General features: G+C 31.7%; 1 protein-coding gene across 1 annotated transcript; it reads right to left on the bottom strand.

The window, feature by feature from the left end:
• Positions 1-7,054: 7,054 nt before the first annotated feature.
• LOC127723085 (apolipoprotein D-like) lies at positions 7,055-39,159 on the bottom strand. Its single transcript, XM_052229522.1, has 9 exons — positions 39,018-39,159; positions 34,197-34,333; positions 32,443-32,534; positions 31,666-31,764; positions 22,284-22,402; positions 19,752-19,888; positions 17,518-17,609; positions 8,728-8,826; positions 7,055-7,297 (listed from the first exon to the last, which is right to left on the bottom strand). The coding sequence occupies exons 1-9, from the start codon at positions 39,132-39,134 to the stop codon at positions 7,155-7,157; spliced, it is 1,035 nt and encodes a 344-aa protein (XP_052085482.1). The 5' UTR covers positions 39,135-39,159; the 3' UTR covers positions 7,055-7,154.
• Between the last annotated feature and the right edge of the window lie 32,930 nt (positions 39,160-72,089).

Consider the following 72,089-nt stretch of genomic DNA (forward strand, 5'->3'; position numbering starts at 1 on the left):
CATAAAAAAAGTATAAAAAATAAATACCGAACTCCAAGGCAAATTTCAAAAGGGGGAGTCCATAAATACTTACAAAACCAAACGCTATCAATCAAAGCAATATTCCTGACTTGGAACAGGCATTTTCCGAAAAACATGTTGGGTAAAACCTAGTGTTATAGCTAGCTAAATTTTTAACTTATGTGACAGTTGTTTATATTTCCGTGATATTGACCAAATTGGGTGAGAAACCCAAACAGACATAAGAGATTAATGTGACGACAATTAGGATTGTGTTGAAAAAGTAAATAACAAAAGAACCGAACTCCAAGGAAAATTCAAATCGGAAAGTCCCTTATCAAATTCCAAAGACGTAAATGTTGAAAATTATTTTAACACAACACAAGTTTGATCGTCACCATCACACATTGGTGTGGTAACTAAAAAACGAAACGTTTTTATTGTCTTAGATCTTTGTATACCAGATAAGTCATCTCAACTTGTGTATAACATACTGAGCTTATCCCATATTGTGAAATTTTATTTGAATGTTGATTCGCAAGAAAGATGATGCTTGTTTAGGCAGAATACGCTTACCCTTAAACACACAGGGTCTTGCTTTGTATTTTGGTTCATACGATTCTCTCAGATTGATTTGCAAATATTTGTTTGTATTTTAATATGGTTGACGAGATTTGAAATTCGACAAACATCGATATTCTTCAGTTTCACCTTCTAAAATTTACTTTTTATAAATAATACGTATTGCATTATCAAGTTCCAATTATAACCTAAACAAAAAACAAACAAAAAAACATCAGTATGAAGTGTGAACCGCATTAGTGTTTAATGGGATATCCCCTCTGGTTGTATGGATGTGTTTGAGCTTGTTGTTTTCATACAATTACGTCTGACGAGACATCTTTGTTTCAAGACTTGGTTTGTGGTTTGAGGAAATGCTTTTTTTATGAACATTCACAATGGCTTTTTGTTGTTTTATTGTTGCGCTTGTTATCTATTTACATTTAAAGTAAAGAGAGTGTATAAAAACGACCCGGCTGTTCCAAGGATTGTGGCAAACATCGGAAACGTTTATCATCAAAAAAGTATAAAAAAACAAATACCGAACTCCAAGGCAAATTTCAAAAGGGGGAGTCCATAAATACTTACAAAACCAAACGCTATCAATCAAAGCAATATTCCTGACTATACAACAATGGTTGACTAAACATATTGTTTAAGGAATAGTATGTACTAAAGCCTTTTGTGCTTACTTTTTGAAAATTAGGCTTTAGCTTAATGTTGGTCTTTTTTAATACTTACTAAGTTTTAAACATATTCAGTATATTGTGTAACATGGATCATTCTTTGTCCCTTATGGTATATCAGATGTTACCCAATCATTTCAAGCATTACTGTCACATAACGCTTCTGTAGATCCTCAACAATACATTCTAAGGTACTTTTGTTTTCGCCATAGAATTTTAATTTGTAGAGTTGTCGTTTGTCGACATAACATGGTAAATAAGTTGAATTGAATAGTTTATCAGATTTTAACTGAATAGCAATGCCAAGGAAAACATTATCAGGGGGAAACAGTTCAGTTAGAGTTGTTAACAGATAATTGATAGTCAATGTCGCATGTGCTTAAATATCGTCGATATGTTTTAATTCAATGTTTTGTTTTAAAATTGCATATAATCCTTGAAAAGAAGAAGAATATCAGAACAGAAGCAAAGATTATCAAGTATAATCAAGATAGAAAAAAATCCTTTGCCGGAAAGTTGGAGACACCTCATTACCTATATATAGAAACGTATACATAGATGTGTACAGCAGTTGGTATTTCCTCTAAGTGTCATGTTGATAATCAAATGATACTGGATCTCCAATTCGAATGTGTCTCTTTCAAAGTATCACAAACATACTTAGTGTGAAATCCGAAACGTAATAAAGTTATATGTGAAAATGTAAATGCTAATTTTTATTAAATAAGAAGATGTTGCATCATTCCTTATAATACAATTCGTCACCAGTGAGCAAACAGCATTGACAGTCAGCATCTATAGGACATGGTACGGCCTTCAACAATGATAGTACCGTTATTTCAAAAAAACTATACAAGGCCGGTAAATGACAATTAACTTTATGAATCATCTTTCAAAACACCACTTTTATTTCTATACATATATTTCCCGTTGATCACATAAAACAGTCCAATGAATGCTCTATATTATACCTCTGGGTCCTGATAAGTTTTTTGCATGAGTACACGTTTAATAGAGACCTGTTTAGTATTAACCTTTTTTTCATGTTCAAACCAAACCGGAGAAATAACAATAAGGCGATATGGTATGTTTGCCAATGAAATAACTAGTCATAGAGTAAAGGGCAAATATTTGAGCTATCTTAGATCATCGTATGGCCTTGACAAATGAGGAAAACCCATCCTCATCGCAAGCTATTCGGGACCCAAGTGACTAAATGTGACACAGTGCAAAATATAAAAACAATCTCGTGATATATACTATAACCATGATTATAAGCGTCTGCTCTATATTTTCTTACCACTCAAATATTTACTGATAATTTAAAGATGTGAAATTGATAGATCAAATTATGACAGTTGTTGAAACAGACTGTGTATTAGAATGACTTACTTATGAATAGTATGATGACTACAAACTGCAATATAGCAAACCGCTGTGTAGAAAAGAGTGACAATTTAAACTCTGTATGTGTATCTTAAACTTTGAATTACATGATGACACAAATAAAATGGATTCTAAAGTCTCAAAGTAAACCGGACATTATTATTCTAAATGAGGATAAACTAAGCTATGGTAAATGTTTTTCGTTACCATGTTTAATGAATCGATTCAGAACAAAATTCTGAAAAAACTTTTTAGTAAAGTGACACAAGCAAAAATGACACACTTGTTTTTAAGGAACAGTATGGTCTTATTACAAATTGCAAACTGTTATGCTCTATATTTTATTTATGTAAAAGTACAAGTCATGCTATCGATGGTTTGCCTAACGAGTATTTTATTGAATTCAAGAATATGCAGCTGCAAATGACGAATAAATAAGCTAACGGTGTGTTGTCGTCTTAACCAATAATGAAACGTATTCGATTGGAGCCAGTCTTAAAACGTTATATTTTTATAAGCAAAATAACTTCCTTGAATGCTATTTAGCTGAACCTTTACCATCATTAAACAAGGTGTGATGACAAAAACATTGTTTGACAAGAAGAAACTTTATTCCTGATTTGTTGATTATACATAAGTATTTGACATTATTTACCAATTAATTGGTAGCATAAATCGTTCGAAATATATATACAAGATAAATCACTGTCGTTTTTTAAGTCTGTGTATTGAACAATGTTCAAATGTGAAATTATGCATTACAATAAATGGGTTTTATTATGATTGTTTTCAATGAAAACGTTGGTTTAATGGAAGGGGATGTATCGTCTCCCATTTTGTTTGCTATATATTTTAATGATTGTGCGGTGGTAGTTTATAAATGAAAAGTTTTATGCTATAGAGTTGAAAGAGTTAAGTTTATTCTTATTGATGTTTGCCGATGTCATAATTTTGTTCGAAATAAAGAAAAATTAAGGCAACAGTAGTATACCGCTGTTCGAAATTCATAAATCGATTTAAACAAATCCGGGTTACAAACAGACACACACAGAAACGAACTATAATATAACAATGGCCATTTTCCTGACTTGGTACAGGACATTTTAAGAAAAAAATGGTGAGTTGATCCTGGTTTTGTGGCTAACCAAACCTCCCACTTTTATGGCAATGTTAAATATAACATTAAAATGACAACATTACATGACAGGACTACAATACAAATAAATGGGAGAACATATAGGACAGAGAAACATACGAATAATAGCTAACAAAAGGTACCAGGTTTAAAATTTAATACGCAAGACGCGCGTTTCGTCCACACAAGACTAACCAGTGACGCTCAGATAAAAAAAGTTCGAAAGCCAAAACAAGTACAAAGTCGAAGAGCATTGAGGACCAAAAGTTCCAAAAAGTTGTGCCTAATACGGCTAAGGTTTTCTGTCTGGGATAAGAACATCCTTATTATTTAGAATAATTTAAACTTTTGAAAACAGTAAATTTATAAAAATGACTATATAATAGATATACATGATAACACCGAAGTGGTGACTAACTACAGAATAAAAACGGATACATAAAACAACATAAACTAGTACATAAAAATTCACAGTCGAGTTAGCCAAAGAGATCAACGCACAAAGTGACGTCACATTTGAATTTCTAAAAATTTCCCCAAAATAGGATAGAATTAGGATATAATTCAAGAGTAGGTTTGTAATACTCATATACCATTTGTTAATAACAATGAAAATTACAATACTAATTAATATAAAATTGTGGTAGTAATCAGATGATTAATTGTATTATCTAGCTATGTCGGTGTTTCTTCTAAATCAAACTGTAAACCAACTATATCGTATAAATTTAGTTGACCCAAACTAAAATCTAATAAATGAACTGGATGATTAATTATCTTTACCATAACACACGAATACAACAGAAAAAAATAAGATTTACAACTACAAACGATAAGACATTTGACAACATCCGATGAGGATAACAAATATAACATCAAAACTAAATCCATGAATTTTGGATAGAAAAGTACCGTGACACGTCTTATAGCAATGCGAATTCACACTCAGCAAAACAGTCACAATCGGGAATAAGTCACGTTCGGTAATTCAAAGATCAGACGACGTAATGTCAAACCACAATCTAACACGTGGTAAAATGTCCTTAGTTAGTTTGGACAAAGACACATCGTATGGATCAACCAATTTGTGATGGTGTCCGTAAAAATTACGGAGTGTCATTTTTAATCTGTCCTCCTCATAACTTTGTTGGAGCAGTTTCTGTGTTAGGAGCACACTCCTGTATATGAAGTCCGTATAGTGTGAACAAGCACGAGAATAACGTATCAATTGAGATATGTAAACACCATACGAAGGGGCAGAGGGTATGTTACTGCTGAGAAATGGGAAACTGATAATTGGGAAGTTGAAATCGTCCCGTTTATCATAGATTTTCGTGTGAAGTCGTCCATCTGTGTCAATATTGAGGAAAAGATCAAGGTATGAAGCAGTCCTTCTAGTATCAGTAGTATCCTTAATTTCAAGTTCACTGGGATATATGATATACGAGTACAAATACATATCGGCCAGTAGGGGTGCACAATTAGTACCTATTGGAATGCCGACTGTCTGTTGAAATATAAATCCTCCAGACTCAACAAATATATTGTCGATCAAAAGTCCAGCATTTTCATAATATCATCTTCAGTATATTTTCTGGTAGATTCAGTGTGGTTCTTTACAAAATATGAATTATTGTAACCCAAAACAAAAAATTTGTATCTACGATTCCCATTTTTATAGAAAAAGCTCTGTTTGATGAGATGGTGAAGTCGATCTTTCAACTGAGCATGGGGAATAGTAGTGTAAAGCGTAGAAAAATCAAAAGTCTTTATGTTGCTGCAAAATTGCAAAGATTGTGATTGAAGATTAAGCAGTAGATCTTTCTAATTTTTGAGAATCTACATCTGGTTAACACCACTGGTAGAATATATCTCATCACAATATTTTTGAAGCCCATCTTTAACTGTAAAGTGTCCAGTTCTTGTTCGTCTGGTTCGCGCTTTACCCATTTTCTTGCAAAGTCCTCAACTGCACCCATCAGTAACCTGAAGTTCTTTTTCCAGTTGATGGGCTGGGGAATTCTATATTTTGGTCCCTTGGCTAACAACTCTCTTAGTTGTTCATTGGTAACGATGCCAAGGTCGCCAGTAATAACATGACCAGCAGTATTGCGACGATGCACATGAGCAATCCGGAGCCTTGGATTTCACATCTTAGAGGTTAAAGGCCTCTAAAACCCTCTTGTGGTTGAAAATATTGGATGCAATAGACTGGGTGTAAGTATAAGAAATAACAGGTGTAGCTTTATTTTTGAAGTAATCAAATATAGTTTTTTGTACAGATTTCTGGTGGAAAATATTGCTTATATTTACAGCATCTAAACCTATATTGGCGAATTCTACCTTAAAAAACTTACGTTTTTCCTAATTTTTTGATGTAGTCGATACGGGTTTGAATAGTCTATGGTTAGCAATGTCCATGATTATTGCAACTAATCTATATTTGTCGTAGACTTTAAATGCGTTATCTAAAAAGTAAAATAACGAAAAAACTAAACTCCAAGGAAAACTCAAAGCAGATAGTCCCTTATCAAATGACAAAATCGAAAGCTCAAACACGTCAAACGAATGGAAAAAACTGTCATATTCCTGACTTAATATGGAAAATGTACTGCGACCTAAGATTGTTCTCGCATAAACTAGCTATTGAAAAGAGCTGGTACTCAAATGTTAAAATAAGTTCTAGAAATGCATGCTATATTATTATGTTCAAATTTACGTGAATGCAATTATAATACGGGTTAGGGTTTTCTTGTATGTATTATAATTATTATAATAGTAATGTACTGCTGATCTAGTAATTAAAGGATTTGTGATAGAACATGACTGATTATCCTCCTTTCTATACATGATTCACGTAGTATTCAACACAGTGGTATGACTCTTTTCAACTCCTTGCTTTGATTGGCTTTTCAATTGTTTTGATTCAAGCGCCACTGGTTATTGTGTAGACAAACCGCTTGTCTGGTGTACCAAATTATAGACATGGTAACTTTTATCGTCCCTGATGAGTCTGTGGAAGACGACTCGCTTGTCTGGCGTACAAAATTTAAATCCTAGTAGCTATGACGAGTTTTTTTTATTAGTTTTTATACTATAGTAGTCTCAGATTCTAGAAAGAACATCACAACATATAAGTACTGAATATCATGGAATATTCTCTTTTACAGAATTGTTGTAATGTATTCAACATTTTGTTTTTAAGAACAAAGCTAAAATGGTAGTGTTTTGTTTGGGCCGGATATGCATTAAAGCAAAAAATAGGTTAAAAAAAATCAACACCAGAAACAAATGTTGTTTTTATTTTTAATCTCGGACTTGACATTATGATTTTAAACTTTATTATAAACAAACAAGTAAATAAAATTCAAGAAATACTCCAATTTCTACTGTAGATTGGGACAATCACTGTGGTCAACAAATGTGAAATTATCTGGATCAACACCATTAGTTCTGAGCAAAAAATATATTTTCTGTAAGGTGGACTTCTTCATTGGTTTTGCTCTGCGGGATAAAATCAATGCGGTCTCTGTAAAAGTCAGGGAAATTATTCTTTTTTTTTAATTTTTAATTTATAATCATTTCCACTATATAATACGATTCAGAATATAATAAAAGAATTGTCTAACCAATCATATGCTTTGTTTCATATATATAAGACGAAAGACTACTTACAATCTAATCTGCACTATCTATCCGAATTCACTCTCTCACACAGATTCTTGTTGACATGAGACTAGAATTCGTTAAAAAATGTTATAGAACACTTACCGTTAAAAGTTAACAAACATCACTGAAGTTTCATTTTACCGTTCAATGTCCATTTAGATGGGAACAATTTGTATGAAAAAAAAACTCTTAATCTATACATTTTATTTCTATGAAAGGTTCATTACAAAGTAGGCTTTTGTTCGCAACACACATATCTGATTCCTTAAGGACATGTGTTTGGTAGAAGGAGCACTTATATGTTGTCTGTAAAAAGTTAGTTTTTGGAGAGACATGTCTGCTTGTGTTATGTAACCGTGTTCGCATCGACAACATTTTTTTACATGCCACATGTGACTCAAGATCTGCTTACCATTCTGAAGCACCTGAGATCACCTGGTTTTGATGGAGGTCGTGTCGCTCAATATTTTTTCATGCGGTGTTTTGTATATTGTTGTTTGTCCTTTAGCCCTTTTAATAGTTTTTGCCATGGCTTTGTCAGTTTTTTTTCGACTAATGAGTTTAAACGTCCCTTTGTTATCTTTCGTCTCTCTTATAAAACATAAAGATGTCTGAGGCAACATTTGATTAATGAGTTGTAATTCAAATGGATAGAATATTTTGTAGACTGATTGTCGGTTTGTTTTGGCCATGATGTTGTTTGTTTTTCTGAGACCTACGGTTTGTCCCCTTGCTATATTCTACCTATATTTCTTTTTTATAAAAATGTGTTATTAATTATTATCATTTATTACAGATAACGTTGACAAACATCGGCTCTTTGAGGAACATGCGGTCTGCTATGTGTAATAAAAAGGAAATTTAGTTTCAGATAGCTTTAATTACATATAAATTGGTTAAATTGCAGTAATACGTTTGGTTTCAGGAAAATGATAAAGGTATGTACAGTCAAATTGGTCTTCTATTGTCTAAATGTATGACCGATTTGAACAAGCATATGTTAAAAAGATGTTATACCGTGGCGGCTGATTGGATGTGTAGCAAGAATGCAGTTATTCCTAAAGGAAATGTTGTGCTTCCCCCACTAAAACAATAAATTATAGTTTAAATTTTATATCAGTCTATGTGTGTCTTTATATTCACTTCAATTCATAAGTTTGTATATACGTTTGGAAAGGTTCGTTTTTTATTTTAATTGTCAAAATACTTCATGAATTTTTCATGCATAAACAAATCATTCTGAAATATTTTTGCTTCAGCTCCTTTTGTACGTCATAGACATATGCATACCTAGACTAGTTTGCTGTCCTCCACCATCTTCACACGCATACAACAAATGAAAATTGTCGTATTGCATCTGCATAAGAGAAGCGAGATACCGCGGCGTAGCTGAAACGAATAAGGTAATATGCAGTTATATCATATGTAAAACCAAAGTACATTCGTATAGCGATACACACAATTAATATTACATAATGCATATTTTCAGATATACAAAAAAACAAACAAAAGTAGGACCGAGGCAATTACAGATATTAAGGGAAATGTAAATTTCTCAAGAGTTTATCAAGGAGAGCCTACTAGCTGTTTTAGTCATTCAAGAGCATATAAATTTTTGTTGTTCATCAGTTCATTAAATTTCAATGAATTTGTTTGGTTTGTATGTTTGTTTTTCAATATAGGCTTATGTTTACCATAAAATACAGAAAATGTAAAAATATAATGAAATTCATACAAGATATTTTTTTCTGTTACAAAGTAAACATTTTCTATTTTCTCTTTGTAATATGTTGCCATCTTTCAATTTCAATAGGATATTTATGATTCCCCCTTCTAAACACAAAGTTGTAAAGTATTTGTCTTCTAAATATTTTAAATGATATTCAAATTCACAGTTTTATTTATGAATATGATAGTTGAGTACTTTTTGGTGATTCAAGTACATTAGCATCTTTGCTAGCCAAGGGTTACGATCCACTTACCTCCTCTCCACCCTTGGCGGATTGAGATAGAATTTCGGAGACACAAGGTCATGATTTTCATTGGTTGCAGTCTAAACTCGCTGCATCCAATCAAAAAGCGCCTATAGCATGATCACGAATAAATGTAGAAAGTGTATGTAAACAATTGCCACGTGCTTATTTTGCAACAAGTCTTTACATCCCTAAACATACGACTATATTTAGTGACAATTTGAATGTTTTTAATCGACTTATAGAAGTTCCTGTGTGTGTTTCTTGCACAAATGCATGAATGTCAACGTATATTTTCGTTTCCTGCTTTACCAAGTGTGTAGAATCTAGACGCTTCAGCCCTTGGATGGTGTAAACCTCCCAAAATAACGTGTATGGTGTAATGGTGTATGGCATATGGTGCAATGGTAGAAGGTGTATGGTGCTATGGTGTATGGTGTAAGGGTAATGGTGTAATGGTGTATGAGGAATGGTGTGATTGTGTAACGTGCGATCGGGAATGGTGTGAATGAATGGTGTACGACATTTCATTGGTTGAAACCGAAGTTCATTTTATTTCAATTTTTCGGATTGTAAACATAAACAATAATAATAATCCTATTGTTCTTTTTTCCCAGTAAAGCAAATTACTTTACTCGTTAGACTCTATGTCATATATATTTAATATACAAATATTAAAAAATCTTTTTTTTTCATATTCTTATTTACATTAAACAATGGCTTTAAAATTACACACTTGTGATCACATGCAGTTATCATAAAAGAAAGGATTTTATTTAAACTAGAAGGCGGATAGAAAGGTTATCCACGCATCGGAACAGTATTGTTATATCACGGTTTATCAACATCATTTTTAAAGTTGCTTCGTTCCCCACTTTTGACAGTCTCTTTATAAATATCTTATCGTCATTCACCTATGTTTGCCTTGGATTTACGATTCTGTTTTCCAAAAAATGTTCAAAGGAAAATTGTACAGTGTTATTGCACATAAGGTGTTGTATAATTATGAACAATCTCGTCAATTTCGTTAGATTTGTCTTTACGGATTATAAATGATATCTTGAACGTCCGAAAAAATATACTTATGTGAAACGGAATGAAATATTTGCCACTTGATATTTAGCCACCAACAAAATCAACCAACCGACATAATAGAATAACAGTATACTTTTCCTAGAAGAGAACTTCTCATACTTTTCATTATAAAGTACAAATGAAATCTGTCATGTCAGTCACACTGTTGGATGATGAGGTGGAATAGTTTTATTATACAAACCATCCTGAACTACTGAGTTTAAATCATCACACCTCAGCAAGCACGACTAATTTATGCGCAGACCAACCCATCACACAATAGCCCAAAAGGAATCTGTCATGTACCCGTCCATATTCAGAAGTCATGGAAGTGGGAAATACAGATATTGATACTGACTTAAGTGACAGTTTTATATAACGAATACAGAGATGAAATGCTGGCACTCTAAATTAAAGCGGACAAGATTTTGTTATCATTGTATTGCAATGTTGCTGTCATTTGTATTATACAATCCATCCTGACATCAAAATATTGCTGATTTACTATGCGGCTGGCGCTATATAGATTTACATAATAAAGTGCAAATATGGTCAGTTTTGTTTGATACTTTAAAATAGTTTTGTTATACGAGTCAGCCTGAGGTATCAACACTACTGAAATTTTCTTGCGAGGCAATATTTTTAATAAAAAGAGGACATGCTGGCTATCTAGATTGATGGGGAAAAATTTTGTTGTCATTGTATTGCAATGTTGTTGTCATTTGTATTATACAATCCATCCTCACATCAAAATATTGCTGATTTACTTTGCGGCTATATGCTGATTTACTATGCGGCTATATAGATTTACATACATGACATAATAAAGTGCTAATATGATCAGTTGTGGCTGATGCTTTAAAATAATTTTGTTATACAAGTCAGCCTGAGGTATCAAAACTACTAAAATTTTCATGCGAGACAATATTTTGAATAAAAAGAGGACATGCTGGCTATCAACATGTAGATTGATGGGGTCAAATTTTTGTTGTCATTGTGTTGCAATGTTGCTGTCATTTAATTTGTATAATGCAATCCATTCTGACATCAAAATATTGTTGTTTACTTTGCGGCTATATAGATTTACATAATAAAGTGCAAATATGGTCAGTTTTGGTTGATTCGTTTAAATAATTTTGTTATACGAGTCAGTCTGAGGTATCAAAACTACTGAAATTTTGTTGCGAGACAATATTTTGAATAAAAAGAGGACATGCTGGCTATCTAGATTGATGGGGATAATTTTTGTTGTCATTGTATTGCAATGTTGCTGTCATTTGTATTATACAATCCATTCTGACAATAAAATACAGCTGCTTTACTATGTGGCTATATAGATATACATAATATTAAAAGTGCAAATATGGTCAGTTTTGGTTGATGCTGTAAAAAAATTTTGTTATACAAGTCAGCCTGAGGTATCAAAACTACTGAAAATTTCTTAAAAGACAATATTTTGAATACAAAGAGGACATGCTGGCTATCTAGATTGATGGGGACAAATTTTTGTTGTCATTGTATTGCAATGTTGCTGTCTTTTGTATTATACAATCCATCCTGACATCAAAATATTGCTGATTTACTATGCGGCTATATAGATTTACATAATAAAGTGCAAATATGGTCAGTTTTATTTGATACTTTAAAATAGTTTTGTTATATGAGTCAGCCTAAGGTATCAAAACTACTGAAATTTTCTTGCGACACAATATTTTGAATAAAAAGAGGACATGCTGGCAATCTAAATTGATGGGGACAAATTTTTGTTGTCATTGTGTTGCAATGTTGCTGTCATTTGTATTATGCAATCCATTCTGACAACAAACTATTGCTGATTTACTATGCGGCTATATAGATTTACATAATAAAATGCAAATATGGTCAGTTTTGGTTGATTTGTTTAAATAATTTTGTTATACGAGTCAGCCTGAGGTATCAAAACTACTGAAATTTTGTTGCGTGACAATATTTTGAATAAAAAGAGGACATGCTGGCTATCTATATTGATGGGAATAAATGTTTGTTGTCATTGTATTGCAATGTTGCTGTCATTTGTATTATACAATCCATCCTGACATCAAAATATTGCTGATTTACTATGTGGCTATATAGATATACATAATAATGTGCAAATATGGTCAGTTTTTGTTGATGCGTTTCAATAATTTTGTTATACTAGTCAGCCTTAGGTATCAAAATTACTGAAAAATTGTTGCGGCTATATAGATTTACATAATAAAATGCAAATATGGTCAGTTTTGGTTGATTTGTTTAAATAATTTTGTTATACGAGTCAGCCTGAGGTATCAAAACTACTGAAATTTTGTTGCGAGACAATATTTTGAATAAAAAGAGGACATGCTGGCAATCTAAATTGATTGGGATAATTTTTGATGTCATTGTGTTGCAATGTTGCTGTCATTTGTATTATACAATCCATTCTGACAATAAAATATAGCTGCTTTACTATGTGGCTATATAGATATACAAGATATTAAAAGTGCAAATATGATCAGTTTTGGTTGATGCTGTAAAATAATTTTGTTATACAAGTCAGCCTGAGGTATCAAAACTACTGAAATTTTCTTACGAGACAATATTTTGAATAAAAAGAGGACATGCTGGCTATCTAGATTGATGGGGACAAATTTTTGTTGTCATTGTATTGCAATGTTGCTGTCATTTGTATTATACAATCCATCCTGACATCAAAATATTGCTGATTTACTATGCGGCTATATAGATTTACATAATAAAGTGCAAATATGGTCAGTTTTGGTTGATACTTTAAAATAGTTTTGTTATATGAGTCAGCCTGAGGTATCAAAACTACTGAAATTTTCATGTGACACAATATTTTGAATAAAAAGAGGACATGCTGGCAATCTAGATTGATGGGGACAAATTTTTGTTGTCATTGTGTTGCAATGTTGCTGTCATTTGTATTATACAATCCATTCTGACAACAAAATATTGCTGATTTACTATGCGGCTATATAGATTTACATAATAATAAAATGCAAATATGGTCAGTTTTGGTTGATTCGTTTAAATAATTTTGTTATACGAGTCAGACTAAGGTATCAAAACTACTGACATTTTGTTGCGTGACAATATTTTGAATAAAAAGAGGACATGCTGGGTATCTAGATTGATGGGCATAAATTTTTGTTGTCATTGTATTGCAATGTTGCTGTCATTTGTATTATACAATCCATCCTGACATCAAAATATTGCTGATTTACTATGTGGCTATATAGATATACATAATAATGTGCAAATATGGTCAGTTTTTGTTGATGCGTTTAAATAATTTTGTTATACTAGTCAGCCTTAGGTATCAAAATTACTGAAATTTTGTTTCGAGACAATATTTTGAATAAAAAGAGGACATGCTGGCAATCTTAATTGATGGGGATAATTTTTGTTGTCATTGTGTTGCAATGTTGCTGTCATTTGTATAATGCAACCCATTCTGACAATAAAATATAGCTGCTTTACTATGTGGCTATATAGATATACATAATATTAAAAGTGCAAATATGGTCAGTTTTGGTTGATGCTTTAAAATAATTTTGTTATACAAGTCAGCCTGAAGTATCAAAACTACTGAAATTTTCTTACGAGACAATATTTTGAATAAAAAGAGGACATGCTGGCTATCTAGATTGATGGGGACAAATTTTTGTTGCCATTGTATTCCAATGTTGCTGTCATTTATATATACAATCCATCCTGACATCAAAATATTGCTGATTTACTATGCGGCTATATAGATATACATAATAAAGTGCAAATATGGTCAGTTTTTGTTGTTGCGTTTAAATAATTTTGTTATACTAGTCAGCCTTAGGTATCAAAATTACTGAAAAATTGTTGCGAGACCATATTTTAATTAAAAAGAGGACATGCTGGCTATCTAAATTGATGGGTATATTTTTTGTCGTCATTGTGTTGCAATGTTGCTGTCATATGTATTATACAATCCATTCTGACATCAAAATATTGTTGATTTACTATGCGGCTATATAGATTTACATGATAAAGTGCAAATATGGTCAGTTTTGGGTGATGCTTTAAAATAATTTTGTTATACGAGTCAGCCTGAGGTATCAAAACTACTGAAATTTTCTTGCGAGACAATATTTTGAATAAAAGAGGTCATACTGGCTATCTAGATTGATCAGGACAAATTTTTGTTGTCATTGTATTGCACTGTTGCTGTCATTTGTGTTATACAATCCATCCTGACAACAAGATATTGCTGATTTACTATGTGGCTTAATAGATATACATAATAAAGTGCAAATATGGTCAGTTTTTGTCGATGCGTTAAAATAATTTTGTTATACAAGTCAACCTGAGGTATCAAAACTACTGAAATTTTGTTGCGAGACAATATATTGATTAAACTAGGACATGCTGGCAATCTAGATTGATGGGGACAAATTTTTGTCATTGTACATGTTGTTTTGCAATGTTGCTGTCATTTGTATTATACAATCCACCCTGACATCAAAATATTGCTGATTTACTATGCGGTTATATAGATCTATATAATAAAGTGAAAATATTATGGTCAGTTTTGGTTGATGAGTTAAATAATTTTGTTATATGAGTCAGCCTGAGGTATCAAAATTACTGAAATTTTGTAGCGAGACAATATTTTTAATAAAAGGAGGGCAAAAATATTTCCAAATTTTTTAGCCCTATATAAATTAACAGATTGACACACTCCCCATTTCCATTCTCAATTTTATAATTATAAGTGCAAATATGGTCAGTTTTGGTTGATGCTTAAAATAATTTTGTTGTACATGTTGTACATGTACCAGTCATCCTGAAGTATTCATTTTTGGCATTGTTTGTCGATTTTATATGAAAACCAAGTTTATAAGATTCCCTTATGAAACTGAATTGTTTGCCGCAAACTTGCAGCAGACTTGCCGCAAGCTTGCGGCAAACAAAAAGTTTGCAGGAACAAAGAAAATTGTGTTTGCAGATGTTTGCCGCTAGCTGCAAACTTCCGGCAAACATTGCAGCTTTTTGCTGCAAGCTTGCGGCAAGTTTGCAGAAACATCAAGATAATTAAGAATGTTTGCCGCAAGATTGCAGAAAACTTTGACCATTTTATATGTTTGCCACAAAATTGCAGAAAACTTTGACCATTCTATATGTTTGCCAGAACATTGCAAGAACTACACAATATTGACTGGGCATGCCTAGTTGGCACTTCCTGGAAGCTAACAATTTGAAATTGTGACTAGGTCATGTTGATTGTGTTTGGAAAATGCATTTCACATATAAGAGATCAAGGAGGCATTTTGGTTCAATGATAAAGGATTTATATCAATATGTAATTTTGTAAGTACAAATAATTCATAGAACAGCATGTTTTGATAAAATAATTAATGTCACATCATACATAATTAAGTAAGCAACTATATATATGTGTGTGTTTGAAAATCTTTAGCTACATGTATTATAAGTTTGAATTTTGTAATTGATGTACTGTACCATGTTTATTAAAATTAAGTTCAATTTTGTAATGCAATTATTACCTAGCTTTATACCCGATACACACTTAAGATTTATTCTTTTTCCATTTCTTAATTACAGGTATATGATGTCATTTGAGAATGACCCCTGTCCCCTTTGTTTGCAAGAATTCTTTCAATGACTGTTTGTATACAGGCAGGAATTCTTTTAAAAATGTTGCTGTGTAATTTGAAAGAGCTAAATTGAATGTGCCTACACACATGACATTAATATATGTGTAGTTCCTGCAAGTTTGCCGCAAGTTTGCAACAAACATTTGCCGCAAGCTTGCAGCAAACAATTGCCGCAAGCTTGCCGCAAATCTAATTTGCATAATTTTGTTTGCAGCAAGCTTGCCGCAACCTTCATTTGCATGGTAAAATGGTTGCGGCAAGTTTGCAGCAAATGTTTGCCGCAAGCTTGCGGCAATGTTTGCTGCAAACTTGCGGCAAATGTTTGCCGCAGGGCTTATTTTTCGGTAAGGGTTTACGATACATGTTAAAACCGATAATAATAGCATTGTAACCAATATCGTTTTTAATTTATAGATAGGCAGATCGCGGATAAATTTGCATTACAAGCAAAGTTTTATGCGTACATTATTTACAAATACATGTATATATATTTAATCTGTATTGTTTATATAACCATCATAGGCATGACCACGGAGATTTTAATTTTATACATTAATTTACAATATTGTGATCAAAATTCGTTTTTTAAATCAAATAAATAATTTTGTAGTCGCACGCTTTCTTTGAAATTTAATTGCATTATGGGTAATTTCGGATCGTGTAGATAGAATGGGGAATGGTGTATGGTGTAATGTGTAAGGTGTATGGTGCAAAGGTGTAACGTGTATGGTGTAATGGCACAAGGTGTATGGTGTAATGGTGTATGGTGAATGGTGTAATGGTGTATCGTGTGAGTGGGAAGTTTACACCATCCAAGGACTGTGTACCGTGTTTTACCTCCAAATTGAAGTGCTACCATTGGTCAAGAATAATGTATTCGCAATGGGCGTGACTTTAATCTACCGATAGATGGCGCAACATTGTTATCACAAATGTTGGCTTAATCTGGCAAGGGTGGAGAGGAGGGAGGTGGATCGTAACCCTTGGCTAGCGAAGATGGTACATTAGTGGTCCATTTCTGTTTTAACTTATTAGCTAAATTTTACCAATATATAGGCAAACTGTACACTAGTGTATGCGTAATCTAAGGTCTTCAATAAACAAAGAAATAAGTATAACAATAAGTCATTATTTGTTAAAGGAGAAAGGTAATAATATTATGTATTTAGCAAATCAGTGTTGTATGCATGTTAATTTGTATCAAAGTAGAAACATTAATTTCATAGCAGACAATTTTCTTATTTAAGTCAATCATTGCAGATTGCACAAATTGATGAAAATAATGGGGTTAATTTTGAATATGAGGTTGAGTGGGAGAGTAAAAATGGAATGAAAACAAAACTATAGTTAATTTAGCTTACACTCAAGTGTTCCCTCAAAAGTAGACAGTCCTGGATTACTTGGATCTGGTATAATTTTACCAACAAACACATCTTTAAAGAACTGATTAGTACTGTAAATAAACAATGCCTAAACATTTAACTAAGATACAAGTACAAACACATGCAAAGAACAACTATATTAATAGAAAGGGAGTAGATAACAATAAAGCAAAACCATAAATCGAATGCAAATATGACTTTATATATTTATTGGCTCTTATTATTAACACATAAATTTTAACAAATAGATACTGAATTTAGAAGTTGTATATATTTATCAACTTCACAACAGAAATGTATTTTTGTACTCGATTTCATTAGGCTGAACGTCTATACTGATCGATTCGCAATTCTACGAAAGTTTCACATGATGGTTGAATTTATAAAGCCACAGTTTTTTTTTCTCAACTTTTTAAAGATGTTTCATTTTGTAGAAGATCCTTTGCACCCATTCAACATTACTTACTGTTTTACCATATGCGTGGCTTTGATACTTGTCACTTGACATAATTACATGTTCATTATAAATTTGACTGCCAAGGACCAGATGCGCAGATCGACAATCAATATTTCTTCGGCGATGCTTGAGGCTAACATATTTGAAATTTAGAATTTAATACTTCAGTTGAAGAACAAATCAAACGAAAATGACTTAAAAAGAAATGAGAGGATGTCGTATAAGTGCCAATGAGACAACTCTCCATCCAAGTCACAATTGCAATTAGAAAAAAATAACAATTATAGGTCAAAGTACGGCCTTCAACACGGAGCCTTTGCTCATACAGCACAGCAAGATATCAAGGCCCCAAAATGACTAGTGTAAAACAATTCAAAAAGGAAAACAAACAGTCTAATCTTAAAAAAAAAAAACGAGAAACGAGAAACATTCATAAACCTCAACAACAAACGACAACCACTGAACAACAGGCTCCGGACTTAGGACAGGTGCATACAAATGCAGCGGGTTTAAACGTTTTAACAGGCGCCTACCTTCACCCTTACCTGCAACAGTAGTGTAACAAAGTCAAGAAAAATCCAGACAAAGGAAAAGAGATTTGCATTACGGAGATATGAAAATTTTAAACAATTTCCCAGTTTAATTAAGAAAAAAAAATACACCCACTTCAAGTCAAATTCATTAAAACGGACAAACTCAAGCGCTATCAATCAACAGAACAATTGAAAATCAACTCCAAACCACCGTCTTGTATGGTAGTTGTTTATAGTTCAGTTATATTGACAAAATAAGGTTAGCAACCCAAACAGACCATGCAGACATAATAGGTTGATATTACAATAATTGGACCCAAACAGCAAAAACTGTATAAACATTCATCACAGACATACAACATAACTGTCTTAAAACGCACACATTAATCTAACAAAGACAATAATATCCGTATTTTAATGTAGAATATTATAACCTGAAATCTTGTGGGATGTATATCAAGTGGCGTAACATGCTTTTGCAGTCGGTGCTGATGAGTAATGTGTGGCAAAATATGCTTAAATTGTCAAAATATTGGTGGCAAAATATGCTTAAATTGTCAAAATAATGGTGGCATGACATGCTTAACCTGTCAGAATGGCGGATGGTTCATGCGTTGCATGAGTTATGCGTAACAAAAATTGAATCTCGCTGTCAACTTGACAAATGATTCTTACGCAACAAAAATGTCATTTGTTTTAACTCTCTTATATTTTTGTATATCTAAATTTTTTTGAACTAACACCGACACTACACTTCTTAGAAATGATTCTTACGCAACAAAAATGACGATATAACAGACGATTTATCCACGACAGGAAATGTTAACGACGGTAATGAATCTAGTCTTGTATGAAGTTAAACAATTTCATTTGTTTCAGGTTCAACCCAACATTTTTTTCTTATAATGTCCTGTACCTAGTCAGGAATATGGCAGTTGTTATCTAATAGTTCGTTTATATGTATGTTGCGTTGTCGTTTGTATTTTGTTGCACTTCAGTGTTCTGTTGTTTCGTTGTTTTCCTCTAATAGTTGATGTGTTTCCCTTGGTTTTAGTTTGTAGCCCGGAATTATTTTCTCTCAATCGATTAATGACCTTTGAAAAGCGGTATACTACTGTTGTCTTTTTTTAACTCTGGTATAATTTTTTTTTTATATCTATTTCTTTTTAACTTATACCGACACTACACTTCTTAGAAAGTATCTGTTAAAGTGAAATACTCACAATGTGTTTAGCCAGGAGGCAAACACACTTATAGTACCATCACTGTTTACTTCTTTTATTTCCGATATACAGGTCTGATTCTGTAACCGTGGATCTCTTTCTGGGAACTCACTGATTCTATACCATCGACCTTCTGTCTTGTATTAAAAAAGAAATATGTTTGGTTTTGTATCTGAAAATTACGACTACAATTTTGAGGTCTTGGATAGAATAGGATGTTCACCGTTCCGGTCACTTTTATACTCTCTCCTTCTCTTATCCTATCTAATAGGTGAAATTACATTTAGATACTCGATGTAAAAAGAAACATCTGACAGAGATGAATAACGATATCCTACTGTAGCTATGTCTCTTATTGGAAAGATTCGAAATGACGATTATCGGTAGAGAACATATCTAACATTATCACTGTCAGTTTTGTTTACATTAATATACTCCTACGCTCATATAAGAATATTCCCGTCATACAGACCTAATTTATAAGCCTTTCCTTTCATTTATAATCTTATCGAAAGTTGTAGGGATTCGTTTTCTTTTGATTATATATATACTCAGCTTAAAAGAAGTCCGAGTACGATGTTAGAATAGGTAACAAAAGAAACTAAGCAAAATTCTGATTTTTATTAAAATGCTCATTTGGTTAGGTATATGATTTTTCTAAATCAGATTATGAGGCAAAGTGGTGTATAGGGTAGAAAAATCAAAACTTTGAACAGTTATATTTGGAGTGAGTCTTGGATGATGCCATGACGCTCATTCCAATTAATAATTGACGGGGGATATATTTAGGCCCTTTCCTAAAAAATTAAATAACACTCGATCCTGGACTATGTTAAGGTGTCCAGTTATAGCATGGGTACTGGGGCCATACATATATTTGGCAGATTCTGGCGCGTTATCCAATATCCATTTTTTTTCACTCCACAAACATTGATATCCACGAAAATCACAGAATCCACAATAGTATATAAAAAACGCAGAAACTTATTAGTTGAACAACTGTATCACTAGCCTGTCAACACTGATGTTTTGAGTTCTAATCCCGCACGTGGCAGGTGTGCTCGACACTAATCTTAATTGACTAGGATTTTCCTACCGAAGGTAGGCCATTCTCTCCAGGCATTCTGTCTTCCTCTACCAATACAAGCTGACCGCCATGAAAGTTGTGTTAAAAAAACAATCAATCATTCAATAAAAATCAAATTTTCTAGCCTAAGGGAACCGATTCAAGCAATAAAAAGATAAAGCTTTATTGTCGATCAGCGTGAATTTATAAATGCTGACACCAAGACAGCTTACACGATTTTATTCCGACATCGGAGAAAACGCCTTGATTAATGCTCAAATATCGAATGCCTTGTAACCAGTAGCTACTTGATAATTTTAGACATTGTTAGTTTGATACAATTATGATACGCTGAACTGTTATATACAATTCGTCTGCAAAATATATTCAATTATGCTTCATTCATTTTTATAACAAAGTTTCCTTCAAAAATATACATGTTATTTACATGTTAGAAATCTATTTAATACGAAGTTAATATCGTATTATGTTAACACGAATGCGCAGGTTATTTTCATTAATCCGACAAAATATGTAAGTAAGATGTTTTTATCATTGATAACAACATATATTTCGCATTTAATATATCTGTTATTAAGTGCAACATAATATTTTACGAAAATAAGAAAATAAAATTGTAAAAGTACATTGTATTTTCAGTGCTTTGTCATAATGTCTTACTGAAGCCTAACGACATGAAACATACTACGACTTTAAAAATCATTTGCCAATTGAACTTTATGTAAGCAAAAAACATAGTTTAAAATCTATCTATCATGTATGTATGGTAACAAATGTAAGTTATCTGTAAGTAGTATCATTAACACACAATATGGACTATACGTCTATAAGACATTAAAATAAATAATAAAAAAAAAAAAAAAACAGAAGAAAAAAAAAAAAACAGAGATTTCTGTTGTTTAGCTTTGGTCCTCAACAATATACAAGTGTATATGCAAATTGTCATGGTCCTGTCTGATCATCTCCCAAATGAAAAAAAAACATCATTAGTTCAACAGTGTTATGACGTACTTGCTATATTGTATTGGTGTACACATGGTGATATATCGTTATTTTATCTACAGTAAACAATTCGACAAGACATCAATATGCCTAAAGCAAATTACTAAAGTGGAGTAGGTAATTGTTTTTATGTCAATTTTGTCAAATATCTCCTATTATGATCACGATTGGTACATTCTAAGCTTTGATATGTTTAAGATGTGTGTGTGTTCTTGATACACTTAATTCTAGGAAACCCCTTTTGATGCACAACACGTTAACACATAGCAAGATACACATACCAAGCCGACATACCTGTTTATTTCTTTTAAATTCATGCCATCCCCTACATGTATTTTCTAATTGTATATCATTTGTTTTCTGATTGAAAACAAAATTACGGTTTTGAAGATTCTGTCACTTTTATTGTAATACCTTTATTATAATGACAAAATCGATCTTACCTTTTTCCAATTGACATGGGAAACAGTCTTCACATTTGGACATCCCCCGGGTCTTGTAACTTGTCCAGACGAAGATAATATGCAGAGCAAAACGCTCACCAATTGAAACAGAAACATCTCTAGATTAATCAAGGTCATATTACGAAGAAAACACTTACAAGTTGATATTCTTTTGTGTTTATATGTAATAGTTTTTACCTATAAACGAGTGTAAGTAACATCTTGTTCAATAATGTGATTAGTACTGTAAGAAGGGACGTAATATAATTGATCGATTGTTAACATGCTTTTTCAACTGTGACTTTAAAAGACAATATACACCAGTATATGTACCTTTTACCGTCTATCTAAGTTCATAATCTAGAACCAAATTAAGATTTATCTTCTTCATGTTATGATTTTATTTATAAAATGTTCATGTAATCGTGGTTATACTGTAAAATAGTAATTTTTAATGAAAATAAACATGATAAAAGTTAAAAAATTTGTAGATAATGCACAAATTGACACTACTGGTGGTGATATCTAAAGTTTATCTATGCAGCACTTGTAATATGAGATTTGGTAATGATATCATATTTTGTAATTTTTTGTGAAATATATACACAACTTTTTAAACCTTTCTGTGATGTAATGCTTAACATATGGTGGAAATGGGAGAAGTTCAAAAATAGAAATCTGGAATAGTTACGTTTTTGAGAGATCCTATTTGAAATCGTTCCTATGTTTTCATAACACAAATATCGAGATATGATTGAAGCAGAGCTGCTCGTTTGAATGTTATCCTTAATGACATATCCTTAATGGCATATTTACTGGGATATATGGAATACAAACACTTATATATTTTTTTGACATACAATGAACAGTCGGGTACTTAGCGAATTCAATAATAATATGGAATGCCGTTATTAAAGTTGTATAAAAAAATCCATCATATTATGAGATTAAGAAATATTTTGGGTAATTTTATTCAAGCCATCAATTTGGAAAATTTTGAATTGCATATTAACGCACGCAAAAACAAATTTGATACGTCCGGAAAATAATTTGTCTAGACACTGCTAATCAGTTTCGACAATTCGGACGTGCTATTGTTGTGATCATCTAATAATAATAGTCATCCGAAAACTGTCGTTATTTCCACCTAACAATAAATGATACATCACACCTGTTTATTTTTCATAAAGAATGATGTACAAGAAAGGCAACTCGTGTTGTCATTTTCAATTAAACTTGTTTTCGTTCATGAAATATAGAATTAATCTTTAGAAACTTTTAATGTTAGTGTCGTTATATGGCAGTTGTTATCACATAATCGTTTCTATGTATGTTGGCGTTTGTTTTTGTAGCAGTTTCAGTGTCTCTGTTGTTCCGTTTTGTTTCCTGTTTTAGTTGATGTGTTTCCCTCAGTTTTGGTTTGTGACTCGGATTTGTTTCAGTTAAATCAATTTATGACTATTGAACAGCGGTATACTACTATTATATAGATATAGGAAGATGTGGTATTAGTGCCAATGAGACCTTTATTTACAATTCATTATTCTGAACACATAAAAATGAAACGTATAATGGTATTTAGTATCAGATCAACAACAATCTATAGTTTGTGTATGTCATACCAAAACATTTGGAGTTTATGGCAAATATTGTAATTTAAAATTGAGAATGTATATGGGTAATGTGTCAAAGAGACAACAACCCGACCAAAGAGCAAAAAACAGCATGAAGCCACCAATAGGTCTTTAACACAGCGAGAAAATCCCGCACCCAGAGGCGGGCCTCAGCTGGCCCCTAAACAAAAATGTGAACTAGTTCAGTGAAAATGGACGTCACAATAAACTCCGAAACATATAATGAACTAAGATTAAAAAAAAACATACAATACCAACAAAGGCCAGAGGCTCCTGACTTGGGACAGACGCAAAAATGCGGCGGGGTAAAACATGTTTTGTGAGATCTCAACTTACTGAACATATATTTTAGGCCTGAGTACATAATTATTTCTGTAGGACAATAAATTCAAATCTTAAAAATCACACATATTTCATCTAAACGCATTTTTACAGCGTAATGTCCTTCTTTTGAGTCAATGTGTCTATTTAGTTTATCCAAATTGTTTTATTTAATCAGGAACAATTTCGAGCTTGTTTAATTGTTAAGACATATGTCAATTCATTCAATATTGGATCAAGATGTATTATTGCATTGTCCTTTAAGTTTCGCTGTCTACACATATAGGCCCTTGTTGTGAATAATGTATAACATGCAATTTTTCTCATTGATCTTTCAAATTTATTTCTTAATAATGTTATTCATAAAGTGGTAAGAAGGGGGGAAAAATTACAGGCAAAACAATTTCGATTAGGAATTTTAAGGCAAAATACTTATTTTGTCCACTTGAAAAAGGCACACAACTAGTATGGTGAAGCTGTCAAACTGAATTATTGACCCCCTTAGCATCAAATTGTAAATAAGGTAAGTTAACGCTGGAAGAATTTTCTATACTTTTGATATAATTTGACACAAAAGAAGGACATTACGCTGTAAAAATGTGTTTTAGATGGAGCATGTATGATTTTTAAGATTTGTATTTTTTGTCTAAAAGAAATACACTGAGATATAAATATGTACTCGGGCCCAAGAGGCATTCAGTAAATGTAGATTCTGTACTTTCCTGAATGGTTGCTGGTATCAATTCGTCAAAATGAATTAATGTACAGAATTAACATCTCTATGAAATGTGAGGGGCTTTGCACATAAAAGTTGAGTTCAATCATAAATATTTTAATAAATCTGTAAAACAAGCACCTAACAATGATAAGGATACTTGTGTCATTTCATATATTTAAAAGCACTTTTATTTTCTTCTGAAGTATAGTAAGTGCTTCAAATACATCCCTTATATCAGACTAAAATTATATGCAAGTTTCAACTGAAACGTGAACAATCTGTGCATCAGACCATACTGTCTGCCAAAATGTATTGAATTCAAGAATCCTATTGCATTCAGATATCTTGTTTCATAACATCGTAGCACAGAAATGAGCAGAAAAAAAACCATCATATTTCTATTTCTTATATAGCTTCTGTATGTAATTTATATTTAAATATGTGTTACGGACTATTGACTTTAAATAGTTTCCAGTCTAACAAGGCCTTAGACCATACTATACTCATGTAGTATGTATTTGTAACTTTATTTTCATTTAAGGTACATTAGATATATATGAAAGATTTATTTTGTACCAAAATAATTTCAAAATTGTTCAATTGTAGGAAAACAAAAACATGTTCATATAAGACCCCCCCCCCCCCCCCCCCTTGTCGTTCATTGGAAATCTCTTTTCTTAGGCGCATGCTCATATAAATTTTACTTTTAAACCAATGTAATGAATCTGATACACCAAACGAGCGTTCAGTTAATTTTAATACATGATTCATTATATAAAAGTGCATTTCAAAAGCAATTTTTTTCAAAATCTAAATAACTAAATATCTAAATATCTTAAAAGTTGAAATTATTTGATTTGAACTGTCAAAATGAACACCAAAAGTTCTAAATTAAAATGGTCATATTGTCTTTAATATATATCATATTGTCATGAAACTCTGCCAACTGTCTTATCGTTCCTTTATGCTATGAAATTAAAGGTCAAATTCACACCTATAGGTTAGATGATCTAAAGTGATTATTCGTTCAGGACATGGAATTGTTGTTATTTCAATCAAGTAAATGTTGCACACTGACCGACTTAAATCTTAATTGAAATGCAATAATTATAAAATTAGAAGATGTCATATAACTGCCAATGAGACAACCCTCAACAAGAGACCAAATGACATAGACGTGAACATTTATAGGTCACCGTACGGCCTTCAACAATAAGCAAAACCCATATCGTAAAGTCAGCTTGAAAGACCCCAAAAGGACAGGTGTTTTCCATTTGTTTGATACGTTTTAGCTTTTCATTTTGAAGTTTTCCTCGTAGTTTTTTTTGTTTACTTTTTTTTAACACAACACTGAATAAGACATCTAGATAGTATCATAATGCAACTCATAAAACAAAGACATACACTGTATATGTCTAATTCAAAATATTTGTTTATTATAGAAGTCTACTAAAATACATTTGTGAGCCTCTATTGTAGATTTGGGCAATTGCGATGGTCAACGAACACAAACTTATCTGGATCTACGCCGTTACTTCCTAGAAGACAATATACATTATCTAGCTCAGATCTCTCCAATGGCTCTGGTGTACGTGAGAAAATAAATGCGGTCTCTACAATTACAGTTAGACAGATTACATTAAACGTTTGTAGTGGTTTATTGTATCAAGAATATAATCGCATGTTAAAATGATTTTAAAAAAAAGAACATTTTATTTACTACACGTGTGTTTGTTTTATATGTTTATTGTCGTTGTACTAAAAAAAAAAAACAAATTGAAAAGTTGTAGCTAACTTTTTTATATTTTGACATTGTGTTTAAGATAATGTGCATGTATTATTTCCTTGTTCAAGTCAGTGGTTATCCTGTTGGTACCTCCTCTTGAGGGTTTATTGTTGTATTTTTAGTTTGAAGAAATACAGCCTGGATACATGAAGTTAATGGATCTGTATACTCATGAACATGTTAGAATGGTGTTACCTCAATTTTTAGCGCCAGTATCAAGAAAAGCTATCTCAACCGTGCGTCGATCATTGTAGGTTGTCACTGTTTTATGATTCATGTTATCCCTTCTATCAATTACTTAACAATTTCACTCTATATGATGCTTTGACAGTAAGAAATTCGCTAACGAATCAAAAATATCATGCGTACAAGATGGCCGCTGAGCTGATAATACTGTGAAAAGTCAGCTCCCAATTTTTGCAATATTGTGAGCAGTTTAAATGTTTGAAATGGATTAATTTTATGGCCAAGAAGAAGTTTTTGAAGTGATACATCCATTGATATGCTTTTTGTGTGATATATTTCAAGAATATATGAAATATTAGACATATTAGACTTTTTCAAGGATTTTATTGTGTAAAATTGAATGATTGGATTTATCTACAATAGACTTGTATAATTATATTGTGTGCACTATGCCTGGAGGTAGTAACCCTTCAAATAGACTTTCAAGTCAATCAGCAGATCAACAGAAACAAGTAAAAACTGTTCAGTCTTTATTTACAGCTAAAAAAGATAAAGATAAAAATAAACAACTCCCTAAGAGAACTCGCTCAGATGTGTCAACAGATTCTAATACTAGTATGGATTTATCAGGGATAATTAATTTTCAAAAAGACCCTGATCAAATCAAGTTAAGCCTCAGGGATATTACAACAAAAGATGATCTGAATGAAGTAACAAAAGACCTTGTCAAAACAGCTGACCTTGAGAATATGGTTACTGGTATTGTGAAAAATCGTTTTAGTAAATTTGAATCCACTTTAGATAAAAAGATGAATGAAAGATTGAATAAAATCCAAACAGAAATGCAAGAAAAAGTGGAGGCCTTATCAATTGAAAATGAACATTTGAGAAGGAAGATAGACCAAAATGAAGCCAAAACATTATCGATTAGAAAAGAACTGTCTGAAACAACAGAAATTGCTAAAGTAACAAATATAAGCAGTAACTATAACGAACAATACTCCAGAAAGAATAACATAAAGGTATATAATTTTCCATGGAAAGAGCAGCAAGATCTCCGTCAAGAGTTTATACAAATGGTAAAGTCGGACTTAAACATAACACTGCATGACCGAGATATTGTAGCCATTCATCGTTTACCTGCACAGCGAGAACCAAGACCATTAATCGTAAGATGTTTTAATACTGACATAAAGAGGAGTATAATGAGAAAAAGAAAAGAACTAAGAAATACAGTAAAATTTGTAGATGATGTTACCATCAGAAATATGGCCCTTATAAAAAGACTAGAGGATAGTGGAAAGTTTGATCAGGTGTGGTATTTCAACTGTGGCATGTATGGCAGAACTGATAATGGTCTCCAAATGAAGTATGGGTTGTATGATGACATCAACAAAAGACTGAGAGAAGAGAAGTAACTCTGACATTTTGGAGGTTAAGAAATATACATGTACTTTGTAGATTCAGATTACTCAATACTGAAAGAAGGGAGATAATTCTAGTTACCTTTTAAAAAAAACCAAATATTACTTAAAGCTTGTATATTATTTTGAAATTGTTCTGATCTGACTATATGTTATTTCAAACAAAATAAGATTTATTAAGATAGTTGAGTGAATATTTAACTAAACAGAGAAAAAAGTTGCAAAAATTTAAACTGCATCATTACATTGTATGCAGAAAACAGTAAGAATGCTTGTTGTCTTGATACTGTTTATAATTTTTTATCTAATCACTTTTTCAAATTATTGTTCTTCCTTTTTTGATTTTTTGGTTAAAACAAGATACTTTCTCAGTACAAATAACCCATCTGATGAATATTGCTTTTATTTTATTGTATTCTTTTTGGAATTCACACAAAATTATACTCATAATTGAATGGGCTCTTTAAAGATATTATCAGTTAACTGTCAAGGTCTAGGTGACATAGAAAAGAGAAGAGATGTATTTAATTTTCCTAAGTCTAAAAAATGCAACATCTTTTGTATTCAAGATACACATTTCACAAATGAAAGTGAAATGAATATCAAGACCATGTGGGGCTATGATTGTTATTTTTCAACTTTCTCGTCAAACTCTAGAGGAGTTGCTGTAATGTTCAATAATAATTTTGAATTTAGGGTATTAAAAGAGAAGAAAGATGTAAATGGTAATTATCTAGCATTAAATATTGTTATAGACAAGGAGAGAGTAACACTTCTATCATTGTATGGTCCTAATTCAGATAATCCTAATTTTTACCATCTTATTATGTGTATTATAGAAGATTTTGGAAATGAAAACTTTATAATATGTGGTGATTTTAATCTTGTATTGTATCCCCATATAGACTATTGTAACTGTATACATTAATAACCCTAATGCTAGAGATAAAATTTTAGAAATCATAGATCAATGGAGCTTTATAGATCCTTTTAGGGAACTTTTCCCAGACTCGCGTAGATATACATGGAGAAAAAGAAGCCCTTTAAACAAGCTAGGTTGGATTTTTTTCTTTTTACAGATAACATGTTAACAAATTTACTAAATTGTAAAATTGAACCTAGCTGTCGCTCGGATCATTCTTTTGTAATTTTAGAGCTACAATTCAACCCATTTATAAGAGGTAAAGGACTGTGGAAATTCAATAATTCCTTATCATATAATCAAGAATATGTAAATATTGTAAAAGAAAAAATAATTGATGTCAAGAAACAATATTGTGCACATGTTTATGATTTGGAACATATTGATGACATTTATGATGAAAATTTACAACTTACTATAAACAAGCAATTATTTCTTGAGACTTTATTGATGGAAATCAGGGGAAAGAAGATTTCGTACGCAAGTTTTAAGAAAAAAGAAAATGATCAAAAGGTTCTTAATTTACAAAGGGTAATTGATTCATTAGAAGCAAATTTGAAGGAAGAATTAATAAATCAATTAAAAGAAAAAAACAAGAACTGGAGGATATAAGGAAAGAAAAGATGAAGGGTAAATTAATACGTTCAAGGGTCAAATGGATTGAAGAAGGGGAAAAGCCAACTAAATATTTTTGTGGTCTTGAGTAAAAAAATTGTACTAGTAAAATTATACCAAAAGTTGAAACAGAAGATGGAAGGATTATAATAAAGCAATATGATATTTTAAAAGAAACAAAAGTATTTTATAAAACACTTTATAAAAATAGGGATTGTAGTTTAAATGGCTGTAAAATTGAACAGTTAGAAAATGATTAAAAAATTTTAAATTTGAAAAAATGATAGAGGATGAAAAAAATAATTTAGAAGGGGAAATAACTATAGCTGAGGCAGGTTTAACATTACAAAAAATGAAAAATAATAAATCTCCTGCATCTGACGGTTTTTCGACTGAGTTTTTCAAATTTGTTTGGAAAGATTTAAAATATTTTATTATAGAATCTCTAAATTATGGATTTCACATTGGATCATTATCAGTCACTCAAAAACAAGGCATTATCACATGTTTGCCAAAGGATAATAAGCCACGGCATTTTCTGAAGAACTGGCGCCCCATTTCATTATTAAATACAGTTTATAAAATTGGGTCAAGGGTGATTGCAAGTAGATTTAAAAAAAAATTAGATAAACTTATTAATTTAGATCAAACTGGTTTCATAAGTTGGCGCTATATGGGAGATAATATCCGACTTATATATGATATTTTGCAGTATACTGAAGAAAAAGATATCCCTGGTTTATTACTGTTGATAGACTTTGAAAAAGCTTTTGATACAGTATCCTGGGATTTTCTTTTAGCAGTTCTGACTTTTTTCAATTTTGGAATTCGATAATCAATTGGATAAAAGTATTTTACAATAATATTAGCTCTGCAGTCATTCAGAGTGGAAATTTATCAGCGTTCTTTGGTATTGGACGAGGCTGTAGACAGCGGGACCACTATCACCGTACCTTTTCATATTATGTGCAGAGATGTTGGCAATAAAGGTAAGAGGTAATACGAAAATACAGGGTATGGAAATTTCTCAAGTTGAACATAAACTATCTCAGCTTGCAGATGACACTTCACTGATTTTGGATGGAAGTGAAGAATCTATGGAAGAAGCTTTATTAGAGCTTGATTGGTATGCAAAACTTTCTGGACTAAGGATAAATTTTACAAAAACTCAAGTGGTATGGATTGGAAGTAAAAAAATACAGTAGAGAAATGTTATGCCAGAACAGAAATTTATCATAGGGGTCAACTTCTTTTCGGCTGTTAGGGGTAAACTTCGATATTGATCTTGAAAAATTTTTAAACTTAAATTATACTGATAGGTTTCTTCAGATAAAAATATCATGCGCCCGAAGCACGTATTTATCTTCACCAAGAACGCTCAAACCAAATCATTTGAAAGCAAAGGAGCTATCAACAATTATGTTTTGTTGGTTTTACTCTGACTTAAAATGACTGCAGTATGTCAGCCTCAAAAAACAATATGGCATGCATATGTTGGCGTGGAATAGGCGAAAAAAGGGGGACGGGTATTGAGCCAATAATAATTTGTATGGGCAAACAAAACACATTTTAATACATCATAGGACATCCATTTTAGTCTCATCTTCACACTGTTGTCTACTCTAAACCTGTTCAAAAGCTTCCGAAAGTCACCACTATGTGTAAGTAATTTCTTTGTATCGGAAGTTGTTGTACTTATCCTTCAATAATATCAATTCCCTCTAACTTCGAATTATCTTACGATACTGGTTATTATATTTATCGCTATTTACGAACCTAAACTATCTTGCCGTCCTTTACCATCTTCACAACCATAGAGCAAATGAAAGTTGTCGTATTGTACCGCCATTAGAGAATATTGATACTGCGGAACAGCTGAAACATAAGATGCAATGTCCAGTTGGTAAATCTATTTTAGATGATTGTTTTCAAAGATATACTTTTAAGAAACCGTAACAAGATTGTAAGCAATTAAAACATCATTCAGAGTTGGCACGAATTCGCATTGTAAATGATTTTAGTCTTAGACGATCATTTTGGATCTTAATAACATGTGCAAAGTCTGAACTGTAAGTTATCAAGTCATGTTTACTTTTTCAGTCAATTCACAATCATATCGACTGCGTTTAATTCAGTATTGTTTAGACAATTCGCTTCCAATTAATACAGAACTGTTCAGTAGATTTTCAGACAATTTGATATATTGATAATGTGTGAAGGTAATCAACTAAAACCGAACAGTCTGAACCTAGACTGAATAGATCGCGATTGACTGCAAGCGAATTGTCTTAACAGTACTGAATTTAGCATAGTGAACAAGTCTGAAAATTGACTGAAAGACTGAAATAATGTTATAATTTAAGAACTGTTTAAATCCAAATGACCAGATCAAAGTTGGTCTACTAGTGTCGTTTTCTCTTTGGTGTTCAGAGTAAAGTAGGCATAACAATTTCTTAATATTCTTCAAGTAAATGATGACATCGTATCATTATTCCGTAATTAAAACTAGTAACAAGAACAGAAATAAAGTATCAACATTATGTTCCAACTTACAGTCAAGAGTTCCGTCAAACGAGGCCATTCCTGGATTTTCTGCTTCAGGTATAATTCTACCAACAAACATATCTTGAAAGAATTGACCAGTACTGTGTGTCATAAAATTCATAAAATATGATTCAATATTGAACAAAAAATCATTTTAAGATAATAAGAAATTAGTTTACTCATTGAAGTTATACAAATAAGTAAGAAATTGCTTTAAAGACTAGAGGTCAACAATTATTTGTATGATACACATAATATATTTACAAGACAGACCGCCATATAGAAATGAAAAAAAGAACTCATAACAAATACCAGGATTATAATGATGTACGCCAGACACGCTTTTCATAAACTGAAGACTCATCAGTGACTCTCGAATAAAATCAAATAAAAAAGAGCAAAACATAGTACAAAGTTGAGGATCTCTGAGGGCAAAAAATGCCGAAAGGTTTCGCAAAAAATAATACCACTCAGATTAAACTACCACTAGGAAACAATGACGTGAAATAATAAACATGTTCAGATTACATACTAAAATTGGACCCGACCGATGTGAATGGATTTTTCATATCATTAACGAGACTCCTTCCATTTCTGGATATAGTTTGTTTTGCATGAGAACAATTTAAGTTATGAAAAACATGAATATAAAATGAACTATTTTTACAGTATATACAATTTCATTGTACAATATCAGTTCAAGCTCAGTATGAAGCTTGTTAATGAAGATAATTATAAGAACATACAAAACTGAAATACCATTTCAGAGCACATGGAGCAATAGCTGTGTATTCCCTTTTCATATAATATTTAAAACTTAGCATAGGTTTGCTCAATATTAAAGGCCTTCCGTTGACCTATAGTTGTTAACTTCAACATCATTTGATCTCTGGTTGAGAGTTGTCTCACGGGATCGGTGTATAATGCTTTTTTATGCAATAATACTTAAGGTTTTCATAACTTTTTCTGTGTTTTATTCAATTTTACCCATTGGTCCGTCAATTCTATATCTTCATGTGATAAAATTGAGAATGGAAATGGGGAATGTGTCAAAGAGACAACAACCCGACCATAGAGCAGACAACAGCCGAAGGCCACCAAAGGGTATTCAATGCAGCGAGAAACTCTCGCACCCGGAGGCGTCCTTCAGCTGGCTCCTAAACAAATATGTATACTAGTTCAGTGATAATGGACGTCATACTAAACTCCAAATTATACAAAAGAAACTAAAATTAAAAATGATACAAGACTAACAAAGGCCAGAGGCTCCTGACTTGGGACAAAATGCGCCAAAATGCGGCGGGGTTAAACATGTTTTTTGAGATCTCAACCCTCCCCCTATACCTCTAGCCAATGTAGAAAAAACAAACGTACAACAATACGCACAGTAAAACTCAGTTTAAGAGAAGTCCGAGTCCGATGTCAGAATAGGAAACAAAAGAAAATAAACAAAATGACAATAATACATAAATAACAACAGATTACTAGCAGTTTCTGACATGCCAGCTCCAGACCTCAATTAAACTAATTGAAAGATTATGTCTTCATCATATGAATATCAGGCACAATCCCTCCTGTTAGGGGTTTAGTATTATACCATCATAAAATATATGAGAAGAACATAACCCGTGTCATGCCAACAACTGGTTTTAGAATAAATATGTTTAATTCCGATGCAAAGACCCTATAAGTGAATCAATATTAAAGCCAAAATATGCAATCTTTAATGACCTGACAACAGTATAACGTGATAGTTTACTTACAATGTGTTTAGCCAGGACGCAAACACACTTATAGTACCATCATTGTTTACTTCTTTTATTTCTGATAAACAGGTCTGATTTTGTAACCGTGAATCTCTTTCTGGGAACTCACTCATTCTGTACCATCGACCTTCCATCTTGTATACAAAAAAAAAATCAACGACAGTACAATATATCTCCTATCTTCTATGCTGTTTAAGCTATTAACCTTACTAAACACTTGACAAGTAAAGGCAACAACAGTTTAACGATGTTAAAATCTGTAAATAGATTAGCGAGAGAAAAATAACGGCAACAAGACACAACTCAATTGAATCGCATTAACTTCAAAAGGAGCTAGACAGGGAGCGTTGACAGGATTATGCTTGAAAAACCCACCATACGAATTCACACTTAGTTAAAAAGTCACAATAGGAAAAAAGAAAACACTTAGATGCATGAATTTAGTCTCAAATGCATATTTGTTTTATTAGTTGTTATTGGCATTGAACTAGCTGTCAGTAACTGCGATTACTCTCAGATCTGTACTTAGTGTCTTTTTTTGTTGTTACAAATTCTTCGGCCACGTCCACTCTGTGTTTTTCCAACTGATTTTGATAGTTCGTTCTTATGTTGTACTGTTACACCACTGTCCCAGGTTAGGGGGAGGTTGGGATCCCGTTAACATGTTTAACCCTGCCACATTCTGAATGTATGTGCCTGTCCCAATTCAGGAGCCTGTAATTCAGTGGTTGTTGTTTTTGCTGTGTTACATATTTGTTTTTTGTTAATTTTTTGTACATTAATTAGACCGTTAGTTTTCTCGTTTGGATTGTTTTATATTTGTCATTTCGTGGCCATTTATAGTTGACTTTGCGGTACGGGCTTTGCTCATTGTTGAAGGTCGTACGGTGACCTATAGTTGTTAATTTCTGTGTCATTTGGTCTCTTGTGAAGAGTTGTCTCCTTGGCAATCATACCACACCTTCCTTTTTACATTTGGTGAAATAAGAGATTATCAGACTATACTGGCAGATCTAAAACCTTTAAAATATGTCGCCAGTAAATTTAGACACCAACATGAAGTATCAGTCAACCTTTTTGTGTTGTTTACAGGAAAACCTTTGTCATGTTGATTCCAATCGTTCTTCTAGATTAATCTGTTGAAGCAGGTTATATAAAAGGAGTGCATCCCTGTTAATAAATTTGGTATAGTGTGAATATGTACGTGCCCAATGTATTATTTGTAACATGTATAAAGAAAAATAACAAAAATACCGAACTGCGAGGAAAATTCAAAACGGAAAGTCCGTAATCAAATGGCAAAATCAAAAGCTCAAACACATCAAACGAGTGGACAACAACTGTCATATTCCTGACTTGGTACATGCATTTTCTTATGTAGAAAATGGTGGATTAAACCTGGTTTTATAGCTAGCTAAACCTCTCACTTGTATGACAGTCGCATACAATTCCATACGTCATACGTTGGATCAGAGGGTATGTCACTGCTCAGAAATGGGAAACTGACAATTGGAAAATTGAAATCATCACATTTGTTGTTATATGTTCTAGTTTGACGTTGTCCATTTGAGTCAATATCGAATAAAACTTGAGATACAATACAGACCATTTACTTTCGGGAGTATTCTAAATCTCTTATTTACAAGGATATATTATAAAATGTGGGTTATTGAGGACAAACCCTCATCAATGTATCTGCAAGTGCAATGAACATATTTTGTAAGCCGATTTCCCTTTTTAATCTTATTTTTAGATATATTTTGTCAAAACACAAGGTATTAAAACTGATATTTAATCGCCGATAATGCTTTATGATAAACATGATGTTCACAACAGTTTGGAGCGGATTCAAATGGTTTGAAGTACAAGATTTCCGGGTTTAACAGGCATTGTGTAAAAATTTGCTATTTTGCATACAGGTTCTGTTCAAATGCACTCCACGATATCAGCTTTGTTTCTGTAATGATTTGACAGTGTCTGTAATGTAACTGAATATTCTCAGTAGACTTGTCATGCTTATTTCAACCTAGTTTTAGTTTTACTTATAGACATATTCTCAATTTTATATATTATACTTACGGATTTTATTTCGAATTGATGCCTTATAGTTATATTAGAGATATTGCCTCTGAGTGCTGAAGCTACCTTTTAATCATTCAGGAATGACCAAAAATGCACACTTTTGTTTAGAAAGTCACACAGAAGAAGCCCGTTTAACAATACGGGGAAAACAGAACTTATGTCTCCAATATTGACCTCAATTTGAGGAACATAACTATAAAAAGAAGTAAAAATAACCTGTAGGAGCTTTTAACGAACATGATGCGTTTTAAGTAATTGAATGTGCATAAACTTTTATCCATTAAGTTCTTAAAGTAAACGTCCTGAAAAGTTATGATGACAGATGATTTCGATATCGGAATAATGAGTATTCCATGACGACATTTGGGATTTACAAACGCATTTATTTATAAAGTGCACACATATTTCAGTGGTGCTGAGTGACATTTAACAACCTATATGAACACAAATTATGTACTTAGTTTACAAACAGTTCTTTGTTTTTGTTCATAAAATTCTATTTAAAATTGCAATGAAATTAGTTTAAAATTTATTTAAATGGTAACTTGTACTTTATTTTTTGAGTTTGTCTTTGAAGTTCGACAGTTCAAAGAAGCATGTCATTACAACTCATAACAGTCGAGGAATAACAGTTTAAGAAGAAGTTTACCAAACGACATTTGATACGGTGATTTATTATGAAAACTATATAGAGCAGAACATTTTGAATTTTAAATCCATTATAAACTTGTTAAACAATTCATGAAGGAAAAGAGGAAAAAGTAATTATTACCTTAAAAAAAATAAAAATAAAAATAAAAATAAAACACGTAAAACGTTAATTTTTTTCCAGATACATAAAGGCTAGTATACCGCTGTTCAGTAGTCATAAATTGATTTAACAAAACGCCAACATACATAGAAACGGACTATTTGATAACAACTGCCATATTTCTGACTTGGTACAGGACAATTTAAGAAAGAAATTGGTGGGTTGATCCTGGTTTTATGGCTAGCCAAACCTCCCGCTTATATGGTAATGTTAAAATACCGCTAAAATGACAACATTACGTGAAAGGAATACATTACAACTAAACGCAAGAACACTCAGGACAGAGACATACATAAATAAATAATATAATTGAGTTTATATGATATTGCAATACAACTGAATGTTTTGTTAAAAATGAAATCTAATTGATCAAACATTGCACATAATAACAGATCTTCAAAATATTTCTTGTCGTTACTAGTTTGGGAATGTCAGTTTGAGAATAATTATAGATTTATAAAAATACCCATTTTACGACAGAATAAAATATTAGAATATGTGATGTACAATGCACCTATGTAAAAAATAGGAAGAACAAGATGTTTTACTAAACTTGTTCTGTTTATTTTTTATTTTGAACGGGGTTTGTATCACAATGACATGACCTCCATCAGACTGGAAATGTCATATAGGGTCACATATAATATTTGTTAATTTTGAAATGGTTTGATCATGTCTTCTTATTGCTTAACCTATTTTCAATGTTTGTCTGTGATCACATAAAAAAAGTCTGGAATGTTTAACGACATTGTCTACAGTGTATTAGTCGTTTTAATCAGCGATATTCTTTACAAAAAAACTAAAAACGAATAATTTAGAAAATAAACGTTACATAAATTATACAGTCATACAGATACATTTTTTGTCAACCTTAGATACCTATATTTCATCTAAAATATCTAACAAGTATATCACTTGATAAGTATCAAGTGTCTAGTCGGAGTTTTTTTGGTTCGCTAATTGTAGTTCACACGTTGACTTGGTTAAAATACATAAACACTATTATATTATACGTACGTCTATTGACAGGGTTATTGATTTTTTTGAAACACGGATTTAAAAAAATGATATAATTTGCAAATGGTACTTCGACCTTTTTTATTTACTTTCTGAAATACTTTTGACAACATTTGAATATCCCTTTGGTATTTGTTGGCTTTCTTTCAAAATGCATTAATAATTATGATTACGATTTTCCTAAAAGGTTTGACTAAATGCATATTAAATGTAACGACAGGAAATTAAAAGGATTACTATCATATGCATATGATGCCTTACAACTATCATAATTATCACCAAAGTTTGTAGACTTTCTAGTATTTCAATTGTTAGCAGACACAACCACTAAAATAAATATGGTCACCTTGCTTTATATGTTAAATGCTTCAATTTCAAGTTTGTATAGTTCCTTCGATCTTTTGCATTCGAGCATCACTGATAAGACTTTTGAATATGAAACGCGCGTTTTGTGTACACAGTTTAAATTCTGGTATCTATGACGCGTATATTGGCTTAAGATCACATAAAGTGAGAGTCAGTTAATGTCCTATTTTAACTACTCTTTTGTGGTGAACAAATCAACATGCCTTTAATTGAACATAAGAGCGTAGTGATTCTTGTATCCTAAGATTTATCAAATCATGTACTTATGAATTGAGAAATGACGAGAAATGACCCGTTTTTAAAATTTCCTGCAAAATTTTTATCATTCAAAATTAGCTGTCAAACAGTGACACCAGAGTGATCACCAGTCATTCAACTTTTGTTTGATCACTAAAGTATTCAACATATTTCAAAACATATATCTATTTATAGCAACTATTTTGTTCTAAATATGTACTATATCTGGTATGTTCTTTTTTTACCGTTCTTTAATTAGTGGTGTTACACCTAAACAATTCTTTTTTAAACAATATAAGTCCTACCTTATTCCAATTGACATACGAAACAGTTTTCACTGATGGACATTCACTGAGTCTTGAAATCTGTCCATAAGCAGAGATTACGTAAAGCAAAACGATAACAAATCGGAAGACACACATCTCAAGTATTTTAAACAGTTAGTGGTTGAATAACACAAGGTGAGTCGACGTTATGTTGAAATGATAATCATACAGCGTGAAAAATATATATTACAAAAATATGAGACCTATAAATGTTTTCTTATGAAAAATTTGACAAAGTTATTAATGGAGTGATTAAGTATTGTGCCGAATTTATTGCACTGTGATGAGATAGATGTGAATCTAGTCAAATATCTGACTTAAACGAGATATATCTCTATAAAGGACTTTAAATAAAAAAAAAAATGTTGATGTTTTTGCTTGTTTGTAAGTGTTTAACTCCACTTTCTGCTACAATAGCTGAATCCAGGAGACCAATCTGTATTGGTGGAGTAAATTCAGGAATTAATCATCGACTGTCTGCAGGAAAAACTCTCATTGTCCCTTAAAATAGGATTTAAAGAAACTTTGCCACAACGTTAGAACTGACAGAATCCTTATACATGTTATAACTGTAGATGAACAAATAAGAACACTAGCCTTCAGCTATTGAAGCTATGAAAAAAAGTTAATTGGATAAGAAAACAATGACGATTTACACTGTAGGCTCTGTTAGGAACCTATACTGTCTGTTTTAGTTGCTCGCCCAATTTTGCCAATATAACATAACTATAAACCACTGTCATACAGGTGGGAGGTTGAGCTAGATATAAAACAAGGTGTTACCCACCAGTGTCTTAGAAAAATACATATATCAAGTCAGGAAGAAAACAGTTGTATTCCATTTGTTCCGATGTTTGACAAAGTCTTATGTTTGATTAAGTCAGTTTCAAGGATTTCTCTATTTTGAATTTATCTTGGAGTTCTGTATTTTTGTAACTAGTATTTTACCAAACAAATAAACAATTTATTCACAGGAAATTGATGATCTTCAATATGATTTTCGTGGATGCACCTAAACCAAAAAAATACTGATAGCTTTCAAAAAGAAGTAATGAGTTTTGAAAGTGATGCAGAACACCAAAAAAAAAGTTAACAATAAACACAGACAATAATACGGAGGAACTATGTCGATCTTTTGTAAAGAAACATCGAAATAGAAGTAGTGGAAATTTAACTGAAAACATTACAGAAGAGCTTTTTGAAGAAGAACAAAAGGCACATGATGCCGTTTTTTCTTGAAAAAAGTTTTATACAATTTTCAGCTTGAGAGTAACTGCCATTCAGCTCGAAGTTGAAGAAAGAAATATTCATGTTTTTAATGTTGTGAATGGAACTTTAACTTATAAGTGATGCTGTGATTTAAAAAAAAAAAAACTATATCTGAAATAACATCAAGATTAAAATGAAACAAATCTTCTTCTAATAGTAATATTAGAATAAAAAATGTTCCCTATAATGCTTTAAAATACAATGATATAAACCTGGTTATTCGTTTCCTTGATGGTTTCACTATCAACGACACAGAGACGAAGAAATGATTAGGGATCCATATTCTTGTTGTTATTGATGAAACTCTCACTACAAACTGCTCAGAGTATAGTACTTAACTGTATTTAACTATGCTTAACTGTACTTAACTGTACCTAACTCTACTCAACTTAAGTCTCGACTTTTCTTAATAAGTTCTATCCAGTACTTGATAATCTTATAGTCTGAAATTGTCTTGACAAATGCTCGACCAGTCTCGACTCAGTCTCGACCTGTCTCGTCCAGTTTTGACTCAGTCTCGACCAGTCTTGACCTGTGTAGACTTAGTCTTGATTTTTAAATTTAGTCATCTCTGGTCTGAATCAGCCCAACTAACTCAATTATTATATATTGATCTTACAAAATTCCAGGTTATTTGGTAGTCACCTAAACATTTTTTTATAACTTTTTCAAATCTACTTGGATTTTCATAAAACTTTACAGCTATCTCAAAATTTATAGGTATCTATTTGAATTTAGTCAAAACTGAAAATTTTAGCTTTTTTTTTACCTATTAAGTTCTTATTTTGACAGCAATACACCAAACTACCAAACAACCTGGCAATCTGTAGGTTGCACTTTGCAAATACAGCTGTTTCACAAACCACGCCTCTTTTTGGGAGATATATATTATTCATAGATATTTTGTTTTGTTTACGTACTGGTTCCACGATATGATCTCTAGGTTTCATGTCATAGAGACATAACTTGGGAATGTTACTAGTATAAATGCACATGGTAGGCGGTGGAATTGTATTCTGAGAAAGACCTTAAGTGAAGTGAGGGGTAATCCAGAATTTTAGTATAAGTTTAAACTCTTAGAAGTTCGAGGCATATAAATGTTGAAAATATTCCGCACAGACCTATGTTTTGACCTTTGAATAAAAAAGTAGTGCATATCAACTTGCTATTCTAGGATAAACTTCACATTAAAAGTGGCACAGTTTTAGCCGTAAACGGAGTTCCTATGGGAAATTGCATTGTCTATATTAACAGAAATGCAACCTGTAAGATAAATATATAACTGAGATAGCCGGATAGTTTTTATAAAAATCCAAGTTGATTTGAAAAAGTAATAAAACATGTGACTATCTGAATTCAGTCCGATCTGAAAATTCTAGCTTTTTTTGTTACCTATTAATAGAATCCTTTAATTTGAAAGCAATAAACCAAACTATCAAACTACCTGGCATTCTGTAAGATCAATGTATAATTGAGATAGCTGTAGAGCTTTATGAAAATCCAAGTTGATTTGAAAAAGCTACAAAAAGATTTAAAGGTGACTATCTGTATTTAATCAAAACTGAAAATTCTAGCTTTTTTTTACCTACTAATAAAATATTTTGACAGCAATGAACCAATCTATCAAATAACCTGGAATTTTGTAAGATCAATACATAATTGAGTTAGATGGGATGATTCAGACCAGTCGAGACTTAATTTAAAGGTCAAGACTGAGTCTAGACATGTCTAGACAGATCGAGATTGGTCAAATTTGAGTCGAGACCGGTGGAGCATTTATCGAGACCATTTCAGACTATACCAAGATTATCAAGTTCTGAATCAGACTTATTTAGTTAAGTCGAGACCAGAGCCGAATACAGTTAAGTGCAGTTAAGTACTGTCGAGATTATGTCGAGTCTTGTTAAGTAAAATCTGTGCTCGATCTTTCTGGTCGACCACAAAATATGGTCTTTGACGAGATTGCAGTTTGTAGTGTCTGTTAAACTGACATTTTCAAATACAAGTCAAAATGACAATTTTGTATTCGGTTTACTAGTATATACTTCGAACATTATGCACAACATAATTAGTTTAACCAGGTCATACATTCTGTCAAAAAGGTCAAACTAAATACAATTTTACATAATTGAACAAAATGCAGACACTTAGACTTGTTGGTTGTAGTTTTAATTTCAAAATCCAATTGTTTATATAGTATGATAAGATAGACATGAAAGTCTTTGTTTTTTTAGTAGGTTAAGATGGAAGTTCAACTCATGATCCTAACGCAGTCATTTCAATGCTTTGCAACTACAAAACAATTCATGATCCTAACGCAGTTATTTCAATGCTTTGCAACTACTAAACAATTCATGATCTTAACGCAGTTATTTCAATGCTTCGCCACTACTAAACAAATTACTGATACACTGAGAGGGAAAACAGATCTGTATAGTCATTTCAGTGCATCGCCACTACTAAACAAATTATTAATACAATTCATGATCCTAACGCAGTCCTTTCAATGCTTCGCCACTACTAACTTCAACGTTCCAACTTTCTCCTGATTATCATGGACGTATAGTTGGTAAGAAAACCAACAATTATGTAGAAATTAGAGAAAACTAAATTTGAAGAAATGTTCTCCTGTGATTTTCATCTGGTATTACCATCTGCCGGGCTAAGTTCCGAAAGGCTGGAATCATTTCGTAATACTTGGACAGCTACGTTTGCCTAGCACAGCAGATAATATTTTCCCTATCATGTTTTTCAGTTAGAAAGCCTACTGGATGGAAGAATTCGTGTCAAAAAAGAGCATGCGTTGTGGGTTATTTCATATATACGGAATGCAAAAAACAGTAAACTTACAAATAAATTATAAGTTCAATGCAATTTCATACATACGTACCACTGAAATATCGATTCCTTCTGGGATTAAACCCTGAAAGGATGCACCAAAGCAGTAGTTTTGATAATAACTATCCACTACACAAAACTCATTAGTAGCGCTCTATTCAAAAGATTTTAAGGACAAAAACCAAGACCAAAATTGTTGAGTATTAAACAGAAAAGTGTCAAATCTTGCTGAAGCTTTGTAAGTCGGGGAGCAGAACAACATTGAGTGTATTTTAACATTTGACGAACTGTAAATTAAAGATACAAGTATAATATACAAAATGATGATACAAGAGAATCTCAAAGATAAATTTTAGATTAACCAACGTTTGAGCTATTGGACATTTAAATTGAAATCAATTGTTGGAAATAATGGTTATGTAGCAGATAATTTCCCACTTGATATATATTTGACGTTTTTTAATTAACGACAGGTAATGCATTTATATACCACTAATTATTGTGTTAGTTGTCTTTAAATGAAACATGCATCCTACCTTGTTCCAATTTAGTTGACACATACAGCTTACAGACGGACATCGAGCAGGTCTTAATATTTGCCCACATATAGTGCCTATATAAATCAAGCATATCACTTACTTAAAAGAGAACATTTCCTGATCTACCAGTAAATCAGTCGAAATGGAAAGGTACAGTTGAAATAAATATCTTGAGTATACAATCTTACTAATTCACATACAATCTGTCTTTCCTAAAAACATGAAACGACATTTGTCTTTTTCCATGTTTGCATCTCATTATTCAACCTTTATTATGATGATACATGTAATTATGTGTTCATTCATTTTGCAAACTTGAGCAATCAAAACTTGTACGGACATTTAACTCTAGATTGAAGTCGGTAATAATACAGCACATAAAAAGAAGATCAACTGAAACCATATGAATAAAAAACAAATTGTTTTGCACTCAGATGCTCCGGTAGACTATTGTTACTCCATTGATAATATCCATCATGTTTCCTATGACTTGTAACAATTTTTTATAAGTTTTATATTAATTAATTTGTTTTTGGTATTTACCGCCACTTGCAGCATTCTTTGCTATATTGTGGCGGCCATTTTTGATAAAGTAAAATTTTTCGGAGAGAACCATTGACGATCGAAAGGGAAATTGGCGATCATAGTCAAATAATATAAAAGTCTAATGCAACTGCACCAAGCCGGATTGGAACTAACAACCTCAGTGTTGACATTCAAATCTTGAACTTGTGGGGGTTAAAGTAATACAGCAATTTCAAAACGCACAAGCAAAGTCACCTCATGTTTAAGTATCTGTTTATGGTATAAATTTGGCAACAACGGAAAGCAAATAAAACCTGATTTTGTAAAAAGTCACGCGTAATAAGTAATGTAGCGAAGTGAAATATGTTGTAATATTTGTAAACATAATGTGTTGTTACTTGAGAAAAACAAGTTTTAAATCTACTTATTTTTGTCTTTTAATGTCCAAGATCAATATTCAAATGTTAATTTGCATATTTAGGATTATTTATTTTGTAAGTGATTACATGTCGTTGGATGAAAAATGATTTTAATTCAAATGTATTCCGAATGCATTTTTTCAAATCTATTACCGATGCATTGTTTCGAATTCATTTTAAATGCACTATTTCAAATTCATTCAAAATACATTTCAAATTATAGTAATTATCATAAGCCTACATATAAACATCCAGCCAACGTTTAAGTGAAAGCAGATGCAAAGCTTTATTTGTATGGCCCTTATCATTATCTTTAAATTAATGTTTCATATATATTTTTTTTTGTATATTTATATATAGTAAATATTTGTTTAGACTTATTTCAATATCTTTACAAAACACTATGTTTCCTTGTATAGCTTTAAATACTTTTCGTATGTTTGAAATTCCACGTACTTTCCTTGTACTTTGTAATAACGCAATAAATTAGCAACATGTATATTTCCTGCTCTTCCTTTAAGACAAAAGAAAAAGACAAGATGGATAATATGCTTTTAGAAAATTAGAAAAAAATATACCTCTTATTAGTCTTTAATATTTAAAATTAATGGAAATATAATAAGAGCAAAGATAAGATTGCAAATCGAAGGGAAGAAAAATAATACATTGTTGTTGTAATCTCGAAAAAAAAAAACATCATACAGAAAAAATTGTAAAAAGTAAATTCAGAAATTATTGCGTGCATTTATTATTGGGATTTTGTCATTTTAGACCAAAATGCGATTATAACTTTTGCGATACTGAGAAAAACTCCGCTCCATTCATATAAAAAAAATCCAAAATGCGAGTTTAATTTATTGCGATTACAATCTTGGTGAATTTTTCGCAATAATAAAAACATCGCATTAATTTCCGAATTTACAGTAATCAAATCATTCATGATCTAAGTGCGATTCTTCGAGAACTAAACCTATATAACGAAACTGTATATAAAAGTTCTGTAACCAAAAAATGAGGATAACGCAACATTCATGAATGAAAAAAAAACTTTATTACTTAACTGGCTTAGACAAGATTAATTACTGTGAGGGTCAAATTACATATGTACCTTACATGAATGCAAGATTAAGAAAATAAGAAAATGTGAATTCATGGAGATTTGATACATATATTAAAAGAAGAAGATATTCGAGGATTGTTATTACTTTAAAAAAGATTTCTACATGGTCGAATGGTCCTTTATTGAAATGTTTTTGTAAGGGTTTGGCCTCATACCTTGTAAATGGGTAAAATACTCTTATACAGTGACGTTCGATTTAAAAAGTTAAAAAGCTAAATAAATTACGAAGTTTAAGAGTATTGTGGACTTAAAAGATTTTGCTAAATGCAACTAAGGTAATTTATTCGTGCGTTAAACATTCCTTAGTTTTTCGAACAATTAGGTTTTTAGGGTAATTCTTAGGGAAAAGCATGTTTTGTTTACGTGAGACTCATAAATGGCGCTTGAATCGCAATAGTGTGATAGTCAGAATCAACTTCGACACTGAATATCGAAATTAAATAAAAAATCGAAAACTTATGCACGAGTAAGTCTGAAATCTTTTATTCTTGATGGTAAGCAAACCTTATTTTTTTTCTTTCGAAAAACAAACATTTCATCAGCAGTAATTTACAAAAATGTCTAAGTTTAAACATTATTTGCATGAATAGTAGTGTATAGTGTGATCATTGCATAATAAGAAAGTTTGTTATCGATACTTCAGTCTTTCATTAAATATTAGACAAGATACAGGAAGAATCTTTTCTCAACCTTGGATTGTTTATGTCTTGTTGAGTTTGTTTTTCTTTTCTTTTTTTAAATTTAAATGAAAATTCAAAAAAAAATTAAAAACTAAATAGGACAATAAAATACGAAATTATAATTTAGATGATTGATAAAGTAAAAAGTGTGAAATCAATTTTTAGTTTCGGTGAGAAAAGTTTTATAAATAGTATAGTAGATATTTAAGGTCATTATGAATCCTCCCGTCCTTATGTTTACATAAACAATGAGAAAAAGACAAATCGGTGGATCGCTACAAAGTCTAGTGACTTGTCAAAAAGGAGACAAACATAAATATTGTCTTTGTTGAATTGATGCCGCCATTTCAATAACAATAAGTTAATGCTACTTTATGTTAAACGTGTGTTATAAAGTATGATATAATGTGTTTCATTAGGTAAAGATGGATACATTTAAAACATGCAGTATTATTGATCAACTATTGACCGAATTTGTGTACCGAAACACACATACAGATTTGTCAAGCACTAAAATTATCATATCTTTTGTATGCTTTCAGACGTAAATGTATATGCTACTACATTGTACTAGCACATACAGATTTGTCAAGCACTAAAATTTTCATATCTTTTGTATGCTTTCAGACGTAAATGTATCTGCTACTACATTGTACTAGGGACGTACGGTTAATCGACAAATGTCATGAATTATCTACGTATCAGACACAACAGACCTTCAAATGATGAATTTGTTATGTGCAGAAGATAATATATTGTATTTTAACTTCGTTTCTTCCCTGTTCCACCACTTAAAACAAACTAATGAATAATACGTCTGGTGCTTACGAAAAGTGTGTAATATTTCTATGATGTGTGCATTCGTCGAACATTCCTTAAAAAGTGTACCAGCACGCGCACACAGGTCTTCGTTTAAAAAAGCTATTATAAGGATACAATTTTACGATATAATTAATTCCACCTGACATATAGAAATTAAAAAGGATTTAAAATTTAAAGAATGACACAACAATGAATCAAATGTATTAAACACAAAAAAAACAAGTCCACATATTTACATAAATTATTACGAAACACAACCAACATGATAAAGGGATTCGGACCCATATACTGAAAAGGGTGCCCCCTTGCTTCTGTAGTAACCCGCATCATATCGTCATCTTGTAATAATTTGTAATTGTGAAAATAAGATTATGTGTTCGATAACAACGAGAAAAGGATGCATGGTCGATATACGACAGATCGAAAATAACCGCTGTCACCTGAAAGTAATATGTAACACAACGGAGTAATAAATATCTATGTCGTCCATAAACCGTTTGAAGAATTGTTTTTAACTTTATCATAAAGAACATATGTTTCAATAGTTAACTGGTAATCAGCAACCCTCTATCAGAGAAATCCTGGTAAATAAAGATTAGTATACCGGTGTTCAAAAGAAACACGAACCACTGAATTGAGTATTAAACAATATATATATATATATATATACATGGTTTCCATTTACAAGGATTATATTTAAATCAAATACGAACAATATAATGGGAAAATTCACAATGGAATTATCTCAAGTCATAATATTGTCGTACATCTTATGTTGGTGTTGGTTTAACTTTAACTTGGTTAAAAAAAATATGACTGAGACATTGGTATTCAAGTGATACTGGGATAACAACAAAACAAAATTATTTGATGCCCACAATATTCCATTGTTAGTAAGTACAGGGATAAAAAGTGAGTCGGTCACTTCATGTTTTGGCATCTTATATCTCGAAATGCTAATGTTTGACGGAGAGAGCTAGATTAACCTACTTATTAATTGAACCGATGTAATAGATTTAATGACAATTAATAGCCAGTTATTATGATGGTTTTCAATACATAGCCATTTCATTGTATTCCTGCATTTAAATGACCTATGAGTAGTAACTAATTTTGGTCTTAGATCGTTGTAATTTTTTTTTCTATTTTCAATTTATCAGTTAAAAAGCAGCAATCATTGTTAACAATTAGTTTGTAATTAACACGCTCATAATATCATATCTATATATACATACTTTGAAAAGTACACGTACTCATAAAGAGAATATCCAACCGAAATAAAATGAGAGGGATAAATATTTTGATGAATAATACACGTACGCTTATTTGCCTTATTAAAATCAAGACTAAAATACGGAATGTATTAAAATGTTTCGTGTATGTGACTGTGTGCATGCGATTAAGTGCCGGCTGTCGTTTGCGTGATTTTTAAGCAGTTGAAAAGAACTCATCATTAATACAAAGATTTAATGTTGTACGCAAGTGGTATACAAAAGACTCAGCAGCGACGTTCGAATCAAAAACTATGAAATAGCCAAATAAAGTACGAAGTTCATGAGCTTTGCGGTCACAAAATTCCGACAGAGTTTGCCAAAAAGAGCTAAGATAATCTTTTCCTGGGGGCAAAAACCCGTAGTATTTAAAAAATTCAAAATTCAACCTGATCCGTCAGTAGATTATTTTGATAATTGGTTTAAAACTGATAAAACTTTGAGAGTTGTCAGTTTGTCTTTTACTTCTGAGCTTTGAATGTCCCATTGGTGTATTCCGCTTCTTTTTTGTCGCAATATTTGAAAGACACTAATACAATTTATACTTTTCAGCATTTTAATAATATAAAAGTTGATTGAAATCCTGAAGATTCAACACTTTTTTTTTTTATTAAGCGTTATAATACATATGGTCTTGGAGCTGGTTTTTCAATGGATTTGTTTGTGTTCATTTTTTATTTCGATATTTTTTTCATATCTTATAATGAAGAACACTAATTGCGTAATTAACTCGCATACAACAAATCTCGTTATTGTTACACCAGTAACCGACATTTATATCCTCTATTTCAGTTCTTATTTCGAATGTTCTTTTTCAATGAGACATATTTATAAACCAATAAGTTAAAAAACCAATACTCCTAATGTATTAATCCCTAAACCTTCTTAATTTCTTACTCTGCGATTTATAAAACCGTTTTGTTAGTCAAATGGTTGCAACGTCAGTGGTTACCAATGTAACTAATATAGAACAATTTTCCAATTATTTGTAATTATCTATCAAATTTGTACTACCCTGGTGGTCTCGAGGTAGTGTATTCGCCTCGAGTGCGAGAGATTGTGGGTGCATACTAGCCGGAACTAGTCGACACGTAGTAATAATAATGTGTTCGGGTAGAGTGCATTGCTACCTGTGGACTGTTACCTTGTGAACTAGCACATTCAAAACCCTACTCAGCGTGTTGGTCTAGTACAAAGCAGGGTTAATATTAATATAACATTAACATGTACTCGTCCTGAATATGCATTTAATTTGCAAAAGGACGTAAAACAGCCATTCATCATCATCTCCATGATCATCATGATCATCATTATCATCATCATAATCATCATAATTGTATGATTTATTTCGGTTGATGTCACATGAATTATCTGTTCATTAATTAAAGATAATTGAAACTCTTTCATTCCTGAAAAAAACTATATGTACAATAAAAAAGTACTTATTTTGATCTTTCTGTAGATAATTAAAGTTTAAATTACAGCGTACATAGATAGAAATGTTAATTTGTGTTGCTATTTACACTAGTAGTTCTAGACAATAAAATAAAATATCCAGTAACTACTCACACTAAAAACGATTTAAGAACCCACTTAAATATTTTCGTTCTTGGCCATTTACACAACAAACAAATATGACAACCAATCTTCATTAAATTTGATTGCAAAACAATATAATATTTAAATGTATTTAACCATTCAAATTAATAATTAAATGTTTAACATGAAAGAACAAACTGTTTTTCTTTAAGTTTCATGTATGAAGTAGATATAAAGCAGACATTTTGATTTATACAGTATCAGTTCAACAACAGAATTGATACGGGAGTATTCACAGTATGAATTCTGCTTCATATAAGTATCAAATTTAGTCGGTCGGTAGGGATAGACAATAAGTACTAACTGGAATACCAAGAAATAAATTCACCAAATTCACCAAATATGTTATCAGTCAAGAATCCAGCAAAAGGTGTAGTATATGTTGAAATTACAATTTTAAGATTTTAAATGGCCGAAACAAGAGATGTGTATCTATGATTCTTGTTTGCCGAAAAGATACGAGAATATGTACAATGAGGCTGACGATTTTTCATTTGAGAATAGGGAAAAAGTAGTATATATAGCGTAAAAATTAAATGGTATCGATATTACTGGAAAAAGCTGTTATGATTATGATTGGTTAATTTAACATGTCATTGACATCAGATGGACGACCTAAATCTAGAACATATGACAAACGTGATGAATTCAACTTCCCAATTGTTAACTTTTTATTCCAAGCAGTAAAATACCCTCTGCGATACCGTATGGCATGCACTTATTTCAATCAATACCATGCACAATATACGTTCCTCATAATTAAGGGTGTTGCTGCGGCAGAGTATTCAGTAAAAGCAACTAAAATCGACACAATATACGTTATACGGTTACCATTACAAATCGAATGACAAATACTACTTGTCTGTGTTTTAACTTACTAGTGGCATGTGTCTGTGGTCTTATAACTATAGATAATAGAAAATGAAAACAACATTTTATACATTTCATGAGTCCGAAGCGCGCTTCCGGATTTTCTTCATCGGGAACGCTCAAGCCCGATTAATAGTTTAATAACGTTCAAACCTATGATTGCGTTAGATAAAAACTGCAATTTTTATACGTGTGCATGCAAAACAAATTTCTTGTTAGAGGGGTCAAAATACAGCACAAACAACATTTTCCAAAAGACCAAAAAAGTGAAAAAGTATATTTTAACAAAACGCATTTGACTAACAGGTCGAACAACAAATGTTCTTAAACCCTGTTGACTGTCATTGGCGATTGCCAAAAAACTGATCACCGATGTAATAAATGGACCTAAATTATAAATTTAATACTAAACAGAAAACAATAAACTTGCGGAAAAGATGGTATACCGCAAACAAAAGGTGCAAAGGTTTTTGTACACCATATCCGGATTTCGACAATTAATGTCTCTTCAGTGATGTTAGGAATTGAAAGGGTATTTGGAAAGCCATACAATTTACCTATATAACTAGCACTTTGCACTCAACCTTAGTTAATGAGTGACTGCTGTAACGAAAGAAGTTTTATAATTCCACAGTTTTGCCGAATCACTTTTTATCACGTGTGAAAAGAGATATTAGAATATCACAGTGAAAACGGGTTCGGTACAGAATATAAACCTGTACAGTCGCGTAACATTAAATTTTTAACTGCCTCAAGAAAAAGGTATAGTAGAAATTATGTTTTCTCTCGCTGTTAGATAATACAATACATCATTTATTAGCTTCATTGTACTAACAGTGGCGAGTTCTTGAAATTCACGTTTTGATATATATATATATATATGATGTACTGTCATAGAGGAAACGGTACTTCAGCGGCAGGAGTATTGTCGTATATAACGATTTTCCACTATTTTTCGAGTTTTGCCTCTAATCTATAATGGATAGGTAGAAACTATGTACTTAGACCTATCAAAGAAACCTCTTACTTGTTACTATTGTCCTTCAGCATGTGTAGTTGATCATATTATACTGTCATAGTGATATGAAAATGTTTTATGGGGGTTATGTGACTTAAATTAGAGCAATTATAAACTTCACTAAACAAGTTGAACCGTTACCGTTACGAATTGGGTAAACGATACAACTTGTATGTACAATGTATATGGCTATTAACGATCAACATGTTTTTTGAGGTCTAAGATTGTAAAATGAAAAAAAATTACCATCTTTTCTGTACATATACCGATTCTCTCGTTTTCCCCGTCGTGGCGTTTTAATGGAATCGGAAGTGCTGCTGTCACCTCTCCTCATAATCGATGACTTCACGGTCTTATGTATAGTCTTTTCTTTTAAAGCTCACTATGTTTCATGCAAAATCTTATATAAATCAATCAATAGGATAACATAAGACAAATTGTGTCAAAAAAAATTGATGGATGAATGGCTGGTAGTTAAATGTCCAATGCCTGCCAAGACGTTCTCTGATTGAGAAAAAAATGAAACGAAAAGGTACCACTAATATTGCATTGAGCATTGTTAAGATTGATGGTTGGCCACGGATTCGGAACACATACACAGTTTGCATCAACAATTAAACAAAAGGAATAATATGATATGTTGTATTTGATCTAGTACACACCACATACAATCAGTTTTTCATCAATAAGATACCTATAAGAATTCGATGTCGATGTTATCAGATGTTGATCCAATTGCTATTTAAAAAAATCGAATATCAGATAAAATATCAATTATGAAACTTATATATCGACATCGAACTCGGTTTTTTGAAATATTATTGACGATTGACTGATTTTTTTGTATTACTGTGTGTAATTGTAATCATTTCTTTCATCTAGTTGTTACGTGGAAAATGTGATCCACAACCTCAGAAAAAATCTAATGCATAATAACATTCTATGGATCAGTTAAAAATATTTAAAGTTTAAAAGCACAATATTCTTGACATAAACAACACTATGAGAAAACAATCACCTGTCATTGCGTAGTTGTGCTCGTTTATAACATTTTTAATACAACATATGCAACATATGTGAGCTCCCTTGCACCATACCTATCAATTTATTGGAATATTTATATCGAGAAATATTTTTGATATAAATGTTTGGTGCTTATGGTTATCAACATTGTTTTCACATATCACACCTTTAACCTTTTTAGATTAGTTTTCATGAAAAATAAAGTGCTAACAAAGATATACAAAAAAGTGTATAAAAGACCTATTGATACCATTATCCTGGTATCTATGACGAGGTTATTTACAACCACTTGGTTGATGACACTGCTGGTGGAGTTTTTATTCCCCGAGGGTATCACTAGCCCAGTAGTCAGCACTTGACAAGAATTATCATTGATATGGTCATAATCATAAATTAACTGTTTACAAAACTTTGAATTTTTGAAATACTAAGGCTTTTCTACCACAGGAATAGATTACCTTAGCTGTATTTGCTAAACTTTTTTGAAATTTTTGGTCCTCAATGCTATTCAACTTCATACTTTATTTGGCCCTTTTAACTTTTTTTGATTCTAGCGTCACTGATGAGTCTTTTGTAAACGAAACGCGCGTCTGGCGCAAATACACAATTTCAATCCTGGTATCTATGATGAGTTTATTGATACATTTACAGAATGACTTCTTTTCCTTGGTGTTTCTGCGCATTAGATAAGAATAATAGGCAGTGGATGATGACATTATTGTTGCACTTTCATAATTATACTTTAGTAAATTTAAAACACTCTTCTAAAATTTGACTTCAACCACCATCATTATTACAAAAAACAGTCCTGCCAGGTCTTATTGTTGGATGCTTAATTCACCATCGTACCAATTGTCAAAATATCAAAAGCATAAAAAGAAGAAAAAGAAAACACTTGAAATATAAAATGAAACATTACATGGACCATAGATGATTGAACGTCACTGTATAGACTTTGCTCTAAGTTATTAGCTGTTTGGAAAATTTCCAAAGTTAAAAAAGATTAGTGGTACCAAAGAGTGAAATAATGTAAACATTTTGAGTTTTTACCAAAATGATAAGATACGGCTTTAAATATGACAAAAAAAGATGAATACAGGCCCTTAGCAAGGAATTTTCCCAGAGGGTAATATAGATGGTTCCCATCCACTTTTATAATATAAATATAAGTACGACTTTTATAACGTCCTTTAAAAAAAGAAATTCGTACAATTACCCAATACTTAGTTGTTCAAATGATTGGTCTACTTTCTCGATTCTATTGACACTAACGATATTTTCTTCTAAATTAATGTCGGCATTATATAATATCGTGACCTTATGTTGGTATCATTTTTTCAGGAAATAACATATTATTGCCATACTTTGTTTTTAAAAACACAATACCCTGGCATTGTGTCCTGACATTTTATGATATTTAAATATTAAATATTATTAATATTTTTCAGTCAGAATTCATCACCCTTCTGCATGATCAGATAGCATTTTATAAATGTCATATCTATTAAAATGTATGATGCGTATTTTTTTATGCATCATCATCCTTTTTAAATCGTCATGACAAAGCACTGTTGAAAGTCATAAGAAAATGAACATATAAGTATTAATCCAGTTCGATTTAGAACAATTTGTTGATTTTTTTATTATAACAGCCAATGTCCAAATTTGATACATATTGAGGATGAGAACAGGTAAAGATATAGATCAAATAAGAAGGTTGTGTACAGTGGCTGAAAAAAAATGGCAGGAGTGAATTTTGTCAGAAGAAGGGAACTAAAGATTGGAATACAAATTAGCCCTGTAACGGTTAACTACAAACATTTTCCCACCTAGATCACTAACATGCAGAACAAAAGGCATTCTCCCAACATTCCAACATGACGTTTTTGCCTTTGGATATACTTCTAAACACACAATGAGAACTTCATCCAAAGCATTGGTGTGTATACAACTGTCTGACAAAAAAATTCCAAGTAACGAATGAAGTAATGGATTAACTATGATAATCTTTAAAACAAAATACCATTGACAACTTAAATGATATATGTTATGACTTCTAAGGTTAAATTTTATTTGAACCCATTCAATTTGGACAGATCGCATTTGTTTATATATATTAAGTTATCAGAATATATATTTGCATATGATGTATCAACATTGAAATTGAATACCTGTTTCTAGTGTTAAAAAGCTCAGTTCTCAATGAATTATGCATTTGATTTATTCAAAGTGTCCATTTTTATTGTTACAAGTCTACTTTGCCATAGTGCAGAGGTTCACGTTTTTTTATTTATTATCTCTATGCATACTAAATCTCTGTAACAGTTATATATTCTCAGATATTTAATTTACAAGCTGATGTATTACCATACTTTTCAATTAATCTGTCAAACCTGCAATTCAACAGCCAAAGGGAAATTACTCAATTCACAATACAATGATGTTGACGCTTTTGTTGCATTGGAATATAAGTTTCAATATTTAGTACTCGTTTCATAAATGCGATGAACTGAGATTGATTTACCATATTAGCATTTCAAAAGACCCGGGTGTTCTATATAATACGGACACCAGGACTGGTGCAAACATTGGAAACACTAATCATTTCGCAAATTTGACAGGAAGCTTTACTAATAACTTAACCTACTGCTTTATATAACATGATGATTGGGGAGATATATCTTAAATTGTTGAAAATACGTTTGATGGTCAGCACCATGCATTGACGTGTCAACTCATAAAAAAGAAACGTTTTCGGTGTGTTAGATCTTTAGATACAAGACAAGTCGTCTCATCATTAGTATTACAGGTGGCGCTTTTCTCCTATTTTCCTATCAACGCACAATATCTCGTGTCGTTTTGTTTTTCATGCAGTTCTCTCCGATTTTTTTATCTTGATCTGTATGTTAATCGTTAAAATTTGAGCATTGATATACTTATGTTGTGTGTATTTTTAAGTTTTAATATATTAATATTTATTGCATTATGTAGGTCAGATTAATAACGGCAAAAAACCATCTACACGAAGTTTGAAATTCAATAAAATGTTAAGGTTACTCCCCTTTGGATGGTAATACAAAATATTGTTCTTTTATCTTAGTATATCTATTATCTCTGATACTTCCTATTATGTTATCTTTCAATATACTGTGTACAAACTGAAAACTGTGAAGGTGGATAATCGATGCTCATCAAGTAAAAGCAATTATACAGGGGTCCTTAGTATGTAACCTAGGCGTCTTTGGTATTTATGTATCAGGAAATGCTTGAAAAAACATATTTGTTTTTGTTAAAAAGGTAGATAATCGGTGTTGATAATAAAGATAGCCCTATATTATAAACTCAAAGATCAATTACAATATCTTACATGATCTTGTAATCGTTACAAACAAGTACTAATACAAATAATTGAATACAAACATATATCTTTTTTCATTCATGTATATTTCAAACCTGAGAAAAAAATCACGTACATATGAGTATTTAATTTATAATACAGTTCAATCATTTTTTGAACAGATTGAAGTAAACGTTTAACACGACGTTTTGGAACGTTTGCTTCGCAATGCCCTTTAACGTCGCATTTGATATTAGCATGCAATAGTTTTGATTAAAAAACTACTACAAATGAGTTTAATGTAGGTGGAACGCGCGTTCTCTGTCTGCAATTTTCATAAGTTTTTAATAATAAAAAAAGGTGAAACAAACATTGTTTACCTATCTTTTCAGCTTGGCAAGTTTTAAAATAAAAAAATGTGATTGTTTTTAAGTATCATGTTATGGCTTCCTGTTTACATGTGTTTGATCTTGGTATTTTTCAAAAAACTGATTACAAATATTATCTGACTAGACATCTTTTTCAAGGCTTTGTGTCTCGTTCAACAATTTGTGCTTATTTCCTGAACATTCGCTATGGTGTTTTTGTTGTTTTATTGGTACGTTTTTTTATTGTCATACATACTGGGTACAAACAATTGTTTACTAAACTTAATGTTCAAGGAATGGTTTGTACTTTAATCATATGTGTTAACCCATTAAACATAACGCTATGTCTAACTGATGATATATTGCTATATTATTTTCATACTTACGGATTTTTGATAATTTACACTGTATTGGTATTGGTATGTACTGTACAAAAAAATGCCAATATATCAACGTCATTTAATTTTGGATGTAATACATCTTCTGATTGGCTGAACGTTTTTTGTCTATAAGCTCATACACGTAATTGTGTCATGTGACCTTGACGTCATCAATAATTTGTCATGATTTACTCCTTAAAGATTGAATTTAGATTTAAATTATAAGGAATGACTGTAAAACTTGATTTGTCTATTCGAAATCACCTTATAAATTTTGCGCGCACTTTTTAATAACCCGCTACTCATGTTATTCAGTGTTCACTGCATTTTTCAGATTATTTTTTTATAGACAGATAAAATATTACAGTCATTCCTTAAATAATTTGATCATATAACTCTTTCACAACTTTGACTATTACTAGTCAGTTTGAGCTAGGCTTATATTCAGTTTACAAAACAAAATCATTGGTAATATTTTGACAGTTGTTGTATAAGATAAACAGAATCAAGATATAAATATTGAAGTATGTTCATTGTAGGTCAAAGGGCTGCTTTTTGTAGCCAATCCCAGATAATTAAAGTCGAGGATAAAATGAAAATTGATAGATACTTTAGTCATTAGGCTGGTATTTGCCTGTAACGGTAAGTATGGTAATGTCGAGTTCTGCAGTTTGATGCTATAAAGAAATCTTGTTATGATTGTGGAAGTTTATGGCATATACCTTTATAGAATACCACTTATCTAGTTTGTATTCGTCCCATTTGAAGAGCAGGCCAATTGAGATGTTCATGAACAGACAAAGATGGTACTGATGATGTGTCGATGATACGACATTTACAAGTATGTGTGAAATTGTGCAGCCGAACGCCTTCTTGCTTGTTTTGAGTCACTATATTGTTTCAGTATATGATGTTGTAATCGGCAGTAATTTAAAGTGCAGTTATTGTTTTTATTCAGGGTTCAAAAAGTTTATCTAAATGAGAAAAAGTTTTCCGGTCCTAGAATTATGCCTTGTGGTACCCCAGATGTAACACCATTTTATTTGGATTGTCCTCCTCCAGTCATGACTGTTAGGGGACTATTTTGTAGAAACTCACCAATCAATGCTGAGGTATATTTGTCTTCGTTCTACGATTTTGATTTGTACAATATATAACTATGGCCCGTAGAAAAGGTGAATATCCAAAATTGTCAACACGAGAAGGTTAACAATTTTTAGGGTTTTGGTTCCTTCATCGCTTTTTAGGGGCCACAATTGTTTTATTATACCGAACTAACAGTGAAAGGGCATTTTGAACCATTGAAAAAGCACATACCTTACAAACACAAACACAAGTTAACTATTGAAAAATGAATTTGTGTCTGTGAATTTCTCGTATGTACAACAAAGGAAGAATCTTTTTGTAAAATATTGATGGCCCTGAAAAGGACCGTTTTTAAGAGATATCACCGGCACTAATTGCATGTCCAAAGCCTTGTTTCCTCGTCACTCCATTGGCTTCCCTTACAACGCGAACGTTGCCATTTTGTTTACTTATGCCTGTGACGTCATTTTCATGGGAGATAACTTGTGTACCAATCAAGATACCCAAAAGGTTATTCGCCGGTGAATAATAGGGTTATTCACCGCTGGTGTAAATTTTTAGGGTTATTTGTCCTTCCTTGCAATTAAATGAAAAATATCTGAATTATTCCATGTCACGTGATAACGTTTCACCAAATAGAATTCTTTATAATATATGTAAGGTATAATAAAAGTCTTTTGTAAAGAACTATATCAGATCTAATGTCGCCATCGCATGGAATATATGTGAATTGGTTAATTCAACGGTTTGAAATGAGTAGCCTTCATTAGAAAACATGACAGGGAAGATTACTTCTAGGTGAAAAGTGTACGGTTAGACAGGGTCAACAGCAAATACATTGTCAATGTTCAATATCATGTGTTCCAGAACTTTTCGACAGTAGGTTTAGAAGAGAAAAACAAATCATTTAGATGATCGCATATTTAAGTCATTGAGCAGAAGAAAAATCAAAAGCTCATGTAAAGAATAATATACAAAAATCATTTGACTGAATGTTAGAGACACCCGATTACCTATATATATATCTTAGTAATTTATAAAAATAAAATATATTTATATAACAGTTGGTACCTCCTCTAAGTGTCATGTTGATAATTAAATGATAATGGATTTCCCATTTAAAGGTGTGATTTAAAGTATCCCAAACATTCTTACATGTGAAAACTGTAACACAATAAAGTTATATTAGAGAATCTAAATGCTATTTTTTTCTAAAAATAAGAAGATGTGGTATGTTTGTCAATGACACAAATCTCCAGGAGAGTTCAAATGGTGCAGAAGGTTTGCTTCTATAGATCACCGTACGGCTTTCAACAATGAGAAAAAAAATCCATATCGCATTGCAAACTATGGGAGGCCGTAAAATGACAAATGTAAAACAATTCAAACGAAAAAAAAACCCAATAGCCTGATTTATGTACAAAACAATCAACGAAACACAAATAATATTTATAAAGTAACAAAACAAAAAAACAAACAATAAACTACAAGCTCCTGACACCTAACAAACAAAATGTGGTGGCGCGCTAGCAAACATGTTTAACACTCTTCTAACCTATTCATGCTATTGTAGTTGTATAGCAGCACTACATATGGATATACAACAAAAATAAGGTACATAAATGAGAGTTACTGAAAGCTAGTTCAAAGCTAATAAAAACGTATTAGCAAATCATGTTTCTAAGACAGAAACATCAACATCTACTCGTTCATCTTCCAAAGGATTAATTGTTGAGACAGTCATGACCTTCTGCATTCCCAAAACATAGGTTAAAAGGTTTGGCAGACAGATTGTAGGAACGTTAATGTGCATATGTGTATAACAATAATATTTAATTGGGTTAAAAGCTATTGATAACAAATTCAAAATTTATACCGATTAAAACAATACTCACAGAATAAGTGTTTCACTGTTACCTTTTAAAATATGTTTATTTTATTAATCGATAATTTAACCGGATCGTCAATAAATTAGCCGGCTCAGTTAACAATATCGCCGTAAAATTAGGACGTGCTTCACGTTGTAGAACTTTTTCTACAGGTTCAACAATGCTAACACATGTAACGAATAATTCAAAATGTCAAAAAGTCCGCAATTGTTTTTGAACTATAAGTTTTGGAGCTTCAAAATTTTTGATGTTATTGGATCAACTCGAAAAGACGTATTATTAGTGCACATCATTAGTGAAAAAAATTAGATTTGACCTTACTTTATGACAGGCGTATGCATGTTATGATAGATTAAAATGTATAGAAAATAATGTAAAAGACAATGCTAAAAAATTAACAATTGATTTGGAATGCCAAAATATTGGATAATGTATGTTGCTTATTAAGGATGTTCGCTCCTCTTGTTTTTGATGTTTGTGTCAGATATTCGGAATCCACTTGTTTTATCCATGTAGTGCCATTAAAAATTTTGCCCGCTGACCCCTACTTTTCTTTTCATAATTTTATAACATATAGTTTAAAAAGCCATATTTGATAATCTTATAAAATCCTTGTTATTTTTTCATTGTTTTTGAGAGAAAAAAGGTGCCAATGTTAAATGTTTGAAAAATCTAGAGAGGATAATTTCCCGCCAAATGTGACCATAGAAATGCTTATTTTTGCAAAATAAGAAGATGTTGCATCATTCCTTATAAGACATTTGTCACCAAAGAGCAAATGGCATTGACAGTTAGCATCTCTAGGACATGTTACGGCCTTCAACAATGATAGTACCATTACTGAAAAGCAAACTATACCGCGAAATGACAAATGTAAAGCACTTAAAACAACAAAGGCAAAATGTACAGATATGAGAGTACTCGCGGTTGCTGAAAGCTAGTTCAACCCTCCCTTTTGGACAGCGGTGTAACAGCATAGCATAAAACCAACTCTAAAATTCAGACGAAAATGGCTAAACCCATCGATACACAGCAACAACAAAAAACCTACAAAGATACATAAACACAATGTACAAATCTGAGAGTACTCGCAGTTGATATAAGCTAGTTCAAAGCTAATAGCAACTGATAAGAAAGTCATATATATTAGACTAAAATATCAATCAGTACTCATCCAACTTCAAATGAATTTGGATAAAGACGTCATTAACAGTAAGAGAAAAACACAACCTTGTGCAATACCAAAATACATGCTTAAGATAGAAAGACCGTGAATGCCCTTATTCGAATTGTAAGGAAATACAATTTAAATGAGTTAAATTAATGTTTGTATGAATTAAATGTATAAAGATTGCCCTAATAAAAACGTAGAATAAAAATACCAAACTCAAAGGTAAATTCAAAAAAGGGAAGTCAATAAAAAATTAAACATCAAACGCGATCAATCAACGGTCACATTTAAAAAAGATAACATATAATGAAACAGATAAATTTCAGGTAAACTCCATGGAATACGTTTACGCATTTAACAAATGATATGATTTTTTTTAAACTACTTAATCTTTTGGCGTGATACCATGGATACGGTATATCTTTGGTCTTGTTTTAGTAGGATTCATCATGAAAATTTTTATTCATTAATGTTTCGTTCATTCCATATTTATTTGCATGTTATTTTAAACTCTTAAATTTTTAAAACATTGTTCATTCAATGATTTATTGTCCTTGGTTTTAAGCCTGAATGGCTGAAAAAAATTGGATATGACCTTTAATTCAAACCAACAAACAACGTAAAAGTAAGATGATAAAGACATCTGTGATATCGAAGAAAAAATTAACGTTGTGAAAACACGTGTATCTGGTATCATATTCTTACTATGTATTGGTTCCTAAATTACACAAAAAATAAGTATTGTAAAATATTTTAAATCTGAATCAATAATATGTTACTATTCACATGTTATTTTTGCTCTTACACATGTTAGATAAATCATTTAAAATATCGTGACCAATTTTATGCTAATAGAGGTATCGTGTGGTGTAAACAACTCTTTGGAATCGTGGAATTTCAGCGTTTGATGTTTTTGTGTTTTATGGACTAGTCCTCTTTGAATGTGCCTTGAAGTTTTGCATTTTTTGTTGATATTTTTGTTCAATATTTTACAATACTTTTGTACGATATCTTACACAACTTTTGTGCGATATCTTACAATATCTTTTTGCGATATCTTACAATACTTTTGTGCGATATCTTAAAATGTTTTTGTGCAATATCTTATAATACATTTGTAGTTTCAACAAATGAAAGTCAGTTTACCTTGGTTGAAAGCTATGCCGATCTATTATCTATAATTCCAAACCATTCTTAATTCTCAGAAATGCTTACAAAAATGGCCATTCTAACTCTACCGCACAAACTTTTGGCAACGAGATAACCGCTAAAAACTCTTCATGACGTTAAAACACTAAATCTCTGGGATGGGTTTTAATTAATTTTAGTCTCATTTGCATGATTTATTTTTCGTGGGCTTTTACTTAGCTTTAAATAACTGCAAGTACTCTCAAATCGTACTTTCGTGTTGATTTGACCTGTAAATACAACTTGTAATTCATTTTTGTTATTCAATGTTTACTTATTTTGTGTTATATGTCGTCCCATCGTTTTTAATATATACCACCTTTGATCAGTTTCTAGTATGACGATAAATTTTCATTTTTGTTCTCGTATTATGAGCTACAAATTTATCTATTTTGTAAAAATATTTCCAAACTCCATGTACTCCTTACAACAGGATTTTTTTATTTACTAGTAACCTATATACGTTATTGTATTAAACGCCATTTTGTCCAAGGTTATAGTGGTCTTTCTGATAATGTTGTACATCTCCCCCTTTTTTTAAATATTTCATTTGCTTTGTGTTCTAGATCAAATTTCTTCGTTCAGTGTATGTTTACTTGTTTTTGTTAGTATGTCTTTTGATTGAGTTTAGCCATTTAGATTGATATTTTATAGTGTGTCTTCCTATGTTGTGGTGTTACATTCAGGAAAGGGTGAAGGTTGGCGCCTGTTAAAATGTTAAAACCCGCTGCATCTAGTTGCACCTGTCCTAATTCAGAAACCTGTTATTAAGTGGTTGTCAATTTTTGATGTAGTTCATAAGTGTTTCTCTTTTGTCATTTTTTATTTAGATTAAACGGTTGTTTTTCCCGTTTGATTTGCTTTACACTAGACATTTTTGGGGCCCTTGATGGCTTGCGGTTTTGTGTGAGCCAAGGCTCCATTTTGAAGGCCGTACTTTGACCTATAATGGTTTACTTTTTAAAAATGGTTACTTCGATGGTGAGGTTTGTCTTATTGGCACTCGTACCACATCTTCTTATATCTATTTGGAATATAATGCTATGTTCTGTATGATACTCGTTGACAATATTACATTACAAAAAGTAATCCTGAATGGTCTTGTGTTAAATGAGGCGCCTAATGGGGGGGGGGGGGGGGGGGGGGGGGGGGTCTCATCACGATTTACGAGTTGATTTTTTTGTCAATCAGGATTCACAGAAAATAAATTTCCTTGATCACGGATCACGAAAATATAAAAAAAAAATCTGTAGAAAAACGGCGAAAAGCGCCGATCACGAAGAACGAAAATAACCCATCAGGTCCCTCATAAATGTTGCCTCAATAAACTAATATATTCTGTATGATACCGTACCACACTTATCTATTTCAGTGAAATGTTCCTAAAATGTATGTGGAAAGATCTTGATGTCATTAGAGTGAATCACTGTATATTATACTCCTCCTCGCAACATTGCAGCATTAACATTTTCCCAAAATGATGTTTAGATAGAATTTGATGCCAAAAGTATAATCTCTTCTGTATAATACTCTTAAACACAATATTATCGACGCAGATACATTTTCTTTTACAGGTTTTCGGATAGATGTTGATGTCACAAGACTTATCTATTTTATATAATATTCAACCTCAACACAATCATGTTGCAGAGAGATTTCCTAAAATTATCATTGTAGATTTATCAATCATGATTTCAACAGAATGATTTATTCTGTATTTTACTCTTACACACAATGTATTTGCATATATATTATTCTGAAATTGCCTTTGATTAGATTTTGACTTGCTTAATTATATCACTTGGCATTAATGTGGAGGGATAGATCGCACACTTATTGGTGTTCCAATAGAAACAATTTCGATATTGCTACATACTTTGTAAACATATCTACAAAAAAAAGCCCATTCTTCTTGTCCAAAAATAATGGACATACTATCAATATTGACGTAAAATACAAAGAAAACTGAAAATGTGACATGCTTACATTTTTGACAATAACATACTAAGCCTGGTTTGTACAAAGTGATTGATTATCTTGGATTTTCGTCGTAAAATATGCTGATCCTCAACGTTATGGATTAGTTTGGCTGTTCCAATCCTACTCCCACGTTGTATGCTTTTTATGAATTAATTACTCGGTGTCAGACGTTTCACATGACGTCATTGAACGATGACATAAGGATATAAGCATTCTACTGAAAAAACACGCAAACTGAAATTCGCCAAAACATGAAAACATCAACAAACAATGATTAGAATTTGTTGAAAGTAAAAAAAGTAGAATAACAAAAATACCATAATCCAAGGAAATACAGGTATTTTTTGATGTAGGAAACGGTGAATTTAACCTGGTATTATATCAAGTTAAACCTCTCACTTGTCAGACAGTCGTATAAAATTCCATTATATTGACCACCATGTGATGTGTGAACAAAACAAACAGACATAATAGATAAAAGTGTCAAATATTGGGGTACATAAGTCAACATTGTGTTACAATCATAATCACTATAAAACAAGCACATATGTCAACAAAGATATACAAAAAGACCCATTAACAAAGCACATTAGCAAAATCGAAAGACAAGAATACAAAAATTTACAATATAATCTTAATCACTACTCACTATAGAAAAAAACAAATATGTAAAAACAAGGAAAAAAAAAGACACATAGACAAAGCACACAAGCAAAAACGAAAGATAGGAATACAAAAATTTTTATGCCATAGCACAATTACGGGATGTATAAGTTCCGAGGCACGTTAAATGGATATTAACTAAACAAGACTAAACAGTAAAAGTTATAATTAACAAAGAAAAATAAACACGTAACTAAGATGATAAACAACGTCAGTACCTAGAATATATACCTCAAGACCATCGTGTATCATTTGTAAAGCTGATGCAGAATTTATCAACAAGGTCTTTGTATCTTCCGATGAACTTATTTAGAGTAAGGGCGAGACGTTCTTTGACATAACCCTGGTTTAACAACTTTCTGCTCAGAAACACTTGTGACGTTTTACAAAGTCTGAGTAGCAGCTGCAAGCTCTTGAATACCGAATGAGTTGGGAAATGTATATCTCATATGCAGGTGAAGTTGGTATATTGCTACTAGGGTGGGGGAAATTGATAATTTCAAAATTAAAATCGTCTAGTTTGTCATAGATTATGGTACAATATATCTAAATGTTAAATTAAATGATCTGGCTTCTTTGATCTTCTTGTTTTTGACCAGGGTCCAAAGGAATTCCGACTCATTTGAAAATAAGAAGAGGCCACCAAGGAGATGCACACAGTCCGTTCCCATTGGAATGCCTATAATTTGTTCAAACAATCTACCTCTAAATTCTAAACCGCCAAAGCCTGTGGTTGAAATCATTAAAAAATGTAGTGTCCTTGTTGATCAGATTTTCCACCAGGAATCCTGCCAATATGGACCATTATCTTAACAAATATCTTCGAACAGCAAATCTATTATACAGTTATTGTTTTTATTTTGATAATTGTGGATTAGAAAGTTAACTTTGATAACATTTTTCAACAATTTGCGTGCATTCTATATTTATATGCGTGTTTTACGTGATGTAAATTTTTGTAATAAATCAAATAGGCCAAACATGATTTTGTATATCTATATATAACTAGCTACATATCATGTTTTTGAGGAAAATTAAACAAACATATGTTAATTTGGTCATGGCGTTTTTTCTCGGTTTTTCGTGTGATTGAAAAAATGATTGTATATATCTTTTAACTCAAGTAAACAAAACGTCAATAATTCAGTCTTTGGAGAAATTATTAAAATACTAAAGCTGATATATTAAAAACGTAGGATATGATTTTTTACACTTTAGACTGGAAGTACCAACAACATGCCATTGCTTACCAGTAAAAGCCGGAAATGAGTAGTATAGGTATGGGATTGTACTGGTTTTTACGCGATCATTATGAATTAGTCTGGTTTTAACTCATACTACTCGACTGTAGCCAGAACAATACTTCAGAGTCTAAACTTTTACCTGACCTTTTCCAGACCATTTCTAGACCATTGCATAGAGTCTGGACCATACTAAACTAAATTCCTTACAATAATCGACAAAACACGAAAGTGATGTAACGGATTATGACAAACAGTTGTATGGTTTGATATTGTTTTCAAATTCATTCTTCTTTATACACCTACATAATACTAGCATATGTAAATAAAATGCTTATTCTTACATCCGTTATGTCCATGTTAGGACAAAAGTAATTCAAAGAGCCAATCATATGCTAGTAAATATGCAGAAACACCACGAAACAAAATCAATGAAGAAAAACAAAACAGAAGCGCAAACAAGAAAATCAGCATCGAGCAACTTGTGGTCTAAAAAGTCAAAATTTGAGATGTCGCAACTTGCCAAATTTGAATCAATCTTATGTCCTTTCGATGGTTTTAAGGACACACTCGCTAGTTTTTTTTTTATATCGTTATGGAATATCCGTGCCTACGATTGAAATATCACAGAATGAAACTTATCACCGAAATAATACAAATCATTAGCAGCATGGAGGGTACTTCTTATGATTCAGGATCTGCTCACCCTTCCGAAGCACTCAATATTACCCCAGTTTACGATGCGATTCGTATTGCTCAATCTTTAGTGTTCACTCAAGTGTTTGTCGACTTGTTTTGTTGTCGTCTTTCTTTGTTTTTTGCCAATTAGTATATTTATTCTGTTCCATTTTTAGGTGCGTATTTAAGAATTCATTGTTCAGACAAAAACAATATTTTCTTTAACTGATGAAAAAAATAGATGATGGTTCTTCAATTAGAAATTTAAAAAATGTATATTTATACATGTATGTGTGTATAAATAAACATTTCAGTCCCTCTTTTCGATCAGTTTAGAGAAATCTATCGCATATAATTTTTTTTATCTACCTAGTGAGTAATTCTTATTTAAATTGGTCATCTTAACTAGTGACTAAATACGATACAACTATACAATCTAGTTAAATTAAGATGAGACGTTTGTTTATACATATTACTTCTATTCTATGGAAACTGTCATTGGATTCCTCAGCTTTCATTACCAAAAATGGTATAACATGATTTATGACATATGTAGTAGCTTTCGAGTCATTAGTCTTTGTCCAACAATCTTGTTTGGCTTTTTTGTTTGTTAACTTTTTTTAAATGCATTTGTCTATTTTCCATTATTCAAATTCAAATCATGTTGTCAGTGTCGTGTCAGTGTTGACGATGTATCCGACTGTTGTATTTAGTTTTCCTTAATACTCTGTCTTGAACTTTTATAAATTTCTGCGTCAGTAATAGAAATTATAATAACAATTTGTTTTTGTTAATTTCAAACAAACATGTTGTTTTTCTGAGGAATACACATTTTGTACTGCTACATACAACATACAATTCAAACGTACACTTTGTATTCCTTACATCTATTGCAACAAATGTTATTGAAATACAGGTGAATATGGACAACTCAAACCAAACGATTTTCACAACTAACATAAAAACATCAATTGCTATTAGAAATTTATCAAAACAGTATTTTCGTGAACATTGAAAACGACGTATTATGCTTATTTCAATCTTTTATGTCGATGTGCGTCATCCATGATATAAAAATTCCATATATCCAAAAAAAAGTTTTGTTTTTGTTATTCTAATTATCAATAACGTTGAGGGCGTCTAATGAATTAAACCTTTGGAAGCTTGACGTAATTATTTGGCAACGTTTTATAATATAGGTCATCGGATACGGTGGTTAATAGCAGTCGCGAATCAGAAAAATATATAACGCCGATATTAAGCAAGCAATGATAATGGTAAACATGTGACAATAAACCATCCATCCAAACACACAGCCTGAGAAGCAAAGAAATTGATGGGAAACTTCAACTTACAGATATCCAAGCATTCTCTTGACAGGGCATCAAAATGGAACTAGATAGTGTATAAAAGTGATAACATAAAAGTGTATTTAAACGCTGATAAATGGTTTGAAAAATAAAATGTATTGTCGAAAGACTAGGATTGATGTAACATCAAGGTTTCCTTAACATACATCCAGTTTCATATATCTAATACTACAAAATTGACATTAGTAAATTTTAACATACATTGTTTGAACCAAAAGTTAAACCATCTCCAAACAATAAGGTCGTTTTTTTCTCATTCATTACTATTTTTCATTTTTTCACACTCTATTATTTACGTTTTGAAAGAAGGCAAACTTTCTTGCCAACTAGTTTTCAATTCACTTAAACATGTTTCAGATATACATTGGTTTGTCGTTCCACTCTAGCTATGAACCACCTTGCAGTGAGTATTATCAATTCATATGCCATAGTAAACTTCAAATTAAGAATGTTACCAAAAGTAAAGCTTTGGTTCATATCTTTAAATTGGTCTTGATACTGTCACAGATGGACGATTTCGTTACACACGTGATTATTTTAGCTTCGATTTAGCAACTTTCGATTTAGTCACAGTAACAAGCTCAATGTCACACTGCCCCATCGTACGGCGTACATATATCTCTATTAATACGTTATGCTCAAAATCTTTAATTTTATGAACTTTAAACAGTACTATTAAACTATCAATAAATAAATATATAATTTTTATAAAGGAATTTAAACATTGTTATAGTATATTACGATATTGTTTTCTTTTTCTTGTTACAGCAGGAAAATACGTATGTTGACCCCATACTTTCTGTTGATTTTTAAAAATCATTTTATAAGTAGAGGTGGAATATACTTATGTAAGCAGTCTTTATCATATTTGTAACTTTAAACATTATATCGTCTACTGATTCACTGTATAATCCATACAGAATGCGTAAAATTCTACCCAACTAGTACTTTGAATTCAAGCTGCCTGACTTGTTAATTTTTTTTTCTTCAAATTTTTGAACGTATATGAAATACATTTTGACTAGAAGGAAAACATCATTTTCGTTTAAACTCCAATACCACTTTCACAATTTTTAAACTATGTTTGATGTTTTATATAAATGTACGTCATACATGATATTTTCATCTTATATTTAGAGACAGTTTCTTTTCTTTTTTCATTGTGTGTAACATTGAGGGTGTGTATTCAAATGTAAATAATGAAATTTGACGTCTTTGCCTTAGCACAGTTTTAAAATATAGGCCACGAGAGACGAATGTCAATAGCAGTTACGCATAAAAAAAAACCAATGACGATATTGAGCAAATAGTAATAACGAATACTAATATAAAATTGACAAATTCAGTAGGAAAGATTGGGCTTTGATGAGTGTTCATGGAATTGCTTCGAAATAGAACTAAACAAATGTGAAATATAAACGCTCATGAAAGGAATGCAAATACTTATAATAAAGAATTAGATTTATTTCTCAATACTAATATATGTTCCTGGTATCCGCATTTTGTTGTTTGGAAAGAAAATAAATGATTTGAATCAACTTTAATATGGAAATATGTCTAGTGAGAATACTTGTAGACATTGTATTTCTTATGATTTGTTTAGCTATGTCATGTATGTTCTGTCATTCAAAAATCGTCTATGCAGTAGGTGATTGCATCATGTCTATCAAAGCAAACTGGAAATTACGGATATGTCCGAATTTAGAAGGTTTGCTTTTTGATCATTTTTCTGATATTGACAAAGATGGCATATATAAAGCTAGATTCGATGACACGCGTTATGATCTTAGCCTTATCATTGTCAACTGTTTTATCTCTCAGCCCAATCACATGGCCTTTATCTTGTTTATGTATGTAGAATAATACCTTTCGCTCTTTTATTTTCACATAATACGGACTTCATTAACAGGGTCGTAGTTCTTACACAAAAAGTGTTCAAGTATGATTATTATATAGAACGACTGAAATTGACATGCATACGAATTGTTTGACAAATACGTTGTGCTGTTTTGAGGGCTCATGTCTGTCGCAAAATATTATTTCCTTCATAGATTTGATGATGCAGGATATTCACTGATCTGCAAATTTACCGATTATGTCTTTTTTTATTGTGACAATTTAATTGAGTGTGAATCTGCATAACGGGTGATCCTTGCGTAATAGGTCTTACAATGTCAATGCATCCGGTCTTCCTCCGTTTAGATTTGATATAATTTTCATTATTTGTTTGTTATATGATTTGTATATTTTTATGGATCTACGAGGTTTAACCATCGATTAATGAGACAGTAAATCATAAAGAAATCTCTTTTTTGTGTTGATACCACCCCCACTCTTACTCAAGATAGAATGTCACGGCCTCTCTTGCTCTTGTCTACTTTAATATGTTTCTCTCTAAGAAAAAAAAAGCTGCTTTTCCTGAGAATACTGTGTGATATAATTTATTTCCATAGAATTTATGAAATTTGATGTATGAAAAATAATTTAACCCTCTTTTTAAGCATCAAACTCTTCAAGGCGTTCCGGATATATCGCTCACATGATACGCTTCTACTTGCTAAAAGCCTGAATAAATTCTTGTTTAGTTATGTGCATAATGAGGCGGTGTTCCGGCTTACTAGATGTATTACCTTGATATCATCAGCTTTGAAGTTGTGCACGTATTGGATTTCATGATTCGCTATTAATAACGTAGGTACATTAATATCCTTATCCCAATGATATTAAATATTGGGTTAAACTAAAATTGATGAAGTTGTTGATTTCAAATTTCTTATTTAGCAAATCCAAATACCATGGCAAAAAGTTCTAAAAAAGCATATAAATGAGGTCATGAACTTGAAATGAAGGATACTACTGATACTAGAAGGACTGCTTCATACCTTGATCTTTTCCTCAATATTGACACAGAAGGACGACTTCACACGAAAATCTATGATAAACGGGACGATTTCAACTTCCAAATTATCAATTTCCCATTTCTCAGCAGTAACATACCCTCTGTCCCTTCGTATGGTGTTTACATATCTCACTTGATACGTTATTCTCGTGCTTGTTCACACTATACGGACTTTATATACAGAAATGTGCTCCTTACGCAGAAACTGCTCCAACAATGTTATGAGGAGGACAGATTAAAAATGACACTCTGTAAATTTTACGGACACCATCACGAATTGGTTGATCCATACGATGTGTCTTTGTCCAAACTAACTAAGGACATTTTTACCACGTGTTAGATTGTGGTTTGTCATTACGTCGTCTGATCTTTTAATTACCGAACGTGACTTATTCCCGATTGTGACTGTTTTGCTAAGTGTAAAACCGCATTGCTATAGGACGTGTCACGGTACTTTTCTATTCCAAATTCATGTATTTAATTTTGATGTTATATTTGTTATTCTCGTCGGATTTTGTCAAATGTCTTAACGTCTTTTCTGTTATATTCGTGTGTTATGTTAAAGATAATTAATCACCCCATTCATTTATTAGATTTTAGTTTGGTTCAACGAAATTTATACGATATATTTGGTTTACAGTTCGATTCAGAAGAAACACCGACATAGCTAGTAAATACAATTTATTTTGAATCAATCGTAATACTATCTCATTTTTGGAAAATATTTTTACAAATTAAAATGTGACGTCACTGTGTGTGTTTTTTTAGAATTTCAAATGTGACGTCACTTTGTGCGTTGAGGCTTTGG

Source organism: Mytilus californianus, unplaced genomic scaffold (assembly GCF_021869535.1).
Source record: "Mytilus californianus isolate M0D057914Y unplaced genomic scaffold, xbMytCali1.0.p SCAF_13, whole genome shotgun sequence".
In the NCBI taxonomy this organism is placed as follows: Eukaryota; Metazoa; Mollusca; class Bivalvia; order Mytilida; family Mytilidae; genus Mytilus; species Mytilus californianus.

What these genes read in the sequence shown, in the direction of transcription:
- LOC127723085 (XM_052229522.1), bottom strand. Translation starts at nt 39,134, where the DNA reads ATGTGTGTCTTCCGATTTGTTATCGTTTTGCTTTACGTAATCTCTGCT. An exon ending in GCGTCCTGGCTAAACACATT is followed by an intron (nt 32,535 to 34,196) that starts GTAAGTAAACTA and finishes TATGACACACAG; the next exon opens with TACTGGTCAATTCTTTCAAG. An exon ending in GCCTCCTGGCTAAACACATT is followed by an intron (nt 17,610 to 19,751) that starts GTGAGTATTTCA and finishes GTTTATTTACAG; the next exon opens with TACTAATCAGTTCTTTAAAG.